Raw genomic sequence first — 72,089 nt, forward strand, 5'->3', positions numbered from 1 at the left:
TCGCTTGCACTCCCCTGTGGGCCGCTTTCAAGGTAGATACAAGACATTGGCTTGAATTCATAGGTTTAAGAAGCGAGACTGGAAGGAGGGGAGGTTGATATTAATTATGGTTTTGATGCACATGTAGCCAGTAGGGAATAATTGTGATATTGCACGTTATACGGTACTCCCCATCTTTTCTCTACCTGCATGTAGGTCTCTATACAGGCTACGTTTTAGTGCTGCCCTGGAATTTAAGAAGTAATCATGATGAGCCTTATCAGGAATGTTTATTTAAGCTGACCTGGATCCCAGTTGGATGGATTGACTATTTTTGTGGTGACTTCAGTTATTCTTCAATTTTGGCAGGGCTGAGATGGAAACTGAGATGTTTCGTAATGGGGAGGGGGGTCTTACGAGCAGGGCGGGGCAGCTTCTGAATGGAACTTTTGTCATTCGGAGTTTCTAGAGAACTGAAAATTAGGTTTGAAAAAGGGGGTCATCAAAGCCTCGTCACCGTACCACCATATGTGAGTGTCCCCCTCCCCCCGGGATTATGACTTTGAAATGTGTACCTGTTTTCTTAATTATGATAAAGTTGTTTTTTTAACCAACTTTCCCTTTTACTCTCTTTTTCATCAAATTTAAGATCAGGGCCTATATTTTGAGCCCCGTGAGTTGTCATGGTCCATTCAACAAAACACCAGACTAAATTATATGTAGGAGTCTTTGCACTGCATGGTTTCTTTTGGAAGAACATTATTGTTTCATAGAACAGGAAGAGGAAAAAAGACAGTCTACTATTTAATGGTTTTATTAGGAGGGGGTATTACTATGACCATGGAGGAAGTGGAAATGATGCATATTGTGTGTTTGTAGAATAACATTAACTAGAAAAATTATTCAATCACTATTAAAAAGATTGTTCTCTTATGTAATTTTCATTACACTGTACAGTATTCCTGATGCCTGGTTTTAATTTCCTACTAAAGAACAGGAAAATACATATTCCTGCATACACTAGTTGGAAAGATTGTCCGATGATATATCACATTGCTATACATACTTGTATAAGGTCTTGCTGGACATATTTAATTGCTAGTATTGCTAGTAATATCTGATTTAGTCTGAGGGATGTCATTAATTTAGTTTGATATGTTAAGGATACATGGTTTATCTCACTCAGGATCTGTGTGTTAAGCTAGGAGACTGGAAAGGGATATCTACGCTGATTTCAGATAGTGTTTATTCAGGATCTTGTGAAATAGCTTGGGATGTGATCCAATAGAAAAGTGAAATGGAGTGTGAATTTCCATGAATTGCTTGATTTTAATCCTTTCAATGCGTGCCATGAAGTTTTGTTGTTCATTTCATTGGTGTATTTTTTTTGTGAGTGAGTACCAATTTTAAGATTTTCATTTAAATACATAAATTAATTTATGTGCTGACAAGTACAATTCTTGAATTGTTATTGTGGATTGAAATCTAGGGACAGAATTCGGAAGAACTTACTTCTTTATACATACTGTATGTATTAATTTTCCAACTTTATTCTGTGTATTATTTTGTCATATACATGTACAGGTTCTATCAGAAAAAAAACCTATATAATTCAAAGTTATATAATATAGTTCAGGAATATAAATAAACAGGGAAATGTGTATTGACTATTATATACATGTAGCTCTGGTGGGAAGAAACTATGCTTTCTAAAAAAAAAAACCTTCTTGACTGGCAGAAACTGTACAGAGATTTTTTTTTTTTTTTTTTTTTTGCCTCCAACGAAGATTCTGCTAGGATTGAAAGCTTAGGCCCCTTTTTGACTTTCTAAAAAAAGAAATAGGAATACAATTGGATGTGGCAAAAATTAAATAAGGTCCTTGACATGTATTGGGTTTGCAGTTTTGCTAACCTTTTGTTTCATTATCTTTTATATCTGCAGGTACATGTGTGTATTAAAAGATCTAACATCCCTGCTTTGATATTCATTGACACTCAACTAGCAACACAAGGTAGTGAAATAAATCATAATTGTGGGTTTCCTTCTACTTGTATTTCTCAAAAAGACTTTTATTAGATAAAAATACTTTTTGTTGAACGCCTTTTGTGTAACACATTGGAGGTCTCTATCATTTTGTGAATAAATGTTCAGAAATCTTTTTTATTTTATTTTGTTCATTTTCTTTTCTTACATGTACAGTATGAGGAATTTGAAGTATATGGGCATGTGTTTATTCACTCTTCCATTCGTGTATCAATCCAGCTTTATATTTTCAGAATAATTTTTTTTTCGCTTTGTTTCTTTTTCTATTATGAATTTGTTTTATTTTTAGAATGTCTCTTGTTCGATGTGGGTTTCCATGTGTGGGGCAGGGGGGGGGTGAAGATGAATAACTAATATAGATATCTACATGTTAGCCCACAGCCTTTTCTATTCATTTCAAATATTTTATTGCTTCATTGTACAAATGCAAATTATAATTTCTCTTTTTCATATTACATGATATTAAGTGAATAAAAGAAAATGATATTCAGAATAAAATAAAAAAGAAAAAAAAATTCTTCAGTGCCAATAAGTATATTATGAATATATAAAATAATCTCATTTCATGTCTTGTCTTTCTTCCCTAGTATGATCAACAGCCGAGGATCTTGAAGGAAAAGCTTTGATGATATTACAATGCCAGATGGAAGGATGCTGATTCAATAATCACTCTGAGATTGAAAGAGTATATCTTTGTTGCAATCAATTTATCCCACTGCCAAAAGAGGAACATAAAAAGCAGATATTCCGAGCTCTAGAGTAACTGATACTGCTGTTGATCATGAGGATGTAATCCACAGACAGAGAGAGGAGACCCAGCAACTGACTTGTCTGTGGGTCGGTCCTTGATCACGGATGTTGAATACCGAAGACAGGGGATCCACCTGGAGTTACTGGAGACTAAGCGGGATCCATCTATCTCCCAAGATGCGATTCAATCAGAAAGAGCTAGCGGCCGTGGGCATGGAGTCCTCCAAGTATTTCACCAAGGAGGGACCTCTTTACATGAAAGTCACAGCTGGTGGTTGGCGCAAGAAAGGTTTGGGTAATTATTTCATTTGGTCGTTGCGGCCTGCATTCATGCACTTTGGGTTGTAGAGGATCACCTTTAGTAGTCCACCTGTCTCTTGGGAGTAGAGGTTTGTTCTGTAGTTTATTATTTCTCTGACACATTGGCAACTATAGACATCCTACTTTTCATTCAAATCAACCACACCCCCCCCCCCCCACACACACACACACCATTACAGTACATTCTAGCCTAGTGAGTGCCTTTTGATTGAAGTGGGCACTTCTGTTTCATGAAAATTGTCAGCATTGACAGTTAATTGTAAATACTCTGACAATTTCATCTATGATTATGATTGGCTGAGAAGCACTCCCTGGAACTATTGGTAATTGATAACTTTCATGAAACAGTCCATTTGTCTTGTCTATGAACTTGTCCAACTACTCTGATTATTGGTACAGGGCATGATATCATCCCTCTTGCCTCTCTGATCAGATGCTGTCCAAAATGTGGCTTTGGGTAGAGTGTGTATAGCAAGTCATGCATGACATATGCTTCATCAGTTTGCCAGAGTCATAAAGCTATCTTAGCGAAAGTCTGAGCAAGTCACAGCTATTAGCTGGAATCCTGTTTATTATCTTCTTATTTCTAATCAAATGCTCCAATTTGTGTATCCAGACAAAACATAAGGGCCTGTATTCTGATAGCAGGTTTAACTTAAACTCAGGTTTAAAGTTGTTTAAGTATGGGAAGCCAAACGTATCAAAATTTGTATTAAGTTGTATGTTTCTTATGTTTACTGTGCTCTTTCCTGATTCATCGATGGTGAAGACAATCATCTATTTATACTTGCTAGACAATTATGAATGATTTGAGAGCCAAATGAGCTGAAGTATGCTATCTCTACTGTTAGTGATTTATGTAACAATTGGCTATCCATACTTAAACTACAACTTTAAATCTGAGTTTAAGTTAAACCTGCTATCACAATACGGGCCAAGGAGTTCAATTGGGAGAGCCCCTTGCGGCGAAGCGAATTGACATGAGTTTGTTTTTCAGGGATCATGTAAACTAGTTTTATCTATAATATTTGCTTATTAACCTGTTTTATTTGACAACCAAACACATATTATGCAAGTGTTTTGACATGAATCGCGTCATTGGCAACTATCCAAACTTTTTAAAAAATTATCATGTATAAATTTGCGTATCCCCAAGCAAAAGTATTTATAATGACTTAAATGTCTTTCCAAAAACAAACTGTCAGTTTTAAACTTTCCAAAGTTCTTACAAGAGCCTGTTTATTTGACTTCCACAAGAAAGAAATATCAGCATGGGTCGACGTGTTTATTTCCACATGTCATATTTTTAATAGATTAAAGTTAACTTGAATTTCGATTCATTTTAGGGTACCTCAAATTTTCTTATCTGCTGTTTCTGCCATAACTTGTCCCTGTCCCAGCCTGGTATTTTTTTTACTATGGACCACATCTTGCATGACCGCATATCACCACCTATCTAAAATTTTGCACTTGATATGTAGGAAACACTTTAGTGTCACCACTTCATCTCATATTGAATAAAAGATTTTAGCATTAAATAGTACATGTATAGTCATTCATACAGTGCATGTTTATATAGATTAATTGCTTTTTCTTTTATTTATAATTTTCTTTGAACTCCTTGTTTTGTTTGTTTGATTTTGTTTGATCTGTTATTTTAATACATCGCATTTAACAAAAAAGGGGGAAAGGGCTTTGACTTTTGTATGCATGCAGCTTCATTTCATCTACTGTTTTCATTATCAATGCAATCACTATTCTTTTGTATTTTCATTCTTTTTGTAATACCTTTTTACCGTCAGAGGTAGAACAGTGTATTGATATCATTTTCATGAGTCAGCAAGGCAATTTGATGCTTCTATCTACATCAGAAGTGAAGATTTTCTATTCTATATTGATCATGTGCAATCATAAAACTCTTTATTCAAACCAGGGAGGCTGTGATTTTTACATACAGTATGTGAAGAATTGAAAACCCATTTCTGAAGATTAATCACATCATTAATACAAATACCTTTATGATTTATATCCTGTCTTCTAGTAATCCTTTCCTTTGTAATTTGCCAACTTAACCTTTGTAATATTGATTACACACAGTAGGCAATTACCCTGATTGAACCACTTCAATTTTCTTATCAAAACAGTAGCCCCTTATGATAATTTATTTTCTGTTCTTGATTTTGATATGAATGTTCTTTTTTTTTCTTCAAAATTCCATGACTAAGTGAAAGCAGGCACCTGAATATCTTGTATTGTTTTAACAATCATTAATTAATTTATTAAAGTTATTATTTACCGTGTTTAATACAGGAAATGTATTATTTGTTTTGTTTTTTGATGTGCACTTTTTAAGTATAAATATCCTTTATCCATTATTTCTTTTTTTATGTGGAGAAGATGGAATCTGACTTGTAGGCATAAACTATTTTCCACAAACAAAATCATTACATGTACATATATACAGACACCAACTGTGAATTGAAACACACTCAAATAAGTTTTATAAGTGATCTCATTCTGGGAGAAGAACATTGAAATATGATTTGTAAAATAGATGCACTATTTTGACATCATCATTGCACCCATTTGGATTTAAACTCATTAATGCTTTTCACTCTGACAAAACCCTAGTCAATTAGTAGGAATAGTATAGATAAACAGGAATATGTGCACACAACACATCATTTAAAAGACACTCCACAGAATTTAAATCCTCATGATGCATGTTAATGTATGGAATTTTTTCAGACTACTTAGTGTATGTTACAAGTATGGATATTGTTTTATCTACTATTAAAAGTACAGTATGTACTTTAAACTTTTTCAGACTTTCAGCTATAAGATATTCAGTTGTGTATTGTGTATGTTATAATGAAGGTTCAAAACATAGTACTTACAAAAATTATATGTACACTACATGATTGGAGCATATTTTGACGTGTGTACTTTGTGAATGTCTAGTGCCAAGTTATAAGTGCCTGCTAATTATACTTGAGTGAATTAACTAAGGAGAGAGGAATCGGTCCGCACTCGCTAATTGATTAATCCGCTTAGAGGAAAGATCTTAATTCTAGGTCAAGTAGAAATATGCAAGCTATGTAGTCCAATGCAAGCTAGCCCTTTGAATGCCATCTTAGGCTTTAGGAGAAGATCAATGTGGACTACGTGGGTTTGGCAATTTTATCCAATCTTGAATGTTTAAACCTGCACTATTTTGAAGGAAAAAAAATGAAAATGGCTTGATACATGTGATTTACAGTATTAGCCATTAAAAAAACGTTGAATGATTCTACATGTACTGTACAGTTCATCATTAAAATTTTCTTTCTTTTTTTTCACTTCTGTATTTGGGCTTTTAAATTTTTGTCTTAAACACTTTATGAATCTGATTATTATCAAATGTTATTATTGATCCTTTAATACATTTCCAACTTGATTATTGGTTTTTCAAAGTTGATGAGATCTTTATCACAACATTGTATGTATATCTTTTGAATTTTGTGAGAAAGGACTAGATTCAGGATTGAATTTACCAGCTTTCATAAAAAATGGTATGTGTACTTTAATAAGCTATTGTATTGTATCTAATTAACTTGATTCCTGGAAGAAAACTGTCATAGCAGAGATAATTCAATTACTAGTTTCTTGTTCTTTTTGGTATGGTTAGATTATTTGAGTTTTCCCCCCTTATTTTCTTTCTTGGTAAGGATTTATTACCCAATAATGTAGAAACAGGAAATATTTATTATGATTTTTATCATAGCATTCATCTCCTAACCTGATTGTATTAGACTTTGAAATCTGACAATTTTTCTGTTTAATACAGGTAGTACTACATGTGTGCATGTGTGATCTATACTGGTACTCTGTAGTTTTCTATCAGGGAGTGTGGGAGTCACTGGTACAATTACTAATGTGCGCCTGACATATCTCAGTATACTATTTGAACTATATATAAGCAATTGTGATTTATCTCTTGACCTTATAATCATGGATGATATTACAAGTATAATTAAATACAAGTCACTTTTGTAGTGAATATCAAAATCCTTAGGAATTTAGAGAGAAAATTCATTTATAATGAATTGCTTGACTTCATCAAAAGAATGAGAAGAGAATATTCATTATATTCTATTATATATAACTGGGTGATTTAGTGACACGTAAACTTTAATAGGCTTATCTCATGCTTTTAATAGTGAACCCCTAATGTAACTTTAAACTTTGTTTTCTTCTTTATATTTTTTGAAACTCTCGCTGGATTTCCTGTACATTTAATCAAGTACATACCAGTTAGACTTTGTTGATCAATTTTGACAAGTTATATATCATTTTAAAGTTTAGAAAGTGCTTTTTCGAGCTGATTAAAAATCTCAATATTTATTTTTGGTGACTCTTTGTTGATTTAGGGTGGCTGGACACATATTGATTCAACGTGACAGATTAAAAACTTATTAGCTTGCAATCATTTGCCTTTTAGAATATTTCTATCCAATTTTTCCAAGCATATGTATGCATATACACCAGTACATGTACAGTATGTAGACTAGTAGGCCTATATTTTATATGAAAACAAACAAAACGAAAACGAGAATATACATGTACAATGTACACCACATTTATGTTGCAATCCCATGACAAAAGGAAGCAACTCCATGGAATGAGTTTCTTGGTAATGAGCTTTTTATGAGTAAAAGGTGTCATTGTTTTATGGAAATATAGTTGATTTTTAATAAAATGTTGATATTTCATATAAAATTGGAGGCTAGGCGACTCCAGTTCCTTTAGCATCTTGTGGAACTTACAGATATATCCTGAATCATTAAAAAAGTCAACTTTAGACAAATTTAGAGTTGCTTCCTCTTGTCATGGAATGGCAGTATACACATGTTGTACAGTCTTTATGCATGATTTCAATACACTTAACCAAAATAAATTTAGATTACCAAATGCATATTATATTTGCTACCTTGACCGACTTCCATACCTGGGCATTCTAGTCTCTAAACAACATTTTTCTTTTGCTAGTGTGTTTTATAATTTGAGTACATGTGCCTCAGAACTTGGCTGTCTTCCATGAGGCTCATATTAAAGGAAATTCAAATTCATTTTTATACAGGAACTTGAAAATAAGAAATGGGCAAGAATAAATTGTGCATGTTACATAGAGGTGTGTATCACACATGTACATAGTAATAGAATAGTAAATCCTTTGAAATTACTTTTACTCCTGTTGAATGTAAAATTTGTTGAAAGTTGGTGAGCTTTGAGGAAGGAGAGTGTAAAGTCAGTGTTCATTTTACTGTGTACCATCTGCATTCACTTTTTAGTCAAAATGAAATTGGGCATGTACAGTGTAATATGCAAAATGACTGATTTCAAATTAAATATTGATCTCATTAATACTTCTTTGTAGTTTAAACTTAAATTCACCCCTTTAAACGGAAGTTCAGTAAAGGGGATGAACAAAATTTAATGTACATGTAAATTTTAATTTGAATTTTATGTAATTTGGCATTGAGTTTCATGTCAGCAGATTTACCATCACTACATGTACATCTCGGTCTACTCTGTTTTAGTCGTTCACTATTAGAGAATATGATTCTTTTTGCGATTATACATGTACACTACAGAGAGAAGTTATTTTTTTATGTAGAACTTTGCATTGAGTCTTTCATGATGAAATCTGTAGATGAGTTTTTTGAACGGTGTTTGCATTGATTACATGGAATATGATTGTCCTTTATACAGATTACAGTGAAAGGTGGTGCAGACTACGAGGTAATCTTCTGTTCTTCTTCAAAGATCGTAACCTCCTACCTGAACCTCAAGGAGTCATTGTACTAGAACAGTGTTTTATCAAGGAAGAGTATGGAGAGGTTAAACCGCATGCTTTCTCACTAGGTGGGTCAATCAGTCCGTTTTTCCCTTTATTTTGTTTATACAACCTTTTAATAATAATAATATACACAGCATTTATTCATCTTGTAAACTAAATTCTGAGGCACGGAGAGATAATAATGAAGAGTTACCTTTATAGCATTCTCTTTATTGGATTAATACTTGTGGGCGAAGCATTATTCAGAATTTTCAGATAGATGTTTTGATTTAAAAAGAAAAACATTTTCGACGTGATTATGAATTTGGAAATGTACACATAATTGTAAAAAATTTGAAATGTGCATGACATGATTCATTTTGGTAATATGCTGTACCCATTCATATTGGTGGGTTTTAGTGTAAAATAATTGCAGTACTATGAAAGTGCTTTGTTTACAATTAGTAATTAAGTTAATCATGGTAATTAGTGGGATGTGGATCTCTGTTTTTCAATCAGTTTACTGAGGACAAAATATTTTGATAAGCTCCTGTTTAAATGATGACCATATTAAGAATTGTGCTGTAACTTTCCTTTCAATTTTTTTCATAATAACTTTGCTATACATGTGTATTGTATGCTTTCTAAGTCATTCTTGTAAGAGGAAAACCAAAATTATCATGTATTCTTAAAAATGTTTTGAACCTTAAAATAGTTTCCTATTTCTAGCAAATTTACCCGTAAGTGGGAAGAATTGCTGGATATTGATGACTATTAAAGTATACCATGTATAGTGTATCTAATACTAGCTTTAGCTGTTTCATTTCCTTGTTATTTATAATAACAGATTGTTAAATAATGACTAAATTTGACTTTTCCTTGTTTTCTTATGTTCAAAAAATTATTTGCATTCTCCTTCATCATCATCATTTTTAAAAGGCATTGCCACCTACTATAGAGATGCATGAGTTTTTTTTAAATTTCATTCAATATAGAGTGATTGTAGTTTCCCTTATTTAATAATATATAAAGGAATTATATGTATTTGCACTTGAATATTAAAGATAAATATGAATCCAAGGGATCTTATGAGAAAACAAATATTTGCTCAATCCATTTACAGAAAACGATTGAAAACAGGATAAGAAATTATTAAGTCATCGATGTCTGTAATGAATCTTCAAGAGGATTGTTATTCCATTATTAAAGGAATTATTAAAGGAAAATTAAATATTGAGTTTGAAGTCCTGTATGTGTGTAGGGGATATTCATAGTTAATACTGGATGTATATTATTTTGGACCTTTTCTCACATACATGTATTCATAGAACAAAGTTCAATCTGCTAATGCATCTATTGACAGTTTCAGGAAGTGTGTTTAGATGATATAGAATTTGGACCTACATTTTATCCATGTGATTAAGATAATGAATTGTGCATCTAACAATGAAATTTACAACTATAGGTGGGGGGGGGTTAACATTGAGTATTTTAGATTTTTTTCTTTATTCACATGAGACTGAAGTCAATGAACACAAGCTGTTTATCAGTCTTTTGTATTGCAAACACTGTACATTATCAGTCTTCCATTATCGTAAGCATTCCCTTAAAACATTTTATGTATGGATCGGTTTACTCATTAATTATTACTATGCCCGGTAAGCGTCGGACCTCATGTGCATAATACACAATATGAAATTTAAAGTGCAATGTTTTCAGAGCAGATGATAGGACATAGTTGATACTGTGAGAATCCCATTTAGAATACCTCTAGATATATGTGTTAAGATTTTGCTGCTCGCCTTTCATTGCATTCATGGATCAGCTCCTCAAAGCAATCTTCCTTTTATCAATTATTACACACCCACTAGTTCTCTACACTCTTTAACATCTTGTTTGCTTGTGGTTCCAAAAGTTAAAACAAAACTTGGAGGGAAAGATCCTTTGCTCGTGTGTGCCCCATACTATGGAACAGACTTCCTGAAGACATCAAAAAATGCGTAGACCCTGTTGAGTCTTTCAAAAATGTTCTTAAAATCTTTCTTTATGCGCCTTGAGCACTCTACATAGTGGATTTTGTGCTTTTTGAACTCACATTTATTAGTAGTGGTAGTGTTATAATAGTACAGTAGGAAAGGAAAATCAAAGAATTTTGATAACCTGAATATGCAAATATAATACTTAATGTGTGTATTTGATTTTTATTCAGAATTTGTGGGAGAGGAACACAACCAGTACTTTGCTGCACACTCCACAGAACTCAGAGATGAGTGGGTGGCGGCGATACGCCTGGCAAGCTATGAGATGCTGCGTGGACAGTTACAGAAGCTACGTATCCAGATCTTAGCACGCACAGGTCGTGACCCCATCAGTGAGGGTCAACCAGGGGTCATTGACCCAGGTGACCTTTCTGATGGAACACAGAATGATCCTGTCTTGGAGATGTCAATATGTAAGTTTAAATTACTGTACGTTGATGCAGCATTTCCTGGGTATGGTGTTGATAGCAAACCTTGCATCCTAATGGCAAGAATTTGAGAACAGCTCAGAAACAGCTCTATTTTTTTAATTATGGCAATAGTAGTCAACTCATATATTGTCTGAAAACAGTCTCCTAATACCTGTTCTTGTTGAAAACTCGTTCAGGACAAAGGCAGATTGCCAATTCTTAAAGAGAGCTTTTTCTGAGTTGTCCTTTAAAATTTCTAAGTTTCAAGACAAGGTCTTACAGTTCACAAATATGGACTAAATTTGGCAATTACATATGGTAATTCTACAAGATTAATGAGTAATATTTCAAGAAAATTGATATCAACTGTTTTATATTTTTAAATCATTACTATCAGGAAGAGTCTAATTGAACTAGCAATGTTGAGTCTGAAACCCTGCAGCGTCTTAAACCAAAATCTTTATTTTTGTGAATTTAAATGTCCAAAGCAAATGTTGTAGAATAGCACAGATATTTGATCCGTTATTGATATAATATGAGTGAATATTTGATCTTTCTTTCCTCGCAGCTTGTAACAACCTTCCTATGAAACCCAGCGGAGAGGAACCTAGTGTGTATGCTACCATCAACTGTATGACACCGCCAGATACAAGATGGCTAAACTGTGGACAAACAGAGATCATTGATAGACAATCTAATCCATTCTTTGTATCTACGGTAGTCTTTGAGACCAGTCGGAACATTGCTGTCATCACCAGGTTACGAGCCAATATTTACTCTGTCGAAGACAGGACTAACCAATCAGTAAGTTTACAAGTTGTCTGATAAATGGGCTTCTGTATATCTTCAAACAATCCCAGTTCAGGAGGGACAGTCCCTTTCCTTTTTTTCTATTTTGATAGGAGAAGCAATTTTCACCATGATTTTCTTTTGTTTTTTCATATCTCTCCATGATTATTTGGAAGGAATTAAGGAGTGTCCTTATTTCAATAAATTTTCCAAATGATTCGTTTTTATAAATAAATTAATCAGGTTGACAAAACAATTCATTTATTCATTATATTACTTGATACGCAAATTATTACTATGAATATGCGAACAAATGTTTTGATATATTTATGAATAATGTTTATTTTGTGCAATTTTCACTCTTGCTGACCCCTCTTGAACATGCATGCGATTGGCATATGTTGGCTCCATGCCTGGTTGGCTCATCTTTAATAGTTGTGGAGAACTCTGGTCTAAATATTGTTAGTCTATCTCCCTCAAAACAAACATAGATTGTAGAATGGGACATCCCTTGTAGTCATTAGAAGTAGATGTTATAGACATTGGTATTCTAAAGACTACATTCCTTATATTTTGTTGTCTGTTTTTGTTCCTTTATATTTCACATTTCATCTGCTCTTCAAATCCTCTTCACAATACATTTCTATGCTGCCATACAAATGTTGGGCTTTTTCATTCAAAATGGGGTATAAAATGATCATTGCAAATAACCAATTTGTATCACTTGGTTTATATGTGTGCTGCCATTTTAGTCATGCTCTCATACCTCTGTAAATTCCTCTACTTCATGCTCCTCCTCCTCTTCGTCTTCCTCCTCGTCTTCCTCTTCGTCTTCATCGTCGTCCCCTCAGCATTGTCCTATAGGTCATGCTATCTGTTCCTTCAAGGATATCATTGCTGCACCTGGTAACAAGCTAGTACTCAATATCATCGGTGCTGATGATAGACCCTGCGGTGGCACCATCAGCTTACTGCTATGGGAGGTATGTCATCACTCACAAAGCTTTAAATCAGTATCAAAATCATTTCGTTCAGTTGGCTCTGAGTAATATCTCCATACTTGAATGTTAGAAAGTTCTGTTTACAGTAGTATGTCAATGGTGAGGGAATTGCCTCTATGAGGGAAACTGGTGTGTTTTGCTTGTAATCAACTGATTATTAGTTTTTCTGGATGATGACCATCTATTGTATATTTTTAGTTTTATGAAAGTGTATTGTTTTTGTGTTAGATGAAATGAGGCACTCTGCCTTTATGCAGTCTTTATTTTTTGAATTGGAATAATAATCATTTTCAGGAGTTATATAGCTGACATGACTTTATTGTCTATATTTTCAAAGGATTTTGGATATCAATATCCACTGTATACTACATGTACATCACAAAACAAATTCAAGTGTGGGATTTCTAGATCAGTGCTTTGCAAATTGAAATCAGTGTTTGATGGGGTGTTGAATCCCAAACCTTATGATTCATGGTCCAGGGATTACCCAATGCATCATGACATCCCTCCCTTATACAATTTGAATCATGAGGAAGAAATATATGATCACTTCATGATAGTAAACACTGCTAATTAAGTCATTACTTTAGAGCAAAGAGCTATACAGTGAGTGAAAGTGGAACATTTATCAATGAAATGACAAGAGCCATACTCACTGTCTTTATATAGGTTTCTTTCATTTTAACTTTCTTTCTGTTTTCATTTGTTTTAGCTTGATCAGTGCGTGTCTCCTGAAACAGAAAGGAATTTTCAAGTGATATCCCAGCCAGATCCTATCAGTAATATGATCATTGGGGTAAGTCCTTCAAATCTATAAATGTCACTTTAGCCCCATTCATACATAATGATGTTTTGCTTGCTGAGAGCATCCTCAGAGTAGAATTCTTCACAAGGACTTTGAAAGCTTTCAACTTTTAATTGGATATCCAAATGAAATGTTTCAGGAGAGTTTGTGCTTTAATATTTCTTCGAATTCACACAATGTAGGCTTACAGACCTTTTAACAATGTGCAGTCACAAATAATATATGCAAGTTCATTCTTTAAATTATACTATAAATATTGTTATTTAAACCCTTTTGTGCAACCCAATATTTTTCTTATTCATAGCGTGATACTAGGTGCGATTAGCTGCTTTACATGTATCTTCCACCATTTAATTACCTCTCACATCTCATTTCATTATCGGAAGAATACTTCTTTCATGACTCAAGAGTGAAAAGTGATCCAGCAAGAAATTAATCAAACTTTTCTTTTACAATGTAGTTATGATAATTGTCCTGTAAATTCTTATCCCATAGGGTTACAGAGTCTTATTTAGTATTTTGATTTCATTTATTTCCACTTCAAGATGAAAACATTTCATGCATATAAATATACAAAAAAAAAGGTAATACAAATATCTATTGGTCGGAGGATCATAAAAAGCACATGAATGGCGTGTTGGAATATGTATATATTTCATCACACATTGAATGTGTTTAGAGAGAGAAAACTATATTGACAAAACTGTTAACCATTTCCAGTGCAGTTCTTAAAAAAAAGATATTTTAGAGGTTATCATTATACACTCTATATTGGCAATGGGATGAAAACATGTGTTTAAATTGGCAGCTCTTCTTTGAAATTTTTGCTATTACCATACAATAGGGCTGATGTTATATCCTATCTATTTTTTTCCAAAGTATGGCTATGAATAGAGAATCAATGGTTGTTGCCAATTTGAGGATCAAAATTTTTTATTTTTACCTGATGAAAGTTGTAAATCTCTATGGCCCATATTCTGCACTCTGGTTTAATTCAAACTGGTCTAAGTATGGAAAGCCAGTTGTGACAAAATCTTTAACAGTACAGGTGCACTTCATCAACTTATTTGTTACTCATCATTCATAACTTTCTGAGAATAATTCTCTTCACCATTATAGCTTGATGAAAGAGCACTGTGAACATAATCTTAAAAGTGTTAACAAAATTTTGACATTTTCAGCATCTCATAATTTTAGCAGTGTTAGACCATGGCCCAAGTTAAACTAGACTTCAGAATACAGGCCTGTGGGATGAACTTTATTATCTTTCTCTTTAGGTACCACCTTCACCCACCACTCTCCATCCACCCCGTAGTATACATACATCATCCAGTAGAGATTCTATATCAAGAGGACTCTATGGATGTGTGTGCAATAAGAAATACCGTTATCTCAATCCTGATGGTAAGATAGTACAGGTGGAAGAGATTATGGCGGAGAGTAAACTATCATTCTACATTCCACAAAAGATGCTGTAAGTATTCCTTATATATAATACATCTTCCAAAAAAATTAGACATTTATTTTAGATATTGTAAGGATAATGATAATAATGGATGTTGATGATGATGATTCATTTTAATACAATACATCTTCTTTCCAAAAAATCAGAGACATTTATTTTTATTGTAAGGATATTGATAATATGGATGATGATGATGATGATGGTGGTGGTGGTGGTGGTGGTGGTGGTAATGATGATGATGGTGGTGGTGATGGTGATGGTGATGATAATGGTGGTGGTGGTTGTGGTGGTGATGTTGATGATGACGGTAATGATGGTGATGATGTTGATGTTGATGATGATGATGATGAAGATGATACTGATATAATGCACAAAATCCACTCTGTACAGGTTATGAATGAAATAGAAAGGTTTTGGACAGATTTTTGAATAATTCAACAGGGTTACCAGTTTTGATTCCATCAGGAAGGCAATTCCACAAAGTCGGGCATGCTTGCACAAATAATCTTTCCCCAAAGACTTGCCATGTTTGGTATCTTCCTATTCTTTCCTTTTCTGTAATGAAATTCCTTTTTCTAGAATCAGATATTTACCTTATTGGTGTTCAGGTTTTTCCAAGTATCATTTTCTTAATTGCCATTCAAAATAAACTCTTAATTAGAGAAGAGAAAACATATGTTTTGTTGTTTGTAAGCAGGATCATATTGTAATTTCACAACAATTGAAAATAATCAAAGTAAACTGACAAGGAAGTAATTCTTTCTTGGCAATTGTATTTTTTTTATCAAGTTCTGAAACTTTCCCCTGATCAGGTTGTTTGATTCAGGTTACTCGGACCATATTGTGAATTATTTAATCTTATCCTTATTCATGCAGAGAATTATATTTAGATGAAGAAAAGAGGAAGTTAAAAGAGGTTTCAGTCTTTGCACTGGTGAGTTTACACAGTCAACTCTTCTAGGAATGATGTCTATTAAATAGTATTCAAATTATATGTACATGTAATGTATGTATGTATTGCATCTTTGCATGATTGATTAAAAATAAGGATTTATAGTGACCTACCCTCTTGCTTATAACATGAGAGATTATTTATCAAGTATTCTTGATAAATATAAGTAAAATTTTGAACTAATTGTCATTTCACAATTTAGGAATTTGAAAATTTCTCAATTATATTATACTCATGTTTAACGTTACTTGTTTGATTAAGTATTATTGATGAATAAAGGGACTATAATCTTGTTTTAACAATTCGCCCATCAATCACATCAATATGTACTAATTTTTTGCATGAATGAAAATTTAAGCAAAATATTATTGATGAATTTTAGAATTTCTGACTTTGCTTCACAATTTTGTCACCAATTACATTATTTAACAACTATTGATGAATTTAGGAGAATACTTAACCTCACTTTCACAGTTGCTCATCAGTTACTGACGATAGAAGTACAGTATGTATTTACATCTTTTATCATTAAAAATTCCAGAATTAAATAGAATACAGCAAGAAGGCACTGAAATATATCAATTACCCCAACAATTTCTGTTTCTCTCTCCTATCTGTCTGTCTATCCATCTGTCTATATTTTATCTATCTACCTATCCATCTATCTGTCTGTCTGTCTGTCTGTCTGTCTATCTTTCTATTTACTTATCTATCTTTCTTTTTGCCTTTCTATCTACCTATGCACTTACTTACATATATGTACCCATCTGTCTACCTATCCATTCACCTGTATGTTTAGCTATCTATCTATCCCTCCATCAATCTTTCTAACTGTCCATCTCCATTTGTATCTCTTTCTGTATAGCCATCAGAAGATTGGGATAGAGTAGGTCGAGCTGTAATGGCCGAGCACGTCACTATGATAGAACAGTACACACAATCCTTAGAACAACTCAAGAGGTTACAGAAAAATGGTAAATCCTCCTATCATACTTTCTCACATGTATGAAGAGCTTGGTTCAAGAAGGTGTGATATCCACTTTTTATTAAAATTTGGATATTGATATCACAACATTATTGTGAAGGTAGAACAGAGTCTTTTTACATTTTTCAACAGTCAATGATTAAAGAAAGCAGTTTTTTACATGTATATCTCTTTTCTGTAAATGTCAATGGTAAACCTATTTATTTTTCTCTGTAGCAGCAAGATGGAAGAAGTACCTTTTGGGACCAAGCTTATCGTACATAGCATTTTCAATGCACCATAAATCTATTCCATAATTCCGCTTTGGTTTTGAAAGATTAAATTACAGCAACATTTTCTTTTTTATTAATTGTAATGTTATTTTTAAGCCACATCTGTCCCATTCCAGTGTTCTTTGCCAGTGTGCCTTTAAGATAAGCTATACTGCATGGAATCATTTAAGACATGCTCATGAAGCCACTCTTATCCCATCCCATCAAAGGTTTTGCTTTGAATCATTTATGAGAGAATTATGAAGCCACCCTTATCCTATTCAAGTGATCTTCATCTTTGATGTAAAGTATTTTTCATGGAATCATTTAAGACATGATTATGAAGCAATTTTGTCTCATTCCAGTGATCTTTACCTTTAAGGTAAACTATTCTGCTTTGAATCATTGAAGACCGGTTTATAAAGCCACCTTTATCTCATTCCAGTGATATTTACCTTTAAGGTAAACTATGCTGCTTCAAATCATTTAAGACAGGTTTATGAAGCCACCCGTATCCCTGCGAGTATCCCATTTCCAATACAGGAACCCTTCACTTCCACAACCCTTACCCTTCCTTGCAGACCCTCCTCACAGCTCCCCATGCAGGGTAACATTCAAATGTTTGCATGTGGTAAAGGGGGAGGGGCTCCTCCCCTTCCTGCCATGTTTAATGGTTACCATGACAACCAACATTTGATGCAGAGTGACGTTGAGTGATGTATCGAGGAAGTGGTTAAATTGATGCATGTATTTCAGGTGTGATAACACAGTGCACCATCATGTCAGGCAGGGAGGCTTGTCAGGTTGTGTGCTCAAATGATTACAGAATGTTGGGTAAAGGTATTTACACTGCTACCCCCCCCCCCCCCACAAGTAATGTAATATTAATGTTTTAGGAACTGATTTTATCAAATCATATTTTATGCAACTTGAAGACTTTGATCAGAGTTATATAAGTATTCATTCATTGCTAGATTTCCATATTCAATATATTATCATATAATTTTTTTAATCTTTTTTTTTCTGAATAATAGATGATTGTCAATGATTTCCAGATTCAATACATAATATTATTTTTTCATTTTTTTTTTCAAATCATTTTCAGAATAATGGATGATTGTCAATGTATGAGCGGTGATATTTAATAGTTTCCTGTTTTATCTGAGTTCCATTACACTTGCTTTACCCACAATTGCTGTACAGTAACCTAATCATAAACCCTAACCACATACCTAACCTCAGCCCTAAGCTATTTCTTCACAGCATACTCAACCATAAATTTTAACCCTGTAAATGTGTTGTACAGTTATAATTTGATTAGAGTTAGAAATGATTGAACTTGCATTATATTAGATGTAAATGTTAATTTTTATGATTACAGAGTTAAGGTTATTCAAGAAGAGCACAGAGCGTAATGATAAGAGACTAGAGTTTGTACCTACAAATCTCCATCTACAAAGATTGAGAGTTGAAGAGCAAGGATCAAAAGGTAGATGTCATTCACATTATACTTTTTTAATGTTTTGTAATCATTCCTGAGTTATGTTTCTTGTAGAAAATTGAGTTAACATAAAACTCTATAAATTGTTAAGTTTTTTCCACCCACGATGGGTATTTTTTCAACAAATTTTATTTTTTTCAATTCAATTTTGCATTCATTTCATTCTCGATAAAAACAATTATAAAGCAAGGTATGAGAATCAATATATTTACAAGCAAGAGTAAAAAATGAAAATGAAATGGGGAACTGCATAAATAAAGCCAAGTGGCCTTGTGTAAGCGCACATCCCAAAATATTGATCACATGACATAGTATAGAGAAACAATAAGATAAAGAATTAAGCATGATATATAAACAAAAAAAAACACAAACAGAAAAACAGCATAAAAATGCAGGACTGTAAAAATGAGTCAATCTACAAGAAAAAATAACTATACATATTTAAGATATAGAAACTGCTTTAATCTCTTTTTGAATGACTTTGAACAGACTTGCTTTCAATTACATATCTAGGATGGAGTTCCAAATCACAGGGAACTTATGTCGTACACATTTCATTACGTTATTATACACACACATGGTGTTTAACTAAACAATTATAGATACATAGATTGTGTTATTACTTTTGAACCTTATTTACTATTGTTTTATTTTTATGATACAATAGTTATATATAACACTCACATTCAAGGCACCATGTGCACACACAATGAAGTTTAAACTATACTATAATAGTAATCATAAATTTTGTTTTATGATACAGGAGTTGTATATAACACCATCACCTTTGGAGCACCCTGTGCACACACAATGAAATTCAAACATGGAGGATTAAGAAGATTATTCCAACAATATGCAGATGAACAGAGTAGACTGTGAGTGATATCCTTCTCAAAATGATATGAAGTTGATTAAAATGTCTATAATTCCCCCCTCTGGTTAGTCGTTTTCACAGATAACTTCACATGTTTTATCCCTGTAAAATCTCTCAAATATTTTCCCCACTTTTTATATGATCAATCTTTGTTGTGACTAATGTTTAGCAGTCATGCACTCAAGTTATAGAAAAATTGATGTGAGGAATTAATCAGTATTGTTCAGCGCTCCTTATATTGGCAGAATAAGATTATGTACTTCAATTAATTTCTCTTTGCAAAAAGTGTTTGCTTTTACCATTTTACTCTTTGAATATTAAAGAGTAAATTAAATTATATAATTCATTCTCATTTTACTTTTCCTTAAATTGATAAACTCAAACATGAAAATACCTACATTTATTAATTTATTCTTAAACCCATTATAAGGATTTTTTACCAATGAATTAATATTTTGTCATTTTATCTATTTAGTGTTGGTAACAACCACTGCCTATCATCACAAGCAGCTGATGTATTAACAAGAGTATCAGAACTAAGAGAGAAGGTTGATCAATGCTGTAAGGACGTTAGCTTAGCTGCCAAGTATAAAGACGTTACTACCATGAAGCATATGACACAAGCACTATATGAACAGGTAATACAACATAAACAAAATATTCTAGAATTCCTTTTTACTCTGCACTTATAACCAGGGTATACTTATGACAATACCACTTAATGTCTGTGTGGTTTCTCAATGATTTGCCAAAAAAAATGTAAAATAACAATTACCTTCCCCTAACTCAAAATGCATACATTCGTTGGTTTGTATTCTGAAGTCAGGTTTAATATAAACTTTAATCTAAATTTGTGGTTTGACTATGGAAAGCCAATTTTGATACAAATCTTTTAGAGTACAGGTTATGTGTTACTCCGATCATTTGTAAGTGATCAATTAGGAATAATAACTGAATTATTTTTCTTCACCATTATAGCATAATAGGAAAACACTGTAAACAGAAGAAACATAAAATGTCAACAATATTTTGACATTTTTGCTTCCCATAAGTTTAGCGCAGAGTTAGACATCGTCTAAGTTAAAACCGATTTTAGAATATGGGCCTTTGATATCACTTATTTTTTTTTATTGGAAGTGTGTGTAGATTCGAGACAATTTTTTATCAAAGTAACATCTATTTTGTAACAATGCGTAATTACTTCCATAAAAATTATGTTTTTAACAAGTTTTAAAATTCTAACAATATGATGTAAATAGCACCTCATTTTTATCATTTGCTGATGCACTTGACTTGTTAACCTATATTGACTTTTGTGTTAGCTTTTGTGTTAACATGAAATATTTTTGTTATTATTATATGTGTTGGCCTTCATAAAGTGTTTTTAATAATCAATGTTTAATGCCAAATTGGGGTAGATTTAGAAGCTCTTGCTGTGTTTGGTATCTAGAAGAATATCCAATTTATTTATTTTCTTGTCCATAAATAATAATAAAAATAATAATAATGGATATTTAGAGGCGCTAAAAACAAAAAGTACCATAGCGCGTACAATGTATGAATAATAATTTAAATAGCCCTGTTTGTACAATTATCAGTGTGAATACTCAACTAACATCTATTTCAATGTTTCTTGTTTGTTATGATGTTATTTAAAAAAAAGATTAAAATCTTCTGCAGAGAGGTAGGTTTCTACATTTAAGATTTTTTTTGCATGATGCTGTAAAGGCCATGTAATCCCATTTGTACTAATTTGACATCTTAATCATTGTATACATATTGGGAGAGTGTCTTTAACTGTGCTTTTATCAACCCTGTATACTTCACCTGTGCCTCCATTTGATTTAATTTGTTTTGTGTATTGTTCTGAAAATTGTTACATGTTAATGTTTACTGCCAGTGCTTTATTTATTAATTCAAATCTTGCATGAAAATGTATGTGTTATATCTTAACCCAATATATTATAAAGTATTATCTTCTCAATGTACTGCATTTCATTGAATAAACTTCATTCAGCTTTAACAACAACACTAATTTCGAATATATGAATAAAAACTGTAAGAGTTTTGATATGATAATTTTAGAATTTAATATATTTCAATATATTTTTTCTTTGAGTAATTGGCATTTTACTAAACCGTGCTATCCAGCTTTGCTTCTGCAAGTACATATAAAGTTATTGATATTTTCAAGAGCAAAAAAGATACAAATTTTATTTCATGGGATGTTTGTTTTTGCATATTCATCAACGGAACATTCAAGTAATACTTTTACAGCTTAAAACTATTGTAACAAAATTGAGGTTCTCAGGCAGGTACTTGTACCATTTTCGAAAGTAGTATGATTATTAGGTTTAAATGTACTAAAGAGGGCATTTTGAAATTTCTTTTATTTTTGGCAAATTCATTTAAATACACATCATCATAGTTAAAGTAAGGGAGAATATTAATTTTATTGCTTTCAGCAGGGCTCCACGCTAACCCTTTTTTTCTACTGGTCCAACCTATTCATGTCGGACCAGTAGATACCCAGTTTTTCAATTTTTTACTGGTCCGAACCTAAAATCTACTGGTCCCAAAAAATAAAGAAAACATTTAAAAAATGCGTGAGTTTATTTTGCTGTCCTTTCTTGTTACCCCCCCCCCCCCCCAAAAAAAAAATGAAGGAATGAAAGACAAAAGAAAAAGAATAAAAGAAAGGAAGGAAGAAAAAGGCAAAGGTAAAGAAAGGATAGATGTGAAGGAAAAAAAGAAAGAACTAAAGAAAGAAAGAAAGAACAAAATAAGAAAGATAGAACAAAAGAAAAAAGGAAGGAAAGAAAGAAAGAAAGAAACACAAAGAAAGAAAGAAAAAAAGAAGGAAAGAAATGAAGCAAGCAATAAAGTAAGAAAAAACAAAAGACAGAAAGTAATGAAAAAAGGAAAGAAAGATGCAATAAAACATGAAAGAAAGGGTAAAAGGAGAGATGGAAAGAAGGAAAAAAAGATAGAAAGAAAGAATAAAAGAAACAAAGGAAGAAAAAGGTAAAGAAAAATGTGAAGGAAGGAAAAAAAAGCTAAACAAGGAAAGGAAGGAAAGAAAGAACAAAAGAAAAAAAAGGAATGAAGGAAAGAAATGAAGCAAGCAATATAGAAAGAAAGAACAAAAGACAAAGTAATGAAGGAAAGAAGCAATAAAAACGAAAGAAAGGGTAAAAGGAGAGATGGAAAGAAGAAAACAGAAAGAAAGAATTGAAAGAAGAAATCAAGAAAAGGGAAAATGATAGAAGGAAAAAAGAATGAAGGAAAGAAATAAAGAAGGAAGCAAGCAAGCAAGCAATATAAAAAAGAAAGAAAATGTAAAAGAATAGATGAAAGGAAGAACAAAAAGAAAGACCGAACTTCAAAGAAAGAAAGAACGAAAGAAGAAAGGAAAGGAAGCAAGCAGTAAAAAAAAAAAAAAAAAAGGTAAAAGGATAGATGGAACAAAGGGGAAAAGGAAAGAACAAAAGACAGAAAGAAGAGAGGAAGGAATGAAAGAGAGAAAGGGCTGAAAGAAGGAAGAAATAAAAACAAGAAAGGGTAAAGAAAGGATGGATGGAATGAAGAAAGAAACACAGAAAGTAACAAAGAATGAAGGAAAGAAAGGGAAAAAGAAGGAAGGAAAGGAAGAAAGAAAGAAGAGATAAATATAGGATGGATGGGACTCGAGAATTAAAGAAAGAAGGAAATAAAAAAAGAAAGAAAAAGAAAGAGCATTAGAAATAGAGAAAAATATTAAAAGGACAGAAAGAACGAAAGACAAAGAAAAGGGAAAATTAAAAAAGAAAGACAGTAACAAAAAATTAAAGAAGAGAGGGAAGAAACAAAGAAAGATTGAAAAGAAAGAAGGAAAGAAAACAAAGGAAGAAAGCTAAAAATATAATCATAAATAAATTATCAGTTTCTTTTTGGCTCAATTAAGATATAGCTACGAAAGAAACCAAGTGTATCAACACACACACAAATGCATATGTGGGGCTATCATGTATTCAGACGATATCACTCGAAACCCGATCTCTTTGAACTAAAACAGAAGTGAAAATTTCTCCTTTTACTGCTTACAAATGACAGAGTTACCCCAATTTTTAGGAAATATGGACAATATAAGAGCTTTTCATTAGTGTGAAATGTGAATTTTGACAGTTCTGTGAGAGATTTCTGCCAGAGGTTAGCCAAGCTTCGTTCGTGCAGCCAGTAGAAAATTTACCATGTGGGCTGTGTGGCTGGCTATCCGTATGTACACTGTATGTTACCCTATTAAAAATTGCATGCGATTCATTCTGTGTGTGTTCTGTGTGTAAATGCCAGAATTTAACGGGAGGAAAATGGTTTGCAATTTGAGTCATGGAATATTTTTTATGTTTATGTTGGACTAGCGAATTTGACAATTTCTGGAAAAGTTACTGGCCCAACAATGGTTTTTATTACTGTTTATGTCGGAACCATAAGTCTTGCTATTTTTGGAAAAATTACTGGCCCGACAATGATATTTTTTACTGGTCATGTCGGACCAGTAAATCTTGCTATTTCTGAAAATCTACCGGCCCGACATCGATTTTTACCGGTCTGGGACCGTCGGACCGGCGCTAGTGTCGAGCCCTGCTTTCAGTAATTTCCTTGTTGTGAGTCAATATTATAACTTTTTTTTATATTAAGTACCACTTTGTTTTTGTTTTTTATACTTTGGCCAATGACTGCTGAATAGAATGTTTCTCCAGGGTTTTTTTTTGTTCAATATTAATAATAATGGTCAGTTTTTGTATAGCGCATAACAAATAAGTCTCTTTGCGCTTATCCATTTCATGATTTTAATAGTATCTCTACCTAAACCGACATAACCTACAGTGAATATAATTTGTTTTAAGAGATTTGATGTGTTCATGTTATTTATTGTTTCTTATTTACTTTTGCGATTTCTCCTTCATTATACTGGTATGGAATAACTGTAGTTTTAGTTATTTTCAAATAATATATATTTTTTGGTTTGTGGAGCTACAGGTTCACTCACAAGTATTCCTGTCTTTAGTTTCGTGTTTGCTTGTTTTGGTTGTTTTTTTTTTCAAATTGTATCAGAGGTTTTTCCAGTAATTGCTACCAATTTCAATATCTCCTTAGTATGCAGTCATTTGTTTCTATATTTAGATTGACATTTTTCCTTGTAGATTGTTCTTTTAATTTACAATACGCAAGTCACAAAATATATATATATATTTCATCCATTTCATAAAAAAATATTAATTTTAGATCCACCTACATGTAAGTGAATATATTTCGTTGACAATTATAAAATATCATCCACATGAAATTCTGTCACTTGTAATAAATGATACCAAATCGCCTGTTATTCATTTGATATCAGCCTTTAATGTGTTAGGTGTGCATATTATTTGATTAATAGAAAAAAATGACCATCCTGGGGACCTTGGGATTGGAATATGTGCTGAGATTTCATTTCAGTTGTATTGTTATTCATAAGTTTAATATCAATGGAATTAAAGTCTGTTTGGGGGGGTTGTCACATTATTGAGCCTGTAAAACCTAACTTTTGTCAAAATTTATATGGAGTACAACTAATGGATATTATCCTTCCATAGATTGGGAATTCAAAAAGTTGTACTGAGAATTGAAAGGTAAATTTAAAAACTCAAATTCATTATAGTATCTCCATCTTTGAGTATGTAACCTACAAATACTTTAAACATGGATAAGGTAAACTGAGGATCTTTTATTCATGGATTACATTCCAGTCCCATATATACATTTCTGTGTCATATTAATCTTTCAGGTGACCTTACTCCTAGAGCAATGTGTAGTTCCAGCATTACAGAAAACCCATGGATCATATCAAGATGCTACTAAAGCTGAAGGGAAATCAGATCGTAAGCATCATAAATCACATCATCATCCTGTTAGTAATGACAATGGTAGTGCTGGGAATTCACGCAACAGCAGTATCAGTGTTTCCTCGGTAGGTGTATATTGTATTTGATTGGTCTCATGATGGAGATCAATTCATTTTGGATCCATTTTTTATGAATGCAAACAACATTGTGTCAACAGTAATTAGTAAAATAGTCTTATAATTTAATTGTGAAAGGTAAGAATCAATTAATTGATGTCTTGAATCAATTAATTGATGTCTTGAATCAATTAATGTTATAAATTTAGTTATTTTTACCCCCTTTGAAATACAACTGTAAAGTCAGCTACTAGTGCATATGGCCTGAATAATTTCAATCTCTGTTTTTAATTTAAAAGTGATTGCTATGATTTATTCCTTATACTACTTGTACTTACACATTTATGTATTAGAGCTTTGTAGTTGGCAGAGAAGTGGTAATCTTATTCAAAATCAAGTCAATATTTTATTACCCTGTCCTTTGGAAAGGACCAAAACCCATCAATTATCTGGTTACTAACTTATAAGCTCCCATGCTTTCTTTGCATTCAAGTAGAATAACCACAACCACTAAATCATCGCTATGATGACTTGATCAGCATGTAGCCGAATCACAAAGTTTTGACAATGAGATACATGTAGATTAAAAGACAAGAACTTAATACATACCATAACTTAAGATGTCTGAAGATCGAAAACAGTTACCACGTAATGTAATATACCATAACATGGAAAGTACACTGAGAAATATGAAACTTTTCTATTTCCTTTTCAGCCTCCCCAGAGGAGTAGTATGCTAAGCTCCAGCAGTGGATCTACCGTTCCTAGTACTAGTGTATCTAATGGTAGCTATGAAGATTGGGAACTGAATGGACTTTGTTTACCAGGGAAAGCTTGCCCTAATAGAGAAGGTGTCCCATCATGGGTGAGTAATAGACACTTTCTGTTTCAAAACATTACATAGAACCCTATGAGGACTTGTGCCTATTTCAAAAGTTGGCCAGTAAACATTGTTTAGTTTCCTCCTAACTCTCACAGTTTATTTTATTGGATGGATAATAATTTTTATTTTACATAGGGAAGATTGCAGATACATTATTGTAATGAAGATAAAAGATGCAATACATGTATTTCATTATTATTTTGTTGCATACAGGGATCTGTTTCATTCTGTACAATTTTGGCAACTTTTTTACCATGGGAACTGCCATGTAAACCTTGATTTTGATGAGCTACTGATACATGTTTCCTCAGATACCATAATAGTAAAGTTCCCATTATCAAAAGTTCTTCATGAATCTGGCCTTAGGGGAGTGTTCCATTATCATTCCAGTCAATGTTTTCAGTGATTTTCTTTGAGAAATAAGCTGTCATCTGAATCATATGAATTGATTTTTTAGTAACTTAAAATGGGTTTCACTTAAAATCATTTGATTAATTGCTTCATGATACACATTAATGGAATAAATTTGCCGTAAATTAACTTGCATGGAGTCATCAATTGGCGCAGAAAACACAATATCCCTTCGAGATGCTATGTCTTTCATTTGTTCAGATTTCAAAACAAATAAACTATATTTGTTATGATACAGGATTGTATGTGTAAGAAGATAGAGGATTCAGTGAGTATGCTTCAGCAGGTGGTTGAGATGTTACCAGAGTCAGCTAATGCTGAGGAGCGAATGGTAGCAGTCGACCCAGGACTCCAATCACTGAATGAAGCTCTTATCAAGCTTCAAGAACAAGCCAAGTTCAGTGTGGGATTCCAGAGATTACAGGTAAATCATTCCCTGCCCTGGTATTCGGAAGAACCGTTATAAACTGATTTGTTCAAAGGTGAATCAAGGTTGACCAGGAAGAATGGGATACTTTTCAATAGAAAAAGTGATAACCTCCCAAAAAGTTTATCACAAGAGCATTGATGTTTTAGCTATTGCTGTCTTTATCTTATTTACCATCGTTAGGATTATTTGGGAGAAGGTTTTAAGTTTGTGACATATGGTATGTTGATAAACAGGTATTACAATATAAGTTATGAAATAGGGAGGATGCTAAAATATCATCTTGCACCACACTTTCAAATTTTTCTTTTTACTGTTGTTATATGAGACACTGTATTGTACTTACATTTTACCATACTTTTCTTGATAATTGTTTGTTCTTCCTTAATCATTAATGAAAGTGAAATGTAATACTTAGTGGTCATGATGTCTTTGAATTGATTTTTGTTTCTGCTCCAGGAGGAATACAAAAACCTTGATTTTCTGCAGAATCTACAGAACAGAAGAGACCTTGTATTCTGTCAAGTGGTATGTAGTATTATATGAATATATCAATGTACACATATAGAAAGTTCCATAAAGTACTCAACATTTTTGTACGTCCAACCCCCATTTCCCCCCATTATTGACTTCACTTCAAGAACTGCTCAAGTCAATATTGTTATAGGGTTCCATGTGTCTGTAGTCGAACACACAGGCTCTATGGAATTGCTCATATACTTGAGTATTTAAGGTTTTCTTGTAAGTAATATATTGACCTTACAGTATATTAGAAACTTAATATATTACCCTCATTAACATGCAGTATATGATTATAGATTTGTTGTGCAATTACACTTTACTGTAAATGGCAAGGATATTACAATAACAAAATAATACAAATTAGGGACATGGATTATCAAGATGAAATCTTATGTAGTGAAATACATCATTCAGTACATTAAAATCAAGTTACATGTAGAAAGAATTATGATCCTTTATGATAAACACTTCCATTGAGGAATAAGTGTTGCAATACTATGACAGACTTGCTCTTATCTATTCACTTGCCAGGATTTCAATAGCTTGTAACAGTAGTTTACAACCTGTTATTGGTAGCATAAGTTTTTAACAAGGCCCATTACGTTTGCTATGTGACCCCCTCACAAATGTACTCGGGAGTTTGAGAATCTAATAGAACTGATAAAATGTTTCCTCTCCCTTTCTTTCCATCAGATCACATCTCTGATCGTCGGTGTAGTTACACAATTCAAAGAGAATCTTAACAACAGGGGATATCTCAAGCAGCTTTGTAAGCTAGGATTCTTAGCTCACTTTGAGAGTCTTCTCAGTACATATGGTACGGTTTTACAAATTAATGATGTATTATTTCTACCATGTAGCATATAAATAACACCTGGTGTGAAACTATGTTACAAAGTGCAGTGCAATCAGCTAAAGAAAATGGTTGCATATTTTTGCTTCATGTTCAGAATAGGAAAAATAAAGACATTTACAAATTCTGATCTTTTACGGAGGATAGTTAGGTATTAGTATCGTTTCTGCTTTTCATATTACAATATTAAACAGGATCTACAGCCTTTGAAGTTGTTTTGTATTATTTTTTAGCTATACCTGTCTATGCAACAGTCTACTAATCATTTAAAGATTGTTGACTGAATAGAATGACTGTTTATTGCACACATTTTTAAAAAGAAACACAATACAGAAATTAAGACAGAATTTAACAATTTTTTTTGCCAAAGTGAAACTTGTGAATATATTACTCAAACATTGATAAATTTACTTACATTGGGCTAATACACATGTAGACCATTGTTTACTCAAAGAATTTTCGACTTATGCAACATCTTTACTTCTTTAAGGTAGATATTATTTTCTAAACCTAATGTTGGGTATGTTCACATGATGTATGGTGATGTTTTGATATTTTCTGACGATAGGTGATGAGATGGGGATGCTAGAAGACATGTCAGCATCAATCAAAGATCTTCAGGGAGTAACATTTAAATTAATTGCAAGCAAATCAGAAGATGATAAACCTCTCATCTCAGGAAGCAGGTATTTATCTCCTTCTATTAATACCCAAGTAGAGTTTAAGGCCCCGTCACATCGTTCCGTGCACGCCTTGCATGTGAGTTGCGGTTAACTATTTTTGCTATCCACAAGTCACCCACATTGAAAGTATCTCGCACGTATCTCACATGCAGTTGCCCGCAGAAGCTACGCAAGTCTGATTTGTACGCAGAAAAGTTTGAACATGCTCAAAACTTGAGGGCAATCACCCGCAAGGCTTGCACAGAACTATGTGAGAGGGTCTTTACAAATTGAATTGAGTTCAGTTGTTAAATTGAAATTAGATAATTGAATTTAGATGAATTGAAATGAAATGAAGTTTAATGAAATAAAATGAATTTGTATTGAATTAAATTGTTTTGAGTTGAATTTAATGGAATGGAAATGAATTGAGATGAATTTAAATGAATGTAATTGAAGTGCATCTTCCAATTTATGTAGAAATTTGTATTCAATTGGTTTGATTTTTTTCAATAAAATCATTCAAACCACATTTATATATAAGCCTCTATAATGGTTTAATACACAAATATGATATTACTTCATAAAGGTTCATGAATATAATGTATCACAAGAATAAATGTTGTTTCCAGTGATGACTAATGCCTTATTCTAGTCTGTCATTCAACATCTGCAGGCAGTTTAAATAACATTCACAGTTTCATGAATACTCAATCCAAAACACTGAATAAAAATGGATTTACACTCTTTCTGACAAAGTTCTGATTGATTATGTTTTCTTTTATTTAGATGCAATGTAGTTGTAGAGATTCCGCTAGATATCAACACCTTGACCAAGCTACCAGATGACCTTGGTCGAGGTCAAATTATCAAGGTCACTCCTGTTCTGTTCACTGTAGGAATCAATGAAGAACAATCACTTGCTGAATTGTGAGTTAATATTTCTTTCTTTGAAGAAAAAATAAGTTTAAAAATGTATTGTTTCCTTTGAAAATAGCAACTTGAGCATACTCGCAGATGCTTAAATTTCATTTCAGTGACCGTTGGTGGATATTAATTTGCAAGTCTCCAAACTGAAGCACAGAAATTGACATTCAAATTAGTGATCTACTTTAGTATCAGGGATGCCACTTTTCCGTATTTATACGGAATTCCGGCTTTTTTTCCTGCTATCTGTCCTATTTCTGTATTTCCGACTTTTCCTGTTTTCTGTGTATTAAAAAAATCAGAAAGTCCTCCTTTTTTCCCCCCTATCTCTCCCAATTACGATGCATGTCGATCGACCGAGTGAGAGATATTTCCCCGAGATATTTGCTTTTATACAGTACATAATTTATAAACGCGCGCACTGCCTACTACGTTCATTGAGTTATGCTTTTATGAAGGCTTTCTGATTAGAATTCTCGATATCCTGGCCAATCAATGCGAGCAACAAGTTCCGAACGCACGCACATAGACAAGCGCAAAGCAGCGGCACGAATCGCGGTATAATAGCGACCGGTAAATACGTCTGTAAAGATGATGACGTCATCCAAGATGGCAACTTACGATGACCAACGAAGGAATCGAGGATGACTAAGTTTTGATCATCATTTGAAAGGAATTAGCGGTAACTGCAGTCTAAGGTACGATGTTTCTGAATTTTATATATTTTCTCGTAAGTTTGGATGTAATTATTTTTTTTATAATGTGACATTTTATGTACCATAAACGATCTGAAAATCGGTTTCCGCCGAATGTTGGATCTAACGTTACTGCTGCATGCTGATACGGAACCCAGGGAGCTCCGGCCCGGAAAGTGGGCCGGAGCTCCCTGCGGCTGCGTTAGCTGATACGTTGTCTTTATGTACGGGCCAACAACTCTTCAGTCTATGTATTGGTGAGTGGAGCCAACGCGGTTCAGCTGAACAACCAAAATACAGAGACTGAAGCTTTTGGTCTAGCGTTCTATGAGAAACACACAACAACTTACTACCGTCAGTTTTTCAAACCTAATTGACTTCAAAGTCATCGATCACAACAAGGTAAAGAAGCCACTTGGTCCTCCCCCCCCCCCCTCCCCTAAATTTGAGGTGGGGGCGGACCCCCCCCCCCCTCCTAATATTTTTTTTTTTGCTTGTCCAATTTTTTACCTGTGTCCATCCCAAAATTTAAGGTGGACCCCCCCCTAAATTTTTTTTTCTTGGACACTGTCCCGGCCCGCGATAAGTTTCAGTATTTTTGGAGGACACCTAGTGGCATCCCTGTAGTATTCATTTTGAGCATCTTCTGGTGTTCAGCAAATAATGGAATATACCTTTTATTAGTGATGCCATATTTTCAGAATTCTGATTTTGTCAGAAAGTAGCAAAGCTTTATTGCTGAGTGACAGGGCTTCAGTTTTTATGGAAAACTTGATCTGTCTGTGAGCCTATTTATCTCTAGCATGTCAGGGTGAAGATGTAATCTTCCGTGATTGGGGTTGATTGTAAATTTTCAAGGTTTCTCAAAGACACATGAGTATTGTAGTCATGTGTGGTCTTCATTGTGTTGTATATTGGATTACAACTACTCAAACTAAAGACAATATCCAATCAATGTAGAGGGTGTCAATACTTCGCTAACCGTTAAAGTTATGAATTACTCTATTTTATAAGAAATTAAATCACCTTGTTTTTTCAAATTTAATGTTTAAATCAATTTAAAATGCATTTTAAAACAAATGATTTTATTATGTAAACCCTGACTGTAAATGAATGATTGGTTTAATACAGGTTTGGAGATACATCATTACAAGAGGCTATCAACAAAGAAAACATGCATAAACTAGATGTCTACTTTGATAGATACCTCAGATTACTACAAGTTGAAGGTAGGTGTCTTCATCTGACTTTATATTTTGGAATACAGACTAGGGGGCCACGTCATAAAGGTGTTCGAAAGTTACACAAGTCATGACTTATGCAAGTCAGATTCCGATTCCTTTTTCCCCCCATGAGCTACAGTTATAATCTGAAATCTTTGTAGATTAAAATTTCATTTTTATTGAGAGCATCTGAATGTTTCCGGTACTTTTTTTTTTGGAGGGTGGGGCTTGAAGTTTTTATCAGGGTTATATGGCCTGCCCTCCCATTTAGCACAACAAAAGGGGACTAGTAACTTACTAAAGTTTTGTGAGACAGCCCCAGAGATTAATATCTGTACCAAATTACAATATTCTTTAAATCTTCATTCTCATAAATTGCAACACATTGAATAATTATGTTGCTTTACTCTAAATTTGTTGCACCTGAAAGTATTACCCTTTAAAGGTTGTTTTCGTTAACTCTTTGTGCGCTGGACCATGAACCCATCTGTACTGAATTATTTTCAGGGAGGGAAACAATGCATTGTTTGTTGAGTGTGAAATGCGAAGTTCGCACGGCACCGAGTGTGCATTGGTGCGAAGTACGCGTGGAAAGGGTTAATCAGTAGTTTTGTCAAGTTACAGATTATATTGAATACACTACAATTACACTACCATACTGATTATGTTAGACTGTTAACTTTTCATCTGAATATTGCTACTACATGTATTTTACACACACATAAATCTTGATGATTCAGAGAAAGTGTTCATGAAGTTGTAGGAAGTCTTTTTGTGATCAATGTAGTTTTCCTTCATTTGTTTTGCAGACCGTCCACATTCCACAAGCACGCTGAGTATTGAGCTATTAATGACAAGTTTGAGACATCATGTGCAGTCTAAAAGACAGAAGAACGTTGAGATACTACATTATAGCAGACAGGTAGGTTAGCAAGGGTAACAGTACACCTGGGACCCATCTTACAAAGATTTGTTATTGATCCGATCAACCACAACTATGGAAAGCCAGCAACGTCAACATCTAACATGCATATTTATTCAAATTATTTTCTAGATATGACGTATATTCATAATTTTCTTGACAATTCAGTGTGCTCTTTGCTCACAAAGTACATTGTGCAAATTTTCTGAGGACAAAATTATGACATTGATAGATTTCCATATAGTTGACGTTAATTTGATCAATTGTAACTCTTCAAAGACAGGGCCCAAATCATAAAATCAAACCCAAGTGCCACACATTTAGGATTCTGATTGGTTTAGAATTGAGTGATGTCTAATTGTCTTTTTATTTGAATTTGATTGCAATGTTTTCTGTCTTGTAATTCAATTTTTGGGAAATAGTTTGATTTGGTTTGATTTTATGGAATTGTAAAGAAATTGTGATTCCTTGCAGAATAGCAACTGGCAGACAAAAAGCTGTAAATCCCCCTAAGGGACTTAGCATTGATGGAATCAATTTTTCCCAAAAAAGGACATCATTCGGTTTCAAACCCGGGTGCCCATATTTTTACTACTGTACAAATTGCTTAAGAAACTTAATTGTTTTCATGATTTTGTAGGTTGGGAAGGTAGGGACCTAATTTTCTCCTTTTCGCAGTGAAAGAGTTTTTTCTTCAGTGGTGTGAAAAGAACATTATATTATCTGTAGTAGCTGATTACAAATTTCAAAGAGCAACTTTGATGAGTTATTAGGTGGGAATGTTGAACCATTCGTGTAGGCATCTGCAAATCTGATCTGTGAGTTTTGAGATTGTTATTGAGCAGGGTCAAGTGTTTTTCCCCCCTTTTCATTTCTATGAAGACTTTGTGCAAATTTATTTATCAAGTATTCACTTCTCAGTAATTCATTGGGTGAAAAGATTCATAAAAGCCAATTAATCTTTTCAACACTTTTTTTTTCTAGTTGGTGAGAAGAATAAACGGTATCCGTTACATGAGCTGTAAGAGTGCTAAAGATAGAACAGGGATGTCTGTGACGTTAGAACAATGTCAATTACTACAAGATGAACACAAGATGGAGCCCCATATGTTTGTGCATTTACTCAACACCATGCGCAGGTTTGTATTGCATATAGTTCAGTTTTGTGTTATATAGGATCTGCCTGCCAAATAGCAATGACCAAAATAAAAATCTGAGAACTTGATCTGAATGTTAACCAAATGGATGTACAGGTTTGCTCTTAATGGCAGTATCTTTGGCCAGCAGCCATGTTGTATGACATCAATTTTAGGATTTGTTGGTTGGATTTGGCAGTTTGGGTGGGGATTATACAAAAATAAGGGTAACAATAAGGATTTTTAAGTGAATCAACCAAATTTTACAAGGCAATCAGTGAACAGAAAAATCACCATTTTAGATTACATCATAAACTTACCTAACCAGTTTAGAAATACCCATAAGATTAATAAAATTATCTAAAAAGAAAAAGAAAACTACATGTCTAAACCTCCTGGAGTTCTCCACTCTATTGCTATTTACATCATCTGGATCAAGACAAGAAATATTGAAGACAAAATAAGATGATTGGAGAATAGTAATACCCCCAAGAGATATTTTGTTTCTTATGATGGGGAGGTCAGGTCAGCTCCAGTAAATGAAAGTTTATTTTTCACTCTTTTCATGTATCATATGTATATAAATGCCCCATGTTGTAATTGAATTGCTGGAATTATTGTTTCATGTATTTTACAGTGAGGGGACCAGGAGAGACAACTCGAGAAAGAACACAGGAATCAACAAGTATGCCTTCAACAAGATGCAGTTAAGAGCATTCCCTAAGTTATACAGACCACCAGAAGGAACCTATGGCAAGACAGTTGCGACATAATCCTAAATGATAACCAAGAGGGGGGTTTCATGAAAGTCATCAGCACTGACAATTTCAGTGACAGCACTGACAATTTCAGTGAAACCCTGGGTTTTGATTGGCTGAGAAGCACAGGTCTCTCACTGTCTATGTATGGTATCTATTGAAGAAAACTTACATTTAGTACTTACAAGCTTCATAAAAGTGGTGCCTAGGTGCCCATTGCAGAAACAGGTGCAATAAAATGCAACTCTTGAAATAAGAAGTAAATTCTAACCAACCAGAGTGCGCACTGGAGTCTCATGTTTGACAGTTTGCAACATCCTTTTTCATTCCTGTGTTATAAAAGATTCCAACAGATTTTGGAAAGTAACAACTCATGATAAATTGGTGGCCTGGCTTATCATTACATACCGTTGAGCGTTGTGGCCCAGTGGATTAGTCTCCGGACTTTGAAACAGAGGGCCGTGGGTTTGAATCCCAGCCATGACGTAATTTCCTTCGGCAAGAAATTTATCCACATTGTGCTGCACTCGACCAAGGTAAGGTGAATGGGTACCCGGTAGGATTTATTCCTTGAACGCTTTAGCGCCTATTAGTATGGCGGCTTAGCTACAGCCGGGGTAATAATATGATACCAAGTAGAAAAGCGCAGTTGAGTATATACACATAGTAATTGCGCTATGTAAATGGACATATTATTATTATTATTATACCTTTCAAAACCAGAACAGTAGGTGTGGTTATGGCAGAAACAGTGCACAATGTGGATGTTGTTTTTAGTGACGACAATTCTTAGAAAATTCACACCAACTTTTCTTATTTCGAGAGCCTGTATTGCAAATTTGTCTGTTTGTTGGCAAATAGGGTTCATTTTTGGATATGACATGACAACAGTATTGATGGCATGTATTAGATTTGCATAAACTATTTTAGGTTAGAAATTATGAACACCACAAAGGGTGTAAGATTGGTGCTATGATAGAGGTGCTTTAGCTCATGTTTATGAGATTGCAATCTGGCAAAATGACTATCCTTGGAGATCTGTTGGTATCTTAACTAGTTCTCAGATGACTACCATCTGATTTTGTACCCTGTTTTACCTTGTCCTTAATTATAATCTTAAAAATGCCTGTAACCATAACTCTGTTTTACTAATCCTAATTCTGTGCAGATAATGTGCAGAAATATCACAAAAGAGCTAGAAGTTGGTAATTTCGGTTGGAGCGGTTTAGATTTTCCCTGTACAAAAACGCCATAGAGAATACAACAACGCTGGCAGCAATTTCAATACACATGATCAGCAAAATATATCATTTCTTTTACGTGCAACGTCAATGCATTGCAGATACGACAGTTTGGCTGACCATGCATAATTTGCATATTAAGTGCACGCTGCTGCTCTTTGCTTTGGTTCAGTATACATTTCCAATGGGATTTGCGCATTCAATCCAAAATTTGCATGGCATCGCCATGAAAATCCCCACATATCTCAGAAACTGAAATAAAGTGCTGCCTAGAAATTTAATTATGTATAGAGTGGGACTTGTACTTTCATTTTCTGCAAAAATCTCAAAATCAATTTTTGGACCAAAATTGACTGACACTGACGGTTCAGATGAAAGCTGACGATATGAGTCCACAATGAATTTCAATTAATCATTTGGTACATTATCTTAATTATGAACAATGGAGTAGTATGATGTAACCCTGTACAATTCTTGTTTAGTCTGGAGTTAAACCTAGGTTGGATCATCAGAATACCACCCAGGAATGCGTTAAAATGTAAGATGTGGAGTTAGCAGATAAATATTGGAATGAACATTATTCAGATGTATAGGTTATATGGTCTACCCCTGATTTCAATCAAGTTACTCAGATTGTTTATTGGTATGCTAGCCTTGCAATTTGGTTTCTCTCTTTCCAAAATCTGTAACTCTTATAAAAACTATTTATTTAGATATTCTCAATATCATTTATGGAAATTATTTATAGGTATTCACTGATAATTGTGGTAATATGACTATAAATACCAAAGTAGCAAAACTGGAGCCTATTTTTTTTTTTAACTAGAATTGTTTAAATTCTGAAGTTCATGTCAGGATCACTCTTTATTTACATTACTGACTGGTTCTGTGGCTAGCAATGTTACCTGTGGCTCTTATAATAATAGACATGCCTAGTTACACTCCTACATGTGACCATTAGCTTTGAGATTTAAACCTTTGTATGCAATCATTTGGGCACCTTGTCAACAGATGGAACCGTGTCTTTCCTGCGGGAGTCCTGCAAGTGGCTTTTCAATACCAATCTTTATATTTCATCCTTGACAAAATAATGGAGAATGAGGGAAAGTTGCTTTGAAAAGATGCACACAGGGCCTTTACAGCAGGACTTCTGCTAGAAGACGCGGCACAGGCTTTTCACAAATTGCCTAGTCTGGAAATTAAGGACAAAGATGCTATCTTTAGGGATTTTGTGTAATCACTTTACTCACTAGATACTCAGTTGACAATAATTCAATGTTGCAATGTCAATGGCTGAATGATGTTTTATTTTTTTGTTATAAGTAATTTAATATCAAGTAAGTGTTTAGTACTGCTAAATCGGAAAATAGCATGAGAAACAGGCATACTGAAAGGTTTTTTCCATGCACTCTTTAGAGAGTAAAATCCCATGAATTAAAAAACACTCGAATGAAACAATATATAATAGAACCAAAAAAGACAATGGACACCAAACTACAAACTGGGATTGGCTGTCAAAGTAAACAAATTAGGCTTAGTAAACAACCATGCATTAAAACTAAGCAACTAAAATAACCAACGGCTTCGTACGACCTCCTTCTGGTGACACAGAATGGGGTCAGTGAGATGAATATATGCTGCTTCTAGCATGCGCAGGTGCATAAAACTCCTTGCTCAGCTGAGGACCTTACTAAGTCATATTTTTTTTCGGTTCTATTATGCATTGTTTTGTTCTAGCATTCTGTTAATTCATGTGATGTTACTTTGATGAGTGCATGTCAAAAAGCTTCAGTATGTTTGTTTTCAATGCGATTTCCCTAATTTAATATCATTGTGTAGTAATAAAGTCTCTTCAAAACAGTATTCAATATAAGCAAAGATTTCATGATACCTCTTTTCTTACAAGCTAGTCCAGTTGTGGTTAAACAGCTTCTTTTAAAATGAATCATTGAATGAATATAAATAAATCATTATTTCATAATCTAATGAAGCAGGTTCTTTATATAAAAATCCCTTCCCTGATCTCTTCTGCAAACCATAAGGAGGAGAAGGTTCTTGATATACTAATCCCTTCCCTGATCTCTTCTGCAAACCATAAGGAGGAGAAGGTTCTTGATATACTAATCCCTTCCCTGATCTCTTCTGCAAACCATAAGGAGGAGAAGGTTCTTGATATACTAATCCCTTCCCTGATCTCTTCTGCAAACCATAAGGAGGAGAAGGTTCTTGATATACTAATCCCTTCCCTGATCTCTTCTGCAAACCATGAGGAGGAGAAGGTTCTTTATATACTAATCCCTTCCCTGATCTCTTCTGCAAACCATGAGGAGGAGAAGGTTCATAATGGATGACAGAGATTGATTTCCTGAGATTATTGTTAAGGCTTTTTTCGTACAAATGATCACACAAATTGCCAACTTGTCAGACGGCCAACATTTTTGGATAAGGAAATGTGTGTGTTACCATTGCGGTATTGTTGGAGGAAAATGAATATCTTATTAAAAGGTATCATCTATGCATATAATTGGAAATGAATTATGGTGATTTTTTAATGGATATTCATTCTTATATTTTGTTGAATTCCATACTGGGCATTATTATAATCTTCCTATACAGTGCGTATAAAAAAAACGGGACAGATTTGAAGAGTATAACATTTTTGTTTCAAATTATGATCTCTATATTTTGGTGTCAATAGGTGCTCTGAAGTCTTATCCTTCAAATGCCATTAAAATAATTTAGTTTCGTTCATGCTTGAGCGAACACGGAATGTTTTTGTCTGGGTTTAAAAAGGAGGCATGTGCTAAGATGGCATAAAATGATAAATATGATAGTTAGACTTCTTGCTAATCAGCAGACTTCCTCTTAACCTTTTCATTATTTTTGCCATAATTTTCGAATTATGTGGTCCAAATTCATTTCCAAATCTACTTATTTGCTTGAATAGGTCTGCTGTTGTTCCTTTTAATATGTTCTCTTTTAGCTTTGAATATTCCGTCTTTAGGCAAGAACAATTTTTTTTTAAACCGGAATATGTGAGAGCGTTTTTTTTTTCCAAATCCTTTCATTGTGTGCTACAATAATACATATTAAAAGAATTTTGAATTACAAATTCTCCCAATTAATAATGCAAATCTTCTTACTTGGGTTGACAAAAAGTCTTATTTTCTTATGAAGAAAAATTCAAAGGTAAAAGAAGTTTAAATGAAAAACAAAATAATTCAGGTAAATAAATAAATTTGTAAATAAAATTTGACAGCATAATTTGAAAATTATGGCAAAGATAATGAAAAGATTAAGAGGAAGTCTGCTGATTAGCCAAAAGTCTAATCATCAAATTTCTCATTTCTGCCATTTTGGCGCAAGCCTCTTTTTGAACCCCCGACAAAAACGTCCCGTGTTCGCTCAAGCATGAACAAAATTTATTTTTTTAAATGGCATTTCAAAGATAAGATCTCAGAGCATCTATTAACATCAAAATATAGATATAATAATTTGAAACAAATTTTTTATAGACTTTTCAAAACTGTCCCGTTTTTTTTATATGCACTGTATAGAAGAGAACTTGATCATCCCCATCCCAATTGTAATTGATTGTAATATCTTTCATTATTTTATTTATTATTGTTATACTTGATTATTATTGATCCAGTAGACACATAGAAAACTATATCGTTTCATCAGCAGTTTTATAATGATTTCTGACTTCAAGTTTCTTTTGAATTTATGGATATAACAATAAGGTTTGCCTCTGATAGCTATGGCTAAACACAACTCATGAAATAAAATTAAGAATGCTATTTTTGAAATGTTGTACATAATATATGACTTTTTAATAAATGATATTGTATATATTTCTGTTCATATTGGTATTGTGGCATGTGTACAGAATGAATTCAATTCCAGCATGCTTCTCATATTTGTACCTCTGTAAATATCTTATTTATGATGTAAATTCCTTTGTATGAAACATCTGTCCTTTTAGTGACTATATACTATACTTGTACATTTTAGAAGAACTCCTATAATATATATACTGTTGATTGTTAATAGACTATTTTTCTGAGATGCGAAGAAACAAGATAACTTTACGCATGGTAGGCTTTAAGTGTTTTAATAGATGTATTTTTCATCTGCTTTGCAAAGCTTTGCTAGATCCTCATTGCCTTGATGTTTGGTTCATTTTTAAGTGGCATAGCCTTGCTTGGATGTAACTAAGGAAAGGTTTAAATGATTTCTAGGTTGTCCATTAATGTCAATTATTGTCTGATGAAAGCCATATATGAAATTGAATACTGCTTGAAATTGTAAAATCTTATAATTATATTACTTTTGTCAAGTTATGTTATTTTTGTCAAACCTTATTTTCTAGAGAGTGAATTGAATGCATTGAACGATATTATAATTTGTGATGATAGTGATGATGATGATAGCGGTGGTGATAAAGTTGATCGTGGTGGTGGTGGTTATGAATATGATGATGATGGTGGTCATGGTTATGAAGATGATGGTGATGATGGTGGTGGTGGTAATGTTGATGGTGATGATGATGATGATGATGATTAAGTTGGTGTTGGTGGTGGTGATAATGATGATCATGATGATCATGATGATGATGGTGGTGCTGGTAGTGGTAGTGGTGGTGATGATAGTGATTACACGTTTGTTGTTTTGTAAATAGGCACTTTCCCATTAATTCTTTATCTCAAGACCAGCAAGACCTGTTTTTAAATCTAAAAAACGCCTGTACCATTACAAGGTACATGTCATTGAATATTAATTGAAACCACTATTCCAACCAGTTAGAATTGATAGGAAGTGGTTATCTAATGCGTAATGGCGTAGTTTATATAAAGACATTCATGAACATATACACTTTGTTTGATTGATAGGCCCTCAAGACTGCCAGGCTTGGTTGAATATCTCTTTCCCCCTTCGTGACTATTTTGTGTATATCTGTCCAATGGAAGTGTAAAGGCTTGTTCTTCATTGATCCCCAAGGATTTTCAACCTTGCGGACGATCACTCGAAATGTATCTCCTCTATCGAATTTCAGCGGTAAATATTCAAATGCATAGACACGAACAGACGGTCAATAACATGCAGTAGAGGTGTGGTGGGTTCTTGTGTGGCACTTGCGATGAAAAAAGACCAAAACGGAACAAGGTAATTGAGAGACCGCTCAAACTGTTGCGTATAGCAACACGGCCTAGATCGAATCTTGGTCGAAAGGATGCCCTCTTTCATATTGGCGACCTTACCCTTTCTAATTTCTTCCATTGTTCTTAGATAGTCCTTCTATTTCTCCTTTTTAATTTCACTTTGACTCTTTTGCAAGTGGTTTTTATTTTGTCCCCAATATAAAAAACACACCCCAATCTTTTTTTTCAAATCTGTACAACCAAAACTAAATTCATAACCGTTCTCTCAATTATCCGAGTCCATTTGCAGGACAATACGTATCTAAATTGATGAAGAATAAATATATTCTTTAAAAATGTGAATGTCTCATCATCTTGATAAAATACATGGTGTATTCAAATATCCCAAAGTAATCAAAGAATAATACTTTGCTTTGTTAGATTCCGTCACAGATGCATTTGTATTTTTTTTCTGGTAATGATAATCACTTTCCTACATGATGGTAATTATTTTCCTCCAAATATCACCCCTATATTTTTCCTCTCTCTCTCTCTCTCTCTTTTTATTCCTCGCTCTTAAATTTCCTTTGGATGACGATGATGATGATTATTATTATTTTCACCGGACATATCGTCATAATCTTCACCATGATTTTCATGATCATTGATATTTTTTCGTGTTTTCGACTGCTTATTTCTCTTTCACTTCTTCCCTTTACATGGATGCACAAAAACAAAACACACGAAATGAATTATTTGAAACTTCTACGACTTTATTTCGTAAACATGTATATTCGAATTGCATACTAATCATCCATCTAAAATAATTTATATCATCTTTTACGCAATCCAAGGTCATTTTAGTTACGATAAAAAGCAATTCAAAGAAAAGAAGACCGGTACAGTAAGAAGAAAGTGTCCCTTTCAACTGTCCATTATGTAATGATAATGATAACACGTTGTGTCTCACCCATAGATCAATGGGCAAAAGTTATATATACAAATTAAAACGATTGAGAAGGTTTGATAAACTAATGGGTGTCGCTCACATTGTCATATCATTTCTGAACCAATCTAATGTAATTCTTTTTTTTCAATAGGTCGGTATTATCGAAAGAAAATGAAATAAAGCGTTGCATGGTCAGAGTGTGACAGATTTGTTATTACATTATAAAACAGCTCGAGGAACTATAGGCAAAAACGTATCAGAATACGTCTACTGCCTATAAGTAGCGATTTCAAATACTATTGTTCAAGAATATTTGAGAAATTACGACAACTGTATGAGCCTTAAATAGATCGTGTTCAGACTTTCAATAATTATACAAACTTTTACTTCTCTCGAGAGAAGTTATCCTTTACATTTCGTTACGTTTTTGAGATAGTTTTGTTTCACTGTTTTGCAAAGAATCGCACAAAGCATTTCCGTATGAATGCAAAATCTCAATTTCCAGACTTTTGGGGAATTCGGATTTGACAATAGACTTCTCAGTTCCCCCTATTCCTTCGCCCCATCTTTATCTCCAGAGACTCCCCCACGATAGAAGAAAATGGAAAGAAAATTACAAGAAATAATCAGTCAAGTACTTGCAAGTGGTTGGTACACCCCCCCCCCCCTTGTTCTCATGTTCACACACATCATAACATTTTGATATTGATACTCTGACAAAATGGTGCTACATGTTTTATCAAACCTTTTCTTCCCAGAAATGATTTCTGTTTACTTAAACACAATATAAACGCTGGTTCTGCAAAGTCGTCCAAGTCTTTGAAGACTTTTTTCTCGTTCCATTATTCTTAATGAATTGCGTAATTTAAAAGAGTATTGATATCACAAAACAATTATTTCGTCAAACAATATATATTCGAATCCTGTAATAGAGACGGCCTGCCAAGACTTTCCATTTTTCAGAAGCTCTATTTTGTTTGCATATAAAGCCTAAGATGATATTTGCATTTTTTTTTGCAATTTGCATAATTATAAGGAATGAATTGCGTATACACGATACGAATGTTGTATTGGTTTTTTTTTGACATTTTAACATCTTAAATTACTTTCTAATATGGGAAGCTACCTCACTTATTTTGAACTACCTGAATAAAATAATTTCACTGCCATGTTTTCAATTCAATTCAATTATTAAATATTAAAATTAAAGTTCCATGAGGATTAATACATATTATCTTGTGCACCTAACATAAAAACATTCAATTCACATATGAATTTATTTTGAATGTAGAATAAGAGACACTCAATTAACATTATATGCATAATTCAAAAGAACAACTTACGCTATTAACAGGATATAAATAGACACTTCTCGACGTACACGTTTCTAGAGTTACCAATAACTAACATATTTTTTTATCTGGAAAGTAACAGATTAAACTTTGACGAATAACCAAGTGTAAGAAAGACGAATTAAGATACATAATTTACTTTCGAAAAAAAAAAGAAATTTAGCCTTAAGAAACAGGTTCACTGCATTTGCTTTCATAATGCTTTAAGCGTGTGTTGATAATTTTCTGATACAAATTCATGAGAAATTAAAAGCAGATTATTTGATTTTTAAGCTAACATAAATGAAAAGTACTTTTCATTATTATGATTATCAACATTCTTTTCCATTAATGTCAAATTCATAAATATAGAAGCATGACTTCCCCAAAAGAAAATGTAAAGTGTATTATTGTTTTACGTTGAGAACATAAAGCGACAAAAGTTTCCAAGAGTACACATTATTTACATAAAATGAATAAATATCTTTTTGTTATTCAAACCGAAGATGTAAAAAAAAAATCAGAAATTAGCTCAACTTTTTTTTCCCACAAAACTTTGGGTTGTTTCTTCGTTTCTTTTTGCGATGTTGGTCAAACTTTACCAAGCGTTTTTTTTTTCCTTTTTTAATAGATTAATATATCAGACGGTTGGTTTCACTACTCGGTCAAACAGAGGCTAAAATCTGACTATTTTCATTTAATATGAATATCACTAGGAAAGGATAAAATGCAGTAAATCAATAGAAACATGTCGTATTTTTGTACGTTTGTTAAACATGCTTATTGCAAAACATTGCGTGGCTTTAGAAAATCAAAATATTCTTCGAAAGTTTATTAAGCTGGATTTGTATTTTAGCCAGGATTCACTGCACACTATAACATAGAAATATACAAAAATTGCAAGTTATGCTTTGTTCCGTTTGATAATTTTTGTTCGTAGTATTAAAAATAGATCATAACATCAATGATTTATAGACTTGCTGTACATAAGATTTTTATGATATAAATCGTAGTACCCAATATTGTTTTGATCATCTCTTTGCAAAATTTGTCCGCATGTGAGACTATCAAAACTTGATCAGAAAATTTGTTCGATCGATATGATTGTCAATAAAATGATGCTGTATATTTAGATCAAACCATCAAACATGGACTGCGAAAGCCATACAATTTATGGTCAACTACAAGAAAACTTATCACTGAATATTACAACAACAAAAAACATTATACTATATAATCATACTAATGTGATCAGTGTCAAGTTTTTTCTAAAAAAAATAATTCAGTCATTTTGATCTTCTCAAAGTATACACAATGATTTGTATTTTATCGTATCACAAGAAAGCATAAAAAGGAATAAAAACCAATTGTTATCAACAATTTTAAAATATTGCATGCAAAAATACAACTTTAAACAATATAGAAGCATGAAATCATTGCAAAGAAAGTTTGGATGTATTATTGATAAACTAAAGTTGTTGGTAATTGTCTTAATAACTATTCCAGTATAGTATATAATCGAAAGCATAAATCAATATTTAATGCTAATAACTGATAGGTGTATCATGACACGTAATCTCTATGTGTGTCGATTTCAGTGTCCAACCCTGACCTCGGCGTCGCTTCATTATTGGAATGTGAGCTTTTCACTGATTTCATCTTCTTCTCTAACCTTGTCAATCTCTGCTTCAGTTTCATTTGTGAATTGCTATATTCCTGAAGAAGTCGAGAGAACCGAATTTGTAAGTGATTCAAATTCCCATCTAAGCGATCCAGTTTCTCAAGCTGTTCGACCTGCTCTGCAGTGCGACCACCTCTCTTTGCAGCTTCCTCATCAATCAAACCGTCTTTCATTAAGATAGTGCGCCCTCTTTCTTCAAGAATAACCCTTGCTTCAGGATATTCCTTGAGGGCATCTAGAAGATCGTCCTTTGATAGACAGAACACGTCTGAATAACCTACACTTCGTACATTGGCCGTTCGGCGGTTACCTGATAAGCTACCAGGAACATTCAGAATGCTGATCTCACCGAAATAACTTCCATCACTCAGGGTAGCATAAACCGTCTTACCATCCTCGCTGACCACCTGAAGTTTACCCTGCTTTACGATGTACATTTCTCGTCCGATGTCTCCTTTCCGACAGACGAAATCTCCTGGACTAAAGACCTGAGGTTTAAGTTTGAGGACCAGCTCGACCAGAAGTCCTGGTTCGCAATCAGAAAAGATGGTAACTCGTCGTAAAGTGTCCATGTGAACATGTATTGCGATTTCAGCCCTCAGTTTTTCTGGTAACGTGTTAAGTATTGCTTCTTCGTCCAGAGTCTTTTTGTTAGACCATATATAGTCGAACCATTTGATGATCCGTTGCTCGAGTTCTTTGCTGACCTTCCTTAGGCTCATGTAATGCTTCACACCATCAATGCGATTCTGAAAATCCGCCTTACTTGCATTCATATGACTAATCATGGAACCGACATTACCGACAATAGTAGCAAAGATGAGGACTCCTACCAGGAAATCGACCACAACGAAAAGATGTTCTGCGTCTGTTACCGGTTTTGGTGTCTCTCCTATGGTAGTAAGCGTTAACGTAGACCAGTACAAACTGTAAATATATCTCCTGACCAGTGAGTCTGTAGGTATAAGCGTTCCATTTGGTAACTGAATCATAAAATTATCATTATAAACCCATTCATCGACACCCAATCCGATGGCTTTTGATATCGAGAAGTAAATACAGGCATTCCAGTGAATGATGACGATGATGTAGATGATGAGGTTTACCACTCGGACAATGTTCGGGTAATTGGTGATGGTTTCAGTGCGTTCAAAGAACTCCATGGCTCTGTGGAACCTTAATAATCTAGGTATCCTGACGATGGCATAGATTGTCCCTACTCGTATGTAAAGCAGATCAAGAGGGAGCATGCACAGAACATCAAGGTAGAATGTCCACCTCCGGGCTCGCATATAGTTTATTCTCAGCTTGGTTGAGTCCACTACGAGTAAACCCTGCTCCAAGTAACCTGTAACGGAACAAAACAACATTGGTATTTGGGGTGAAAATCTAAATAATTATTATTATTCTGATCGAATGTTACATAATAATGTTGAGAGGTCAATATTATGATGACTTTGTTTTGTAGATGTTTTACAAATATCAGACACTTTATCTAGGAAGTTGGGAATAGGAAATCTCTACTGCTTTATAATTATCCCATGTAATTGAAAGAAAATGGAAATCGATTGTAGAATATGTACATATGGTATGATCGGTTAGATTACAATAATTGCAAAACACATGTTGTGCTATAGAATGTACATTTGAAAGTATTATCAACTGTTATGTTGGCTAGAGATAACTTTCTAATTGTCTCCCACAACCATGTAGAAGTATAGTCCATTTGGTTGTTGTTTAATATCTAATAAGTTATAACCATTTTATCTATTACTAATTTTAACTATTGTATGATTTTTATGTATGTACATATTGTATGTTTTTTACTCAATATGTGGAAAATAAATTGAATTTAACTCAACTACAACACTTTACAATTGCATGTGAGACAATGAAGGGGATGAAATGATTACGTAAGGTAATCCATTAGCATTGATTTTTACCTGTCCTGAACTGAACGCAGATATCCAGAATGTAGATGAAATCGCAAATATAGTCAAGGCAAAACCACAGTGTTTGATACTTGATTTGAAGTTCAACAAAGGATGCACGAGCAATGATAAAATATAGATTGTACAAGACTGCTGCTGTGATGACGAATAGCCAGGATGAATAGGTACCAGATGACCGGTCAAATACAATGATCCGAGGTTTCTTTCGTTGTGACGTTCTGAAATTAAACAATATAAAAAAACGTGGGCTTGATTAAATAACTTGTATATTTTCTCAAGTGAAAACAAGACTTTTAAATTAATTTGATGTAATAATGTAATTTTTCCCTGACGACTGCTAAAATAATGGACGATAAACAAAAATGATAATGGAAATCGTTAATCAAGAAGGAGGGTCGTGGTGCATGCCCTGAACCTCACTAATGATCTGTTGTTGGTTGGTGTTTATTTTAACGGTGTTTGCATTCTAAAATAATATTTGCGCCTTTTCTGTTTATATTTTTTTCTCGATTATTCAGATTTATTTTTCTTCCTTTTTCCAAAAATGAAAAATAATAAATCAGTAGAAAGAGCATGCACAAGTTGCAAAAACAAAAATAAGGCAAAACCAACGCAAAATAAAATATACAAAGGAACAGAAATGAAGGCTAAATACTTTTTTCGGCCTATACATTGCCTCATTAGGCGTCAGAGTATTAAGACATAGCCTACATAAACATTAATACAGCACCTATTTCATATCAATTTTTTGTGGGTCATCTACACACATCTTTATTTTCAAGTCATGCCAATGTCAGTTTAAGTCGAATAAATTAGAAAAAGTGAAAGTAATGAAAAAAATATGAAAAAATAGATAAATACAAATGAAACAAAATAGATAACAATTATAGATATATATATATATACAAACTTCTATATAATGTCTTTTTTTTCGTCCTCCTCTCTTCACTCTTTTCTTCTTCTAAGTATTTTTTTTTTTAGAATGATAACTTCTTGTTTCTTCGTGTCATGTGCTGAAATTTCCCCCTGCTAAAGCTTGGCATGGTGTGGTTAGGAGAATAGCCATGCTCCATGTTATTTGAATCAACAGGTAGAATGAATAAATTCATGCTATTTATTAAGTTTGCCTTAATTCGTATAAGGAATTTATATATCTTGGTAATTTCTTAAATGCCAATACCTTTAAGTAAAAGTCTAGTCAAATAATTTCAAATTCTTGTTCATTCATAATACAACTAACAGTTAAAAGAGAAATATGGGAAAGGCATTAATGTATCAAACACGAAAAGGGCTGTATAAAGATGACGAAAGTCGAACGAAAGCGAGCAGTTAACATTTATCGCACTATAATGAGATGTCCGTGACACCGGCTTAATATTGGCAAAATTTGTTATTTCATTTGTGTTGCTATGGAAACAGAGTATCATAATCATGTTACAAACGCTCTTTCCATCTATTCTATATGAGCCGATCCCTACCATCAACCATACCCACAACTACATCTATATTATTATCACTCATTATTTCATGTGGTTGTCAACCCTCCCCCTCTCCTCCCCCCCCCCCTCCCTCTTCTCTCTCCCCTCCCTCTCTCTCTCTCTCTTTCTTTCTCTCTTTCTTTCTTTCTTTCTTTTCCTTCTTTCGTTATATCCCCTGCCTAGTTGTCTGTCTCCCCTCATGCACTCTGCTCTCTCTGTCTCCCTCTAAATTATAAAAATATCCTATCTTTTCTGAGTATATGTCACACTCTACATAATTTTTTCACAGTGATTTCGATAATTAATATTAATAGAATTTAAAAACAAATAACAAAAACGTACAAGCAATAGTTATATCAAAGTGGATAGCTTTGAAATAAATGTAGCCCACACTCATTTATTTTCAATTACATATTTTTTGAGACTCTGAATTTCATGGATTAAACATGAATCTAAATTAGCTGTGAATCTTATTGGTTTGAATTTAAACCAGGGATTCTCAAATGGTGGCACGCGCGCCACTTGTGGCGCACCGAGCCTTGCGGAGTGGCGCTTGGGAGCAGGTATAAAAAAAAAGAACGTAAAAATAAGGAAAAATTGGTGAGAAAAAATGTATCTACCAGTAACCTGGAAATAAGGATTTGGTGATCATTTTAATACAAAGAGAAAACAAAAACTCTTTACTTGACACTTAATTGCTAATTGATTTCCTCAAATTTTGTCAAATTTAGCACTCGATAACCTGTCACTCACCTGTCACTGGTAATTTTTATTTTAATATTCTTATTGTGTAGTTTGTTGGCATTTGTATTTCTTCTGTTGATATTAATTAGAGCCCCTCTGGGCAATTTAAAAGGCCTCATATTCCAAAACTTCTGGGGGCTCTGCCCCCTCGACCCCCATCAGGGGCCTCTGGACCCCCTCCGCTGATACATTGCTGGTTTGCGTAATGGATAGTGCGGGGGATAGTGGAGCATTACAGATTCTCAACAAGAAATGTGGCGCTTCAAAAAAATTAATTGAGAATGGCTGATTTAAACCATTTCATTTTTCATAATCTTTATGATTCGATATGAAACTAAATTTTGATGTGTCACTATCTACATAAGATTTGAATACCTCTAATTTCGACTGTACCGTCAAACATGAGAGTTGCCTATACATGACGCTATATGAAGCGGGAGTTAATAAATCACTATTACCTTGGTCATCGTTTCATATTTTGACATTTTCTAAAATGTATCTCAAACAGACTGTCGAGAAATATGTGTGAGAAAAGTAAACACATCCTATTAGCTATCCAATATTAAGTTGCTTTCTCGTCTTTAACAGTAACATGTGCAGAGAAATCAATATTTGTTTGCTTTCTTTTCTTCACGTTTCACACGATTTCCGTGTAACTTGCACTTATCATATGACACACCCATGATGTTATCAACTTACCGATGCTGATTTTTTATTTCGTGATAGAATTATACCAATGTGCATCAAGTTGTGTTTGATGTTTAATTTAGTGATTCATTTCTCGTTCGACGAAAGCGGGTTATTTCATGTCAAGATTCGTTCGCCAAAATCATATGTAAATAAACCTTCATAATTAACTGTGACATAAATCGTTAAGGTTTTAAAAGTAGCAGCAACAGGAGTAGTAGTAGTAGTAGTAGCAACAGCAGAAGCAGTAGTAGTAGTAGTAGTAGTAGTGGTAGTGGTAGTAGTAGTAATAGTAATAGTAGTATTAGTAGTAGTAGTAGTAGTATTGGTAGTAGTAGTAGTAATAGTAGTAGTAGTAGTAGTAGTAGTAGTAGTAGTAGTAGTAGTAGTAGTAGTAGTAGTAGTAGTAGTAGTAATAGTAGTGGTAGTGGTAGTAGTAGAAGTAGTAGGAGTAGTAGTAGTACCAGCAGCAGCAGCAGCAGTAGTAGTAGTAGTAGTAGTAGTAGTAGTAGTAGTAGTAGTAGTAGTAGTAGTAGTAGTAGTAGTAGTATTTGTAGTGGTAGTAGTAGTATAGTAGTAGTAGTAGTAGTAGTAGTAGTAGTAGTAGTAGTAGTAGCAGCAGCAGCAGCAGCAGCAGCAGAAGCAGCAGTAGTAGCAGTAGTAGTAGTAGTAGTAGTAGTAGTAGTAGTAGTAGTAGTAGTAGTAGTAGTAGCCCAGCAGCAGCAGCAGCAGTAGTAGTAGTAGTAGTAGTAGTAGTAGTAGTAGTAGTAGTAGTAGTAGTAGTAGTAGTAGTAGTAGTAGTAATAGTAGTAGTAGTAGTAGTAGCAGCAGTAGTAGTATAGTAGTAGTAGTAGTAGTAGTAGTAGTAGTAGTAGTAGTAGTAGTAGTAGTAGTAGTAGTAGTAGTAGTAGTAGTAGTAGTAGTAGTAGTAGTAGTAGTAGTAGTAGTAGTAGTAGTTTCAATCGTGGCGCGAGTCGTGAAAGTGGGGATTCGTTATTAATGTCAATTTATACTACTTGAAATCAACATAATTTCTAATTAGACATTCTGGTTAAAGACTATGATGAAACGGTTTGCAAACAAAATAAAATGACCATCTGTGTTACTTTGCCGTCGTTCAACCAAACCCTGTATAAAATGTCTTTAGACCAATCCATTCATTCATATTTAATATTCTTTGTGAGTCAATCGTCAGCAATATGAAGGTGCGATTTGAAAACCTGTTGCCTTTGTAGTTCATACATTCAGTAGAATATCAAGTAAATTTGTGTCCCTGTGTTTGTACAAAACTATGAAAATTCCTACCATTTTGAGTCATTTAAACTAGAATCATGCAATTAACTTGAATACATTGTTTTTCATCGAGATCTAAACTGTTAACTCAAAGATAAATTCGATTGCCAATAGAGTTCTTAAGACACTTGCCCACACCCCCGGGGCAGCACCAGAGGGAAATGAGAGATCGTCCTAATGATTTCAAGTAGTGAAAAAAGAGGGGAGATAAGAGAAGAAAAGAATGAATAAGAGTCTGAAAATAAGAGGTCTGGGACTGTAGCGCCATAAAATCATTATACTTCAATTAAAAAAAAAATATGACGTCTTGCCCCTCAAATATCATGGCACCGCCCCCCCCCCTATGAGACGATAATTTTGAAACGAGCACAAAGGAAAACAAAACTGCAAGTCATACTACCTGTATCAATGCGGGTATATATGCAGATTATACACAGTATCTTAGACGTGAAGGCTCCTCCTCTTACCAAGCTTATTCCATTTTCATCCAGGTTTTACCAGAGACTTCTTCCTCCATCTCTCCCTCTCTCACATCTTATCTCTCTCTCTGGTATTTTCTTATTGTAAGTAAAAATTGTGAAGTAATATGTTCGTCTGTGTTCGTCATTGAAATGGTATCATTTTTTGTCACTTTATCCATCTCCTAATTGTTGTCCCTTTCGCAAATAAACCTTTTTTCTTGTCCCTTTTCCTCTTGGTTGTAAGAAACTAACATAGCACTGACATGAGAATGTGTGGATGGTGATAAATGTGATGTCAAAACGAGCATAGTAACACTCTATTTTTGTGTGAGATTTAAATATAAATCTTTAGGATTGATATCAAAACACTAGCCGATCTGGATGTATTTAATTTATTTTTGTGGTCATAGTATATTCTTTGAATTTGTATTTACGTTTTCTCAACACCATGCACGTGCTATCAAATGAAGATTTCAACAATATTTTGGTAGGTAATGTGGCGTGGACCTGTCCACGGAGGATTATCTATTGTTTACTGGGGGTGCTGTGACAATACTCAGCACCCCCAGTAACAATAGAATAATCCTCCGTGGACAGGTCCATGAAATGTAGCTGTGAATAGATGATCTCCATACTTATTGCTATAGGTAATATTCATATTCGGTAATAATTGTGTTAAGAAAAAAAAAAAAAAGATGCAATATTCTACTACTACGTCATGCCTTGTTGGTGATGTATATATCAAACTTACCATTAATCATCTTAAAACATAATTTGTATCCACAGTGTTACTATTATGAAAGGAATATACATAATTGGAAGTGTCTTATTTTCGTAGTTTTACAGAATAGGCCTACCAGTCTTTTAAATCATAATTGACATGATCATATCAGATCTTAATCACTTGATATCATGTCTGTGCTTCGTACGCTGCATGGGAGTAATACAGGCATACAATAATGAACATTTTTTTATAATGAGCAGTTACTAAACATATTTTTTAATGATAGTTTTACATGAAAATATAAATGTTTACATGTCGTTGTTTACACGAACAATTGCAAGTCGTTATCTGGTTCTCCGTATTATCGTGCCTATCCCCGGATCCCTCTTGCTAACTTACCAATTAAGCTATTTTTTCTTAAAAACGTGTTTAACATAATAGTGACTTGCATGAAACTCCCGTGTGATCTGATGTATCACTGGATGGTACAGGCTCGATCGATCATTTTCAGTTATATCCCGATCCCATTAACCATTGTTTGATTTGTATATGAGACGGCCTTCAATGTCTCACTTTGCTGTATGTTGCATTGTTGTAAAACATTGTGAAGTAGAGATTATTCATTTTTATAGCGACAAAGCAACAACCAACCACAAAAAAATGAAGGTTGATGAATAATCCACCTTAAGTTACTGATGGAGGTACCGAATTATCTTCTAATATCTGATTTATATGTATGTATGTATGTATATATATATATGTATGCATGTATATATATATGTATATATATATATATATATATATATATATAAGTCCGTAAATCCCCAAAGTGTGCAGAAAACGAATGTTCCACATGCTATTATTGTATTTTAAAGAAAGTAAGCCTTTCTCGCGGTCACATGACTATTCAATAAAGTGCATCTCTCTATTCTATGAGAAGATAATCAAATTTAGCCTGATGTATAATTGACTACATTGTAATGAAATCGATTTTTCTTGTTTCACAAACAAGAACGTTGCCCATACTATATTTCTCAGCTCGCAAGGGACAACGAGAGGGATCGAGGGAGAGACGGTGGGGTGTGAATTGGATATAGATTCATTAAGCACTCTTTCTTTATTCCCATCTTATTCAATCTCTCTCCCCCGTCCCTCCCCCATATCTTCCCTTCCTTTGTCTCCTTAACGTCTACCCCCCCCCCCCCAACAAAAAAATAATAAAAAGAATTTAAAAAAATAAATAAATAAAAATATAGAGGGGGAAGTGGCGCGCAAATATTGGGGGAGGGGGTCGACAATCGTGGTGGAAATGAGGAGATAGGAGGAAACGAGTGACACTCGATATCAGCCGGAAAGCAGCAGAAATGAGTTGGAACGATTATCTTGCATGGATAACAGTTATTGTTAAAATTCCAATCAAGCGTTATCGTACAGCTACAAGACTGAGGAAAGGAAAGAAAACATGTCAAAGCAAGGCCAAGTACACACACCTTCAAGACATTGAATATAAGATGCGATTGACCTTTATCAGAATGGAAACATAACACGATATATATAACATGACTTTCAGGGTCCGTATCAACCAAAGAAATTTCCAATAAAGGCCATTCTTAAATCGATTTTGTTTACATTTGAGTTTTAAAAAAATTCCTCTCCACAGAATTTCCACAAAAATTGAGCATAAAAATGCAGCTCAATTTAGTATCGAATATTTTTGTCAACATCTCAAATATCGAATAACATTGGTTGCATTATCACGACCTTAAAATGCTACAAAAAGCAGGCTAAAGGCTCATTTAAATTAAAATCAGAATTATCATTATAGGTACGCACATAAATATCATAACATAATTGTGGTGCCAAGATTTCGTACTGAAAACATGGTTTGACTTTGATTTTTTTTAAAGACTTTAAGATGTATAACCCACATTTTCTTATAATCTTGATTACTGTGTTAGAATGACAAAGGCTAACTATTAAGTCTGGCTATCGTCACCGGTTACTTGGCAGTATGGCTTACAGTGTATACACAATAAGAAAGAGATGTACAAACTTCATTTTTCTTTATAAATGCCACCAAAGCATCCAATGTTTAGTGCAGCGTTTCACCTATTAAAAGGCGCAAAATGCAAACTCGTGTATACGAAATGCATCCAACGCACACTTAAAGATGCAATTTCTAAGGAGGCGAAACTGTTGCATCAACTGGATGCGAATTTGCTTAGAAGTGAACTCTGCACCTTTCCATGCAGAATGTAACATGATGTTAGCTTACTGCACATTTAATCATGCATGAACGACCTAGACCTTCCTTCAGGTTGCAAAGTTACACCCATAATAGCCGCTGAAGTTGACATGTCTGAAATCAGATCACCTTTTTTTTCTTTCTTTTTTTGTTTACATACATCTTTGGTGTTAATGACATGTATCTATCCATAGTTATTATGATCACAAACGTGAACGGTGAAACTTCATCAAATTCATCACATCTCGGTTTGATTACTTCAAATTAGCTTATTCATGATGTTAGGGTTGACCATATAAGGGGGCCTGTGAAATAATTTGACGAGGGGTGTTGGTTTTGAAAAGAAATACAAGCAAAACAAAAACAAACAGCACCATCGCTTCCCAGAGCCATGCATGCCCTTACAGCTATCTTCGTGTTTATCAAATCACAAATTTACATTGGATTTATTTCTTTGTTGCTCTGACATTATTTTGAATGAAATACGGCACCGAACTCAAGAGTTAAAAAAAAATTAATACATAATAAGCCGCATCATCAACCAAAATACACATTATACTAATCCGAATCTTGTATTGTTTTTCACATGATTCCTGATCAATACATTTCTCTTTTATAGTCATAGGAAAAAAAAGAAAATATTTCAGTAATGACACGTACTGTGGTAAGTAGCGCTCTTTACCACAAACCCATGAAAACATCTTTACATTGTCAAGAAGATAATTTCCTTCAGGATGTATTGGTTGGGATTGATAAACCACGGGTCCAACAGGATAAAGAAGAGAATCCTACAGATTTTTTTTAATATCAAAGTTCAACTATACCCAGAAAAGATATGTGATAGAAGTTAGAAGTATTTTCTATCGGTCAACGCATTGTACAAGACCAGCGCCGAAGACGGGGAATACAACGCGGCATAAAAACCACACAAGAGGATCAATAATCAATATTGATGATGAAAATTCTGTCGTCAAACTATTAATTCATTCATTCATTTATTGATTCCACTTTTAAAACAAATAACATAATATACATAACAAATGTATTCGTAAACATAGTGTATCAAAGATCAAATTAAATATCTAACATAAGTATTTAAACATAAGGTACACTACAAAATGTAAAAAAAAGTGAGGAGCCTAAATAAAAAGCAGAGCTTGTAGAAAATTAGGCTCCCATTGGGAGAAAATATAAGTTGTTACTTTGGGCGAACAAATGTGGAAACGGAATACATATTTATTACATTGAATGTTTTACACAAAATATATCGAAAGGCATCAAGTAACCAGAAAATGATGAAGTAGAAAAAGAATAACAATAGTAAGATAAAATGAAATTGGAATACGACCAAAAGATGGAGGGGGGAGTCAAGGGATAAATAATAGAGTATAATAAAGAAAGAATAGAAAAACATAATTATAATTATAATTATTATTATTAATATTATTATTATTTGCAGTCATCAGTACGATCCAGCATTGTACCTCTCTAAGATGTATAACTTAAGCTTGCGTTTGAAACAATTGAGAGAGGGGGCTATCAACCAGTTCGTTATCTAGGCTGTTCCAGAATTTGGGTCCTGTTGAAGTAAAAGTGCTATTTGCAAAAACGGTTCGGGTTTGTGGGAGGTGGTAATGATTAGCTTGTCTAGTTGAATGGGAATGTAAAATTAAATTGCGTTGAAATAATGGCGCAAAGGCATCTGGTAAATTGTCATTCTTAAGTTCGAACATAAATATACCAAGGTTGTACAAATATAAATCAGATAGTTTCAAGATTTTGCAATTATAAAAAAGGTTGTTTGTATGAGCACGAAATCCAGCGTTATTGATTATTCTTATAACACGCTTTTGGACAATGTTAATTTTATCCAAGAGGGTTTTGGAGCTATAAACTATAAACTATAAACGGTTTACCTCAAAGCATATGGATGTTTAAGATATTTATGATATAATTGAAATTTGAATTTGAATTAAACTCTTAAAATAATAAAACTAAGGCCCCAGGAGGTTGACTTCCGTCCAAGTCTTGATCAAACTATTTACACATGATTTATATATAGGACACATTTTATTGATATAGATTATTACCCATTGTGGATAAATATTGAAAAAGAAAAAAATTAATATAAACGGGGTAAAAAATAAACGATTATATAAAATCTATTATTTCTATTTAGAAAAATGGGGAAGTAATTTTTTATTAATCTTCCATGCCCATAAAAATACGTGATATTGACAACCGATGCAATGTTTTAAATTTCTTTCATTCTAAATTGATTTACCCATTGTTTTAATTATAACATGTTGTCTTTTTGACTTTATATATCGTCTTTCTTCTGGTCTCTCTTTCACTGTAATTTTTTAATTGTAATCTAAATCTTCATACACTTAAAAAAAAGGTTTACCCAATATTGGGTAAAATGGGAACATGCATGTTGGTTGAGTAAAAAAATAGATAAAAGACCCAGTATTTTGTAAATTTTACGCAATGTTGCGTTGAAATACCCAAATATGGGGTAAAAAAAGTAAACATGCATATTCCCTTTTTACCCAATAATGGGTATTTTTTTACTCGTGTTTTAAAAGTGTAAAATAATGTTATTTTACTTTTTTCTTCATTTTGCCTTAGACTTTTGTGCTATAAGCATTTCATATTAGGATGTAATCTTATTTATTTCTTAAACTACATGTACGTTATGTTCCTATGCTTAGAAAGGGCTTTATCTTTCAATGTTTATCATTTTATGCACAGACTTATCAAAAACAGCTACTGAATAGGCCCTGTCGTGATGATATGTTACTAAATTAGATAGAACGTTGGGTAAACAAAATATGTTGTTACGCGGAAAACCGTGGCTGTTTTAATTATCTATTTTAACTTCATGAGGCCAAACCGAGGAGAATGGTCTGAAGGTTTGTTTAAAATATCAATGTAAAAATTCACAAACTTATTGTTTTAATTCAAGTAAAATCAAAACTACGTCATAATTACCAAAGTAAAAATATTATTATTTGCGTCAGTGCAGATAATGAGTAAAACAAAATGAAGGGCTGAACATATCGTACGGGGACAATTTCTATAGTCGCACCAGAGCAACAAAAACAAAGAAAAAATATGAATGCATTTATAAATATGAAGATCTAATTTTTCATCATATAATTATTATAGTCATAAAATATTTTCACATTTTCCCCTTTTGCCTTTCATTTCCTCTCTTTTTCTTTTTGTTCATCACGGCCATGGAACTTTTGAGGGGCAACTGGCCAGTATTACGTCAGTGACTTGCGCATGTCTTAGTTCGTAAATGCCTTTCAAGAGAAGAAATATGAAAGTTAATAATTTACTTGTTCGATGAGTAGACATAGCTTTGTAAATCAGTGAATGTTATATCAAGCACACGTTAAACCAAAAGTTATTGCTGACATTAACATGAAATAGCACCTAAATTGAACGGCTACTGAACGGAAACGGAACACTTTGATAAAATGTTGGTGAAATTAGAGACATGCGTAATTGGTGTACGTTAGATCTCCTTAGAATGGTTTGATTTTCTCTTGGATCTTCCCAGATGACTATGATTATCAATTATTTTGTTCTTATGAATTTCGTTGTTCAGCTATGGTGTACATCTTTATATACTTTATCTGTTCTAACTTTACGCTTCTATACCCTAGTAGTTTAATGCCATTAAACTCTGTCACTGTACTGGAATATTTCGAAAGGACAATGTTGTAGAGATGATGAAAGTACACCATAGGCGAGGAGTTTTGCTCCAAGCGTCGAAAGTCGTGTCAAAACTGCCTTAACACATTTACTTGACTGAGTACAATGTTTAGATTCATTCTTTGTGCATTATTTTCTGAGATCATTCTATCTTTACCGTCGGCCTTTCTTCCTTGGTAGGCAGGCTTCAATATTGTTAAATGTAATTAGGTAAAGTGTGATGTATTTTAATCAAATTGATGGTATAGCTTGTAACGCAATACTGCGCTTATCGGAATTGTTGATTAATACCCTAGTCACACTAAAGAGTGAAATAAAGACACCAGCTTGACCGATCACTGACCAAACACTGATAACAATAGGTAGGTTTGCCCGAGGTGTGCGGCTGCTCCATGGTGGTGTGACCGCTGTCTCAGCTCGTCACGCAAAACTTATTCTATTGAAATGATTAATTTTCTGGAGTGGTTCAACTCTTGTATACAGTTTTAATCTATAACGTCTAGCGGCTATACAAAATTATTTGTGTCACTCATAAAAGCGTTGCTTAGTTTCATAACAAAATGAAAAACGGTTAACATACTTCCATATCAGGTTAGGATATGATAGGCTGTCAAAAGAGTCCGAAATAAGTCTCGATTATAATTCTTTCAATTTTAAACTACATAAAAGAAAAATCAGGGAAACCGTAAGAAGTTTATGTTAACTGCTGTTTAATATAGTAATCATACGATATATAAATGCATTATTATGATTATTTGGCAACTTTATGTTGGTGGACGACCTTTTCATTAAGAGTCCTAGTCATTAATAACAGTTATTGTCACAAGAAGTGTCACACCAGAATCAAACCAATCGCTTAAAGTTGTGATAAGAATACCAATACCTTTCTATTATTCTACTGAGATATTATATTAAGGATTGTTAGATGTTAATATATATATATATATATATATATATATATATATACATATAATCATTGCAGAATACAATGTTTTAGTATACTGCATAGTGATATGCATAAAATACTAATTCACAAACATAAATTCGTTTGATGCACTTCAATCTTAGACTATAATATAATTATATTGGATTTTTTTCAATCTATTATACGAAAAAACTATATTTTGAACGACAGAAATTTTGATTGGGAATAAACTTGATATATGAATTACTATTATTCCTGTAAGCAAAGGTATAGCAAGAGCACAACTTGAAATCCTTCTTACAAAATATTACAATAATATCATGATCTTATACATGTATCAGACTGCTTTTTTTTTCTTTCAATGCATATCCCCTGTTTTAGTACTAGACAATATTCTTCTCTTTAAATATAGATGCATAAATAAATATCACGTGTATCTTTCTTTAGATAATCAAAGACATTCAGGCATAAATTACAAGATTTTCTCCTATCGTGGATTTATATAAATTAATCAAGGCTGATTTCACATGTAAGGAGAGTTGACTTATAGAGGGAGAGAACGAGAGAGGGAGAGGGATAGCGGAATGGGTGGAAAGAGAGGGAGAGAGCTTGTCGACGGAGAAAATGAATATGATGCTATCGACAGTTATACCAAAAGGGGTTGTCAATCACACCTTATCGCCTTTTTTCTCTCTTACGAGTCACCTTGTTGAGAGCAGTTTCCATAATATCACGCTCATGCAGTTGTCATGGTAACATGAAGGCATCATTTAGTGTATGGCTAGAGTATATGGTACATGATCACACTGGCTTTGATGGTTAGTAATTACATTACCAATACCTTCCCAACATCCCACACAGCTACATCAGTAAAACTACTCAATTCGATTATCGCATGACCTTTGTTTATTAAAAAGGAACCACTATGAAATTTGTTGATTGCTAATGCCCCGGTTTGAATTTTATTTCAGATCTCTACCGACTAGTCTATTTTTTAAACTGAATGTTTGGTAGACAATTTGAAAGGGGATATGGTAAATAATGTTTCGCGTTTTGACGTAACAGATGATACGAACGTAATATTTATATTTTTTTCATTTACGTTGAAAAGAAAGTCAAAACAAATTCGTGCCTTTTAAAGTATAGATTTTTTAAATGTTTCCTTTGTTTTCTTTTGACATATACTTATTTTCTGCATTTTCAACGAAACGTTCATTAAAGCAAATATTTTTATTAAAGAAGCAAATAAGATATTAATAATTTTAATGAAAACGTATCAAAAGTTAATAAGAACATCAACATGAAAGAATTTTCACATGTTAAATATTTTGTTTCATGAGCGGTGCATCCTTTTATTTCATATTTCAGGCTCTACGTATATATTAAAACAGGTTTTGTCAAAGTAACCAATCTGCTGGTGAATGTATCCGACCGATCGAACAATAAATAACAACCAAAATTCTGGTAGATTCTAACCACTTAATATTGGTCGATTTTGACCACTTTTGTCGTAAGAACACAAATCATATTCGCCGCCGACGCATTTCTTATTTTGGCCAGTCCTTTTTAAGCTTTTTTCTCCCACACTATGAGGAATGGATTCTCGTTTCTTGTAATGTAAGAATTTTTATGAGTACGACTTTGAATATTTCCAGACGAAGAACCATACAATATTGAGAGTCACCGTCGCCATCATCATCAATACCTATTTCAATTGTGTTAACAGACAAGTTTTTGACTTCGTATACAATGCGACTGAACCTGCAATCGTATTATAAACCGATGTTATACCTAGCTCTTTATCATCCTTGAAATATTTTTTAAAGTCTTTTTTCTTCTCATGTATAATCTTCATTACTTAAGGAATGCACGTAATACAAGCCTTGTTTTGTGTGGATTTCTCTTTTTCAATACTCTATTAGTTATGCAGTGTGTCAAGCATATACCTCTAACCTAGTTATGGCGATAAAGAAAGATAAAAAAATTAATACTGCATGTTGATAAAAGATATTTTTCTTTAAGAAGAAAGAGATTGTATGCCTCGTGTTTAATATGTTGGAAATAAAACCTAAAGTTGGCCTTGAACTTAAATGTATCTATTATCATATACCAGCAGTACATCAACGATTTTGTACAATGCAAGTGGATAGGACTGTATAACTAAATAAGTGGAAAGAAATCGATATTCAATCAGTTTGATGGAAATGAAAACAATGAAATGGTCAATTCAATATGGATTAATATAGGCTTACGACATCGTGGATGGAGAGAGGAGAGAACATATTAGATTAATAGGCGGTGAGATAGAGATGATTGGAGAGAGTGAAAAGGAGGAAGGAAAGATGAAAAGGAGGAAGAGTGTAGGAGTGAAGTAGAAGAAAGAAGAGGGAGGTGGAGGTGGATAGTGAGATACATGTTATATAGAGGGAGGAGGAGACGGGAGACAGAGGAGGGGGGAGGAGGGCGATAACATACAGAGTCAGTGATAGTTAAGAGAAGAATGAAAGAATTAAACTAGGAAGAGAGTTAAGGAGGAATAGAGGAAGAGAAAACGATGAACATATACCGTTACAAAGATGAGCACGAGGCATAAAATATGAAAGAAAATCAATTAATTCAGAGAAAATCCCTGACATAGTTGCATCAAATTTTGTTGAGTTAAATGTTGACAGTTAATCTACTCCACTAGTCGATGTTAACACCCCAGGAAAAATTCTGAACATTTTACATGTTCCATTTACTCCATGAATATTTAATGTACCTTATACAGCACTTTAGCTTTAATAGACACGCACTGCTGAGTTAGATAATGAATATCTGCTTCGGGTATTTAGCAGTTCCCTTTGTCACGTTTTTCCCTGCTGCTGATAATGTCCCATTAACTAATCACCATTAACACACATTACAAGAAGATTGAACTACGAATGTATGAGATTCTTAACCCCCCCCCCCTTCCACCATCACCACACTACCGCCACCATCACCGGGGACGGATGTGAGATTTTGTTTCACTTCCAAATGGAGGCACTATTCATTCTATTTCATTTATTTTCATATTTAAATAAAAAAAACATAATCATCAAATAGCAAACAAGAATATATCACAAACAGGAATATATCACACAAATAAATGTAAAAAAATATCAAAAAGAAAACAGAGACGACTTGAATATAAAAAAAAAATAGAAAGAGAGAGACAAGGCTGTGGTACATGCAAAACGACAAAACAAATTGAATATGGTGGAAACACCAAACCCACGAGGGCTTATCGAGGGTATAATTAGGAGAACATAATTAAACTGTTTTAATGAAAGATGTCAAAGTCAAGCTAGAGAGAGAAAGAGAAAATACAGGAAGGGAAATGAAAATGAGATTGTCATCTTTTGAATTATGACAAAGTAGGATATATACTAGTAATTGTAGTTCAAGTGGAATGCTGTTCCAGCGTTTGATACCCATGAATAGTGGCTCTTGAGAAGTTCTATTTCGTAAAAGGTAAACGTATATACAATTATTGTGTAAAACTTTGGGCGACATATAGTTGGAGGCACATTCCCCAGTGCTACCTGTATAGTGCCAGACCACCACAAGCATTACAGAGGAAGTCGACATCTACAATCATGCATGGATGACTCGCATATCATTTATGTTCAAAATTGTTTTAATTAGGTTTTTCAAAAATAAAATTAATCACATTTCCTTCAATAAAAGTGGGGGTGTTTCATGAAAGTTGTCAGCGCTGACTAAATTGTCAGAGCTGATTATTTCAGTGAAATCCTTGGTTTTAATTGGCTGAGAGGCACTAACCTCTGACTGTTACCATGGTAACTGTCGGAGAAAGACAAATTGTAAGTGCTGACAACTTCATGAAACGGTCCCAGCTGAGCATGTCACACTTCTTATACATAGAATATAAAATGTGGATTCCTTATTTCTTTGGCTCGCTCGCTCGCTGCTCTTGATCGGAACTTTCAGAAAAAGTCCAACGTATCAAAACTCGGCTCCATAAAATTACTACCTCATTCTGCCTTGCTCTTATATTGTAGTTATTATTATTGTGGGCATGGTGTTCTTCGGGTTTTTTAATATCAAAATGCATCATTTATTTGCAACAATATCAGGCATAGTGATAGACATACAACATAATCGATGGAAATACAAAATGTGACACTTGGAGAGTAATGAGAACAGAACTGATACAAGTCGAAAAGATACACGGATGTCGTCGCTGCAAGAAGTTTGGATACATTTATTTAAGGTTATAACTCGGCAGGTGAATGAAACATTAATTTTTTTATTTAAAAGTATCAGAAAACTACCTTTACATTACATAAACAAAATAAATGAAACATTACCTTAAACAATATGAACCATCTTAATAATAAACATCGACAGGTCAACGTGTTTGCGTTGCAGGAACTCTTAATGTCATGTAGGTGAAAGCAATGCATTCTCCTTCAAATGTATTTAGATAGTGAGAGCATAATCGTTTTTTTTCTCATATTTTTTTTTTCATACAAGCTTTTAAGGAATAATTTGATTACGTAACACCCATAAGTGAGAGAACACATTCAACATATAAAACATTTTAGCAATTAATGGTCATGTTGTGTGTTTAATACATTATTAGTTAAAATCTAAGTACCCAATTGTGATTGTTGTTTGTTTTCTTCTAAAGTTCCATTAGGTGAGATCTCAAGAATTATTTGTATAATACTAAACCACCGAACCTCTATATGACCTGAAGATATCATGTATCAATCAATCAGACGTGTATCAATCAGATATGATTGTTTACGTCTTGGATCGACCTTTAACGTCACCATCCGAGAGACGTGACCAGGGCTCGAACCTCTGCATCAATTTCTAACTTCCCCACATAGCTTGGATTACAGGCGCACACCACAACGCCACAACGTAGACAGTTCCATGCATAATAGTAGAGCGGATTAGCTCCAAAAATCACAACAATTGTGCAAATTTTGACTAAAGCATAAAACTTTCACAAGTATTAGTATATGCCATAAGATTTATTTTAAAGATGGGAGGTAAATTTATAAATGCCATTTTCGGCCGTTGCCATGGCAACGGATGAATTTCTCCAAAATAACATACATTCCCATATAAATGGTAAATAAACATGATATAGATGACCAAAATGATAATTTTCAGGCTCCCGATTGAAAACATATGAAATTAAAAAATATTCAAGATCATCAAGATAGTTCCAATTGGTCCGTTGCCATGGTAACGGCTTGTTTTTCCCCAGAAAAATAAAAATTTTGATTAAAAAAACGTTGTAGAATGATATATATTTAATTTCCCCTAATTTTACAGTGCTTAACAAAGAAATTTTGGTTGCTAAATGTGTAAATTACATTTCAAGCCATTGCCATGGCAACCAAATAACATCTAATTTACAAAAATAACATGGTTGTCAAGACAATGGATAGGTGGAAAATACAATTGGAATTGACTTAATCTGTATGCTTAAGTTTCGACCCCCTCATTTGAACAAAAAATACAAAATTGTTCTTCAGGAGTTCTTTATAAAGATAAAATATTATGTTGCTTTGGAAATGCTTGAATCAAATTTAAAAAGGAACAATTTTACAAAGGGCCCGTTGCCATGGCAACAGCTTATTTCCCTCTAGAAAGGTAAAAATATTGATAAAAATGTAGAATACATGTACGGTATGATCATCATTCAATTTTCCCTAATTTAAAGGTACTAATCGAAATAGGTTTGTGACTAAATTTATAAATATAACATCTTAAGCCATTGCCATGGCAACCAAATAACATCTAATCTTTTTAAAAAGTGGATGATAAGGTTAAAAACAGGTAAAAGATACAATGAATATTTAACTTAATGTGCATTCGTAAGGTCTGACCTACTCAACTAATTTAGGGGAAAATAATACAGTCAGTGTTCTGCATGAACTAATTAAAATGATAAACATTGATGTTGCCTTGGTAATACTTGAATTCAACGATAAATATCAATGTTCCAAATGGCCTGTTGCCATAGCAACGGATCATTTACCCAAGAACAGTAGCAGTTTTGATTTAAAAAAAGGACTGTATAATCTGATTTTTCTTTCATTTCCCTTAACTTTAGGGTAAGAATAGATATGTTTGCTGTTAACATGCAAATAACATATAAATCCATTGTCATGGCAACCAAATAACATCTAATTTGAAAAAATATAACATGGTTGACATGATAATGGACAGGTAGAAAATGCAATTTATAACAATTAACTCAAGGTTTGACCCAGTCATTTAATTTTGAACAAAGATTACAGTGTTTCGCATTAGTTCATTAGAATGATGAAATTTGAGGTTGCCTTGGTAATGCTTGAAGTTAATGATAAATATGTTGCAAATGGGCCGTTGCCATGGCAACGACTCTTTTTTCCCAAGGAAAGCACCAAATTTGATCGAAAGACAGTTTAAAATCTGCATTTTGTCATAAATTCCCCTAATTTTAGGGTGCAAAGCATAGATATGTTTGCTGTTGATGTACAAATAACTTAAGCCATTGCCATGACAACCAAATAACATCTAATTTCAGTGGCTTAATTTGGTTTCTATGCGATGGTTTTAAGGGTGAAGTAGTACATTGGGACTAGTTACAAGGACAGCCAGTGGTCTGACGTGTCCAAAACCCTGAGACGGCTTCCAAAAATGGAGTTTGAAATGGCTGTTGATATATAAATGGACATATAGGTCATTTCCTATCAATCTGAGATATATGATTTTGGTGTCTAGACCATGGTTTCAATGGTCAAATAATACACTATGACAAGTTGAATGGACAGTCAGTTGTCCATTATATAAAAAAAATCCAAGATGGCTTCCAAAAATGGAGTCTAAAATTGCTGTTGCTGCATTAAAAAAGTAGTTTGTTTGATATCCTGGAATATGTTTATGTCATGGTTAAATGGGTCAAATAATACATTAGGACAAGTAACAAGGACAGTTCGTGGTCAAGTTTGTCCAAAAATCCAAGGTGGCCTCCAAAAATGGAATAGCTCCTGTTACTAACAAATGGACATATTTCGTGTAATATATGCCAAGGGCATATTATTTTGATATCTAAACCATGGTTTTAAAAGTCAGTAAATACATCATGTACATTGGAACAAGTTACAAGGACAGTCAGTAATCCAGTGTGTCTAAACATCCAAGATGGCTTCCGACAATTGGAGTCTAATCGGAGTCTGTTACTTAAAAATTGACATAGTTCATTTAAAATCCACCAAGAAAAAATTATTTTGGTGTTCACACTTCAGTTCAGTTCAGTTCAGTTCAATTTATTCATTTTCTCAGCATAAAAAATGATATATATACAATATGTACAGGAATGACAAATAGTATCAGAGAAAATTGGAAACTACAGAAAAGTTTATAAAAACTTGTGAGTAGTAGTTCCCAGTACATTGTATGACATTAATATTGAATTTAAAAAAAAAAAAGAGAAAAATGCACACACAGCACCAACAAACACCAGCAAACACACAGGGAGGATGGGGCGGTAAATGTATGAGATTTCAGCAAGGAGAAAGGAAACAAATTATTTTGCATATTCATTTATATACATTCTTTTTAACTTAGATTTAAATGACGTAATTGTTGTTGAGTACTTAATTCCATCGGGGAGATTATTCCAAATGCGTGGGCCATAATGCCTTAATGAATTTAGGAGAATTTGTGTTTTAACCTTGGGATAATGAAAATTATTACTTGAGCGAGTATTGTGACAATGAACGGAATTATTTATTAAAAACATACGGGATATATTAAAAGGAATTATGTTATGAATAGTACGAAACATCACAGATGCTATCTGAAATTTATGAATATCATATATATTAAGGGTATCGAGATTAAAAAATAAAGGTCGTGAGGGAGCTCTAAAGGGGGAGTTGGTACATATTCTTAATATTTTCTTTTGTAATTTATGAAGGGGTTCCAATTTTGTTATTCCAGCATTCGCCCAAATAATATTACAATATTGAAGAAAAAAAAAAAAAAAAAATATAAGAAAAGACAGTTATATATCATAAATAACTCCTTCTGTGGCAAAAAAATTGCGAAGTTTAAAAAGAATACCAATATTTTTTGAGATTTTGTTAGCTAAAATAGAACGGTGGCTGCTGTATGACAGTGTATCATCTAAAGTGATTCCGAGAAACTTGGTTGTTTTTGAACAATTCAAGAGGATTTGATTCATAAATATTTTAACATCCGAAATGTCATGTTTTACATGTTCTTTACTAATATACATAACAGTTGTCTTTTCATAATTGATTACTAATTCATTAGCATGGAACCAGTTTATAATCTTAATTAATTCTTCATTTGTATTCTTAATAAGTAAATCAAAATCACAATTGGACGCAACTAAATTTGTATCATCGGCAAAAAGGACAAAATGAAAAAAATGAGAAACATTACATAAATCATTGATATATATCAAGAATAAGAGCGGGCCCAGTGTGGAGCCCTGGGGGACTCCACAATGGACCCTCTCATGATGAGAAACAGCATTATTATAAACGGTATAATGAAAACGATCAGTTAAATAATCTTTAAACCATTCAAGGGCAATGCCACGAATACCAAAATGAGATAGTTTACTAAGTAAAATATTGTGGTTGATAACATCAAAGGCTTTGCTTAAATCGAGAAAAATACCAAGTGAATGTAGATTATTAGTCATATTATTTAGGAGATGATCATTAAGGTCGATAAGTGCAAGCTCGCATGAGTAATTTGATCTAAAACCGTATTGTGAATTATTTAATAGATTATTTTTATCAATGTGCCGTATAAGCCTATTGTACATTAACTTTTCTAAGATTTTGGAAATACTAGGGAGTAAAGTAATAGGTCTATAATTTGAAAATATATGCAAGTCCCCTTTTTTAAATACTGGAATAATTTTCCCTATTTTCATGTCCTTTGGGAATCTACCTGTTAAAAATGATACATTAAAGATATGTGTTAGGGGTTTTGTTATGAAATGAATTATTTTTTTAATAACACACTGACTAATTCCATCAAATCCCATGCTTTTACTTGATTTAAAATGTTTTACTATTTCAATAATTTCATGTTCATTTGTTGGATGTAAGAATATAGAATTTTGACATTGGTTTGAGAGATAAGACAAAAAATTATTAGAACACTGGGGAATATTTAATTTGATATTGGTAGCTATATTAGCAAACAATTTATTAAAATCTTCTACGATAATTTGATCATCAGTTATTTTAACACCATCTTTCAGGAAATAAGTATTTAAATTATGTTTATTTGTAAAAAGAACCTCATTAATTATTTTCCACAACTTAGAAAGATTATTTTTATGTTTTTGCAGCAAGTTACTATAATATTGTTTTTTGGCCTTTTTTAGAATTAGGTTCAATTTATTTCGGTAAGATTTGAACTTCCTTTCAATTGTTTGATTTCTACTTTTACAAAAACGTTTATATAAATTGTATTTTTTATGTATGCATTTCAATAAAGAGTTTGTTATCCATAAACACAAGTCCAAATTTGCTATAATTGGATTTTTTACACATTTTCATCAATAAAAATGATAGAATATGATGACAGTTATTTTTGGGAAGAGTATCTTGAACAATATTCATCGTTTCACGGCTCAATGAACATTTATTGAAAACAAAAAATACGATTTTCAAATATCATAGGCAAGTATTGTTTCATTTTGGTAACTGAAACTGATCTTTTATCAACTTTTTCGTTATGTTCATGACCAATTAATATGCTTCAATGATTCAAAGGCGTTTAATTAAACATTCACGCTTGAATGAACATGTGGAATGTGTTTAGCTCTTTTTTACATTATTGGAAAAAATGCACTTTGTAACTATGGATATCTTTCACAAACCTCCTTGCATGGTTGATTTGATTTGATTTTTAGGAAAATCCCAATTTTAAATGCATCAGTGAGCACACAATATTCGAAAATTATGCAAATGAGAAGAAAGTTCAAGGCCTTGGCCCCACTTTGTGCCGTATCGAATTGTTATTTTGGTGTGCGCGCCTTTTGGATAGTGTTACTTTGAAACCATGTGCGAAGTTTCATGAAATAACTGTTGGCAGAAGTAACAAAAACCGTCCATGAAACAAACCCCTTATATCATCTTTGTTAAAATGTTGACTTCCTCTCTCATAGACTTGTGTACATTATGGGTGCATAATATGTTTAAGAATAAGTAACCCCTTATTCAATATGGTGGATCTTTTTTTCACGGCTGTCTTTAGCAATGTCATTTGGCAGTAATGTTTATCAACCTATGGGCAGAATTCTGTGCAAAAATGAAATCGATTTGTTTATTTACGGATGAGTGAGCACGCATCAAAGTGAGAAAATGGGTATTTTCAATGTCACAGACTCATTTTAAAGGGTAATAAGGTGAATATTGGGGGCAAGTTCGGTTTCAAATGTCACTCTAATTGCTGTTGTTTTTATCATCCATCATTTCTATCACCACACACTTCCGAACTTTAACATTTTCATGGTTGAGCGAGCACATTCGAAACTTAAGAATGAATACTCTTTATACTGCATAAATGTATTCTTTTCCTAACAATTTCTCATGATCAGTTTAATTTATGGACGAATCAGTGGTGGATCCAGAATTTAAAAATGGGGGAGGGGCCTATAATCGGGGGAGCCACCAACATTCTCAAATTTTAATATGACCTAACAAGTTATAGAGGATACTACCAAAAACCCCTATGATGGTACGTCACAATACACGGGCCGCGGAACGGTTTTCAAAGTATGGGGGAGGGGCTGAGCCAAAAGTGGGGGGGGGGGCTGACCCATGCAAAAATCACAATCGTATGGTTATTTTTACATTTTTGTACATGCTTTTGGAAAAAAAAGTGGGCCCCCACCCCGCTTCCGCGGCCCCTGCGATATTGTGCTCACTCAACCATGAACATACGATATCAAAATTGTGTGTGGAGTGGCTAAATGATGGATAGTAAATCAGCATAACACCATAAAATTCACATAAAAACAACTTTTGCCCAACTTTGTATTTGCACAATCTGAAAAACGACTCTTGTGACTTTCAAAAATTGTCATTTTTAATTCAATCTTTAATTACTCATGCATGACCCAGCCGATCAATCTTTTTTTTTCTCTAGGAGTTGCGTAATGAGTGTAGAAAACCACCTACGAAATATCATATCTCAAATTAACTCCGTTCAAAAGTTACAGCAATTTGATTTAGGGGGGACTTACTTTTTTTGTTGTGTATATAATGAAATAAGATGGTGCTTATCATTTAGCATATTTATGTTCAGCACCCTCAAACAAGGGAAAAGGAAATAAAATAAACATTTTATTTTTCTCAAAATTTGTACTTTTAATTGGCAACATTGATATTTATCATTATGTTCAAGCATTACCAAATCAACATATCGTAAGAAATCATGCATAACACTAAATGTGATTTTAAAATTAAAAGAGGTCAAACCTTACGCATATCAAATTAATTTTATTGTATTTTCCACCTGTCCATTATCTTGTCAGCCATGTTATTTTTTGGTAAATTAAATGTTATTTTATTGCCATGGTAATGCCTTAAGATGTTATTTATACATTAAACAACAGAGATGTACGTGTATGTTTGGCACCCTAAACTTAGTAGAATTGAATGGAAAATAAAATTCTACAAGGTATTTTTTATCAAAGATGGTATTTTAGGGGGAATAAAATGACCCGTTGCCATGGGAATAGAACACACATTTGTAAAAATTGATATCAACAAATTCAAGCATTACCAAGGCAACATCAGTTTTTATCATGCTAATGAACTCATGCGGAACACTTACTGTATTTTTTGTTCAAAACTTAATGACTGGTCAAAGTCAAACCTTATGTAGATTAAGTAAATCTTTACTTTACACTCCACCTGTCCATTATCATTACAACTGTGTTAGTTTGTTTTAAAAATTATATCTTAATTGGTTGCCATGGCAATGGCTGAAGATGTTATTTATTTATTAACAGCAAGCATATATATGCTTAGCTCCCTAAAATTGGGGCAAATAAAATAAAAATCAGATTTTACAATTTT

The 72,089-nt window shown here is 33.4% G+C and overlaps 2 protein-coding genes across 8 annotated transcripts; one reads left to right on the forward strand and one right to left on the reverse strand.

The window, feature by feature from the left end:
* Nucleotides 1-1,919: 1,919 nt before the first annotated feature.
* On the forward strand, nt 1,920-38,495 carry LOC129260790 (inositol polyphosphate-4-phosphatase type I A-like). Of its 7 annotated transcripts, none has more exons than XM_064114271.1 (25): nt 1,920-1,991; nt 2,611-3,068; nt 8,846-8,998; nt 11,122-11,364; nt 11,930-12,165; nt 12,903-13,133; nt 13,864-13,947; nt 15,234-15,430; nt 16,298-16,355; nt 17,239-17,347; nt 18,991-19,098; nt 19,874-19,985; nt 20,460-20,622; nt 21,648-21,668; nt 25,791-25,973; nt 26,680-26,829; nt 27,497-27,682; nt 28,145-28,213; nt 28,901-29,024; nt 29,629-29,746; nt 30,512-30,652; nt 32,476-32,573; nt 33,377-33,489; nt 34,474-34,628; nt 35,263-38,495. In XM_064114271.1, the coding sequence occupies exons 2-25, from the start codon at nt 2,879-2,881 to the stop codon at nt 35,396-35,398; spliced, it is 3,378 nt and encodes a 1,125-aa protein (XP_063970341.1). In that variant the 5' UTR covers nt 1,920-1,991; nt 2,611-2,878; the 3' UTR covers nt 35,399-38,495. The 7 variants fall into 7 exon arrangements, with proteins under 7 accessions (XP_063970341.1, XP_063970344.1, XP_063970342.1 ...); XM_064114274.1 differs by having other exon boundaries at nt 13,002-13,133; XM_064114272.1 differs by having other exon boundaries at nt 2,611-3,062.
* A 4,022-nt stretch (nt 38,496-42,517) lies between these two features.
* On the reverse strand, nt 42,518-47,891 carry LOC129260376 (cyclic nucleotide-gated channel cone photoreceptor subunit alpha-like). Its single transcript, XM_054898364.2, has 2 exons — nt 47,670-47,891; nt 42,518-47,074 (listed from the first exon to the last, which is right to left on the reverse strand). Exon 2 carries the CDS (start codon nt 47,016-47,018, stop codon nt 45,609-45,611), a length of 1,410 nt encoding a protein of 469 aa, XP_054754339.2. The 5' UTR covers nt 47,019-47,074; nt 47,670-47,891; the 3' UTR covers nt 42,518-45,608.
* Between the last annotated feature and the right edge of the window lie 24,198 nt (nt 47,892-72,089).

This window comes from Lytechinus pictus, unplaced genomic scaffold (genome assembly GCF_037042905.1).
Source record: "Lytechinus pictus isolate F3 Inbred unplaced genomic scaffold, Lp3.0 scaffold_19, whole genome shotgun sequence".
Classification (NCBI taxonomy): domain Eukaryota; kingdom Metazoa; phylum Echinodermata; class Echinoidea; order Temnopleuroida; family Toxopneustidae; genus Lytechinus; species Lytechinus pictus.

Excerpts from the sequence above, each read along its gene's own strand:
- LOC129260790 (XM_064114271.1), top strand. The coding sequence starts at position 2,879 with ATGTTGAATACCGAAGACAGGGGATCCACCTGGAGTTACTGGAGACTA. Across the intron at positions 19,099-19,873 it reads TGAAGAGCAAGGATCAAAAG|GAGTTGTATATAACACCATC; the intron begins GTAGATGTCATT and ends TTTATGATACAG. Across the intron at positions 28,214-28,900 it reads ACCTTGTATTCTGTCAAGTG|ATCACATCTCTGATCGTCGG; the intron begins GTATGTAGTATT and ends TCTTTCCATCAG.
- LOC129260376 (XM_054898364.2), bottom strand. The coding sequence starts at position 47,018 with ATGCGAGCCCGGAGGTGGACATTCTACCTTGATGTTCTGTGCATGCTC.